The sequence below is a fragment of the Mercurialis annua genome, linkage group LG7 (assembly GCF_937616625.2).
Source record: "Mercurialis annua linkage group LG7, ddMerAnnu1.2, whole genome shotgun sequence".
NCBI lineage: Eukaryota > Viridiplantae > Streptophyta > Magnoliopsida > Malpighiales > Euphorbiaceae > Mercurialis > Mercurialis annua.
In genome coordinates, this window is record NC_065576.1 from 4,228,822 (window position 1) to 4,298,866 (window position 70,045).

At 31.8% G+C, this 70,045-nt stretch overlaps 6 protein-coding genes and 1 pseudogene across 9 annotated transcripts; 4 read left to right on the forward strand and 3 right to left on the reverse strand.

Annotated features, from left to right (window-relative positions):
* Positions 1–4,885: 4,885 nt before the first annotated feature.
* Positions 4,886–6,140, forward strand: LOC126654728 (protein IRX15-LIKE). The gene has a single exon (XM_050348687.2). It carries the CDS (start codon positions 4,966–4,968, stop codon positions 5,941–5,943), a length of 978 nt encoding a protein of 325 aa, XP_050204644.1. The 5' UTR covers positions 4,886–4,965; the 3' UTR covers positions 5,944–6,140.
* Positions 6,141–7,660: 1,520 nt separating this feature from the next.
* LOC126655712 (probable 2-oxoglutarate-dependent dioxygenase At3g50210) lies at positions 7,661–11,134 on the forward strand. Of its 2 annotated transcripts, none has more exons than XM_050349974.2 (14): positions 7,661–7,774; positions 7,862–7,934; positions 8,290–8,349; positions 8,443–8,558; positions 8,879–8,997; positions 9,075–9,138; positions 9,265–9,332; positions 9,507–9,565; positions 9,646–9,805; positions 9,928–9,947; positions 10,036–10,082; positions 10,514–10,594; positions 10,674–10,763; positions 10,849–11,134. In XM_050349974.2, exons 3-14 carry the CDS (start codon positions 8,316–8,318, stop codon positions 10,978–10,980), a joined length of 990 nt encoding a protein of 329 aa, XP_050205931.1. In that variant the 5' UTR covers positions 7,661–7,774; positions 7,862–7,934; positions 8,290–8,315; the 3' UTR covers positions 10,981–11,134. The 2 variants fall into 2 exon arrangements, with proteins under 2 accessions (XP_050205931.1, XP_055959842.1); XM_056103867.1 differs by having other exon boundaries at positions 8,290–8,345.
* A 1,234-nt stretch (positions 11,135–12,368) lies between these two features.
* LOC126655713 (probable 2-oxoglutarate-dependent dioxygenase At3g50210) lies at positions 12,369–15,054 on the forward strand. The gene is made up of 12 exons (XM_050349975.2): positions 12,369–12,514; positions 12,629–12,744; positions 12,915–13,033; positions 13,122–13,185; positions 13,314–13,381; positions 13,524–13,582; positions 13,665–13,824; positions 13,947–13,966; positions 14,055–14,101; positions 14,281–14,361; positions 14,631–14,720; positions 14,812–15,054. The coding sequence occupies exons 1-12, from the start codon at positions 12,481–12,483 to the stop codon at positions 14,941–14,943; spliced, it is 990 nt and encodes a 329-aa protein (XP_050205932.1). The 5' UTR covers positions 12,369–12,480; the 3' UTR covers positions 14,944–15,054.
* Positions 15,055–17,080: 2,026 nt separating this feature from the next.
* LOC126655714 (probable 2-oxoglutarate-dependent dioxygenase At3g50210) lies at positions 17,081–20,171 on the forward strand. 2 transcript variants are annotated; one of them, XM_050349977.2, is made up of 12 exons: positions 17,081–17,217; positions 17,328–17,443; positions 17,966–18,084; positions 18,174–18,237; positions 18,354–18,421; positions 18,708–18,766; positions 18,850–19,009; positions 19,109–19,128; positions 19,219–19,265; positions 19,568–19,648; positions 19,716–19,820; positions 19,906–20,171. In XM_050349977.2, the coding sequence occupies exons 1-12, from the start codon at positions 17,184–17,186 to the stop codon at positions 20,029–20,031; spliced, it is 999 nt and encodes a 332-aa protein (XP_050205934.1). In that variant the 5' UTR covers positions 17,081–17,183; the 3' UTR covers positions 20,032–20,171. The 2 variants fall into 2 exon arrangements, with proteins under 2 accessions (XP_050205934.1, XP_050205935.1); XM_050349978.2 differs by having other exon boundaries at positions 19,731–19,820.
* A 510-nt stretch (positions 20,172–20,681) lies between these two features.
* Positions 20,682–23,239, reverse strand: LOC126655634 (uncharacterized). Its single transcript, XM_050349876.2, has 3 exons — positions 22,650–23,239; positions 22,453–22,559; positions 20,682–21,725 (listed from the first exon to the last, which is right to left on the reverse strand). The coding sequence occupies exons 1-3, from the start codon at positions 23,046–23,048 to the stop codon at positions 20,981–20,983; spliced, it is 1,251 nt and encodes a 416-aa protein (XP_050205833.1). The 5' UTR covers positions 23,049–23,239; the 3' UTR covers positions 20,682–20,980.
* A 1,607-nt stretch (positions 23,240–24,846) lies between these two features.
* Positions 24,847–27,760, reverse strand: LOC126656664 (pentatricopeptide repeat-containing protein At1g63330-like; annotated as a pseudogene).
* A 10,230-nt stretch (positions 27,761–37,990) lies between these two features.
* LOC126657712 (probable WRKY transcription factor 15) lies at positions 37,991–39,904 on the reverse strand. 2 transcript variants are annotated; one of them, XM_050352457.2, is made up of 3 exons: positions 39,164–39,904; positions 38,543–38,668; positions 37,991–38,448 (listed from the first exon to the last, which is right to left on the reverse strand). In XM_050352457.2, the coding sequence occupies exons 1-3, from the start codon at positions 39,814–39,816 to the stop codon at positions 38,289–38,291; spliced, it is 939 nt and encodes a 312-aa protein (XP_050208414.1). In that variant the 5' UTR covers positions 39,817–39,904; the 3' UTR covers positions 37,991–38,288. The 2 variants fall into 2 exon arrangements, with proteins under 2 accessions (XP_050208414.1, XP_050208413.1); XM_050352456.2 differs by having other exon boundaries at positions 38,543–38,671.
* Between the last annotated feature and the right edge of the window lie 30,141 nt (positions 39,905–70,045).

Consider the following 70,045-nt stretch of genomic DNA (forward strand, 5'->3'; position numbering starts at 1 on the left):
TGTCAACTCAAATTAACATGCATACAACATTATAACATTATTATAAACATTAGATACACAATCATTAGATAAACAAGAACACAACAAAACACACTTAAAATGCATAAGTAATCCAGCATAACTCCATAAATGCACAATCATCATAATGGAAAAATATAAGATACACGAACTCGTTAATGTAATATAAAAAAATACATTGGAGATGGTTTTTTTATAAACTTTAATTGCGAAAATTGTTGTAAAGAAGAAAACAATAAAAAGAAAACGAAAAAGACGAATAAAAAGAAACTGAAAAAAAAAGAACGAGAAGAAGAAGGAAGAAAGTAAAGCTTAGTAAGAAATAATAAAGCTCCCGTGGAAAAAAAAAGCGCCGAGGATCACGTACCAAGCTGACTGAATCGAATCTCCTTGGAATAGAATACAAAGATGAATCTAACAGATGAATAAGGACGACGACTGTAATTTTAGCGACGAACGACAACAATAATGACGATGATAAGAGGTTGATGTAAAAGCTAAAAAAAGAACATCAATGATGGAAATAGTAACAATTACGACAATGCTAACAATGATGAGTGATAAACGAATGAGATGTATATTTCGAAACCTGGATAAAAAAAAACGCAATTGAAAAGAAAACATAGGTGTTAGGAAAGAGAAGTTTCATGTGTCGCGCCTTCAACACCCATATGTCACGGGCGCAAAATCCTTATTGGATTGGTGAATTCAAAAAAAATTGATTCTTGTTAAAAAAACTCTGCATCAATCAATGATGGTTTTGATAGGTTCTTGTACACTAATAAACAATATTAGAACCTCTAAATTAATTTTCAAAGTCAAAGTTAGAGAGATCAAAAGAACTTGGATCAATAAACATTAATATCATCATATTAAATCTGGAACAAAATTAGTCATATTGTAAGATGCAGGGTAAACCTGTATATTGGAAAAGAAAAAATGGCATGTACTACATTTATAAGCGATTTGATTGTAAATATACCTTTATAAACCATGAAAAAGGTGAATTAAATAATTGTGTTGTAATTGAATATAAGTTTGAATCTTCAAACAAATCTGCAGCTGGAAACTTTAAACGTCGCAAAAAATTGCAGAAATCAACATAAATCTGTAACAAAACAAGCTGAAATTAACATAGGAATCTTAAAGAAATCAAGAAAATTTCATGAAACAGGATTATCAAGTATCAAATTAGGTGATCGCCCATAACAATGAAATTTTGATCAAATCCGTAAAAACTCAACAAGCTCATACAAACCGAAAACATAAACAACATAAACTACATAAACACTCTGAAACTACATTGAAATTTCCACAACAAAGCAATTTATTTCAGAAAAACACGAAATATACATAAAACGGGTGGAGAGACGATGATTTCCAGCCAAAGACCGGAGATCAACGCCTCCCACCCTGCAAATCTGATAAAAATCTCTTTTCTTAAAAATGACATCTCTCTCTAGAACCTTAGAGAGAGAGAGAGCACCACTTACTATTGCTCTTTTAATTTATTAATTTTAATCAATTAGCTTAATTTTTGTTATTAATTGGTATTCAATTTAAAAATAAATGCAATTTTTTTCATAAATGGCAAAGAGAGGAGCGTTTGTGGAAAAATTTTAACTCGCGACTTACATAATACTGTTCAATGCAGCCTATTGGTAAAATTGCTAAATTTAGATTAATTGATTGAAATGACAGATAATATGATATAAATTAATTTTGAAAACTAACAAACTGACACTTAAATTCTTAAAGAAACTACACGAAAATGGCATTTGCAATCATTATTATTTGTTTAATTTGCAGGTGAAAATGATGGTTTCTCAACAAAATATTTACAAGTCCATTTCCAATTGACTTGGGCTTTACTTTTCATTAACAATAACTGGGCCATTGCTCTCTATTATGGACCTTAGTTTAACAGATCAGATTTCTGTTGACATATTCACATTTCTCCAATCATTTCAATCATCATCAACTAATTACTTCATAAATTTTCCTAAAAATAAAAAATAAAATTACTTCATAAATTAGATTTATGTTTATTCATAAATATATATTTTAAGTTTTAACAACTATAATTTAAAACATAGTTTTATTACAATTAGTGAATTTTAGAACTTCTACGTCAAATAATTCGTTTAAATTATGAGATCTTAATATAGTTAGACTAAAAAAATAAGTTTAAAAACTTATATGTAAAACATAGTTTTATTATTATTAATGAATTCTATAACTTCTATGTCAAATAATTCGTTTAAATTATGAGATCTTAATCTAGTTAGACTAAAAAAATAAACCTTAGGTGGCATTATAAAACTGAAAATTAAATGTTGAAAATAATAATTGTTGATTTTTATAAATGCTAAATTAAATAGTTTCTTTGATAACTGCAATTACTGAAAATTATTGAAATGATTAAATTTACATATTAAGTCCTTGAACATTAACAATTTAAAAATAAAATATTAAATACTATTTAAATTCTTAAAGTATAAATAAATAGTATTTAACAAATATTACGAATATTATATATATCCTAAATTTAAATATACATAAAAATCATAAACTTTAGTTGCATATATTGAGAATTTTAGTCTTTAAAAATAATAATGCTCCCCCTGTACTCGAAAATTAGTCCTTAAAATATAATATTAATTTTTAAAACTCTAAAAAAACCGCCAAAATCTAATAATAAATGTTGTGTTACAAACGGAAGTCCAAATAATATTTAAGAGCAAACATATTAAATAAATAAAATCTAGACTATAAGAAATATAAAAATCGGAAGACAATATTTTTAATTTTTTTTTTATAATTTTAAGTTTCGATCTAAATATATTACACTTATAGTAATTATAAAAAATAATGTATGTGAGATATAATGTTTTTATTTGTGATTAATAATAATATATAAGGATATAAAGTTTATTTAATAATAAAATTAATATTTTATAACTTACCATGTTCAGTAAAACATAATTAAATTTTTTTAAATATTAATTTAAGTGTTTAATATATTAATTTAATTAAATAATTAATATATTAATTTAAAAATAAGTTAGGTTATCATTCATTTTTTTATATAAATTCTATCCACTATATTACTAGTAGATAAAACCAATAAAATGACAATATATCATTAAATAATATTAATGATATCATGGAATTTATTATATTTTTTATATTGTGCTATAATTTATTGGAATTCATTTTTTTAACTGAAATTGTGGTCATGAAATCAGAAATCGCAACTGAGCATCTCAACTAGGCTGATACCTTCTTAACGAATACAGCACTTTTCTTACGGTAAATTAAATAATCAAAATATTTTTAATTAACTAGTGCACGTGTCAAACTATCATCGGTTTTTGAAAATCTTAAGCATAATTTTATGGCTGGCAAGTGTTTGAATAAAAATTCTTGAAGTTTACATAAAACATTCATTATGAATCATGATATACTCAAAGTTTGGGTAGAAATCATCACATTTAAAATTTGTACGTATACCAACTAATGGATTTTTTAATTGAATATAATTTGTTTTCAATGATGCTAAATAAATAGTACTTACATATCAGCATCTGTACAATCAATAGTTATCATGTAAATGAAATGGAGATTTAAATATTTCAGTTTAATAAATCTATAAGTTGGGTAAATGTCTAATGTCAAAATATTGTATTTTAGAAACCCACTTATGTAAGAACATTTATGCGTGGTAGGTCAGCACTTCAAAATCTGCCTCCAAGAATTATTTATATTTGAAATTAATCATAATTTGAATATCTACGTACTCAATGGAAGATTTAGTATTTTTAAAAATATATAAAAATATAAAATAATATATATTTTATCATAATTTTATAAAAGTAATGTCTAAAAAAAACTCAGTATTATTAATATAAATTTACACATAAAATTATCGATCATACGCTAGTCGCTCTATATAGGTCGTCCATATTTGTACTAACTTAACATAAATAATTATTGTCATGAATAAAATAGAACATTATTATTGACAATAAAACACAACAAAATATTTATAAATTTAACGTTGCAATCGACAAGGTTCAAATCATATAATTTCTAGAAAAATTTGTAATTTCAAATTTACAATATTAGATGAGCTCTTATTATACTATGAATGGAAGTTAGTAGAGCATAATCTAACTAATATGATTGCTTATCAATTATAGAATAAGTTGTTGCATCTAATTTGTCTCTCTCAAAAGGTGGCTACTTTTTGAAGAAAACCCAAATTTATATTATATTAATATGCAAATATGCAATTATTTAATAAGATAGCTTGGGACCTAATTCAACAATGAAGAAGGAAAAACGACTTCTTGCTAGTAATTAGTTATGGGGTCGCTACCTCTCCTTCCAACCACTTTGTGTTTTGCTCCCATTTCACATATTCTTTAAATTCATACTATAATCATATAAAATATTCTCAATTTGACCAATCATATATAATTAATTTCATTTTAAATACATTTTAACAATGAGTTAAATTTATTATGTGGTATAATTATATGTTTCCTATAATATATTTTTCGGTGGTTTATTTTTATCCAGACACCGTTCAATGTCCGGAGCCACTGTTTCGATTAATTCTGACTGAGTCAAAAAACTCGTTAAAACAATAAAATTCTCTCTTTTTTTTAAATTGTATCGTATTTAGGGTGGGAGTCCGAAATGACTAATTAGGAAGAAAGAACCTTAATCACTCTATATACTAATTCCATTAATTAATTGTTCTTTTGGTTGATTTTTAAAGTAACTAATGTCTTATTCACATATTTTTAACGTTTCTTGAAACATTTTCTATTGCTTTAGGACTAGCTAAACTTAATCTTTAAAATCATTCCATCTTTTCTCATTTCCATCATCAAGATTCAAAATCTTGACCATCGAAAAGAAAGCAAAAAGTTCTTAAAAATGAAGAACAATAACAATAACAACACAAAGCTCATTCTTCTTCATCCTTATATCCAAAAACAAGGTAGCTCTAATCGTTTATGGCTTCTTGCTTTTGTTTCTTTCTTCACAATTGCTTTTCTTGTTACCCTTATCTACTCTAGAGATCATTCCTTCCCCACCAAAGTCGCCGGAGCCGCCACTTCTGCCGCCATGACAGCCGCATCCTCCTCTATCTCCACCAATTCTCAACTCCCTACGACGGTCATAAATACTCTCCTTCACTATGCGTCCCGGTCGAATGACAGCTTTCACATGTCTTATTCTGAAATCAAACCTATTTCTGATGTTCTTAGAAAATGCTCATCTCCTTGTAATTTGCTTGTTTTTGGTCTAACTCATGAAACCCTACTTTGGAAAGCATTAAACCCTAATGGAAGAACGGTTTTCATCGAAGAAAACCGCTACTACGCAGCCTATTTCGAAGAGCAACACCCGGAAATCGACGTGTTTGACGTGCAATACACTACTAAAATGGGAGAATATCGAGAGTTAATCACGTCTGCGAAAGATCAAATACGAAACGAGTGTAGGCCCGTGCAGAATCTACTATTCTCCGAATGTAAACTCGGGATTAACGACTTGCCTAATCACGTTTACGAAGTGGATTGGGATGTGATTTTGATCGACGGGCCCCGAGGAGACGGGGCCGAAGGCCCCGGAAGGATGGCGCCGATCTTTACGGCCGGAGTGCTAGCGAGAAGCAAGAAAGGTGGAAATGGAGTAAAGACTCATATTTTTGTGCATGATTATTATAGAAAAGTGGAGAAAGTGTATGGAGATGAGTTCTTGTGTAGAGAGAATTTGGTTGAAGCTAATGATATGCTTGCTCATTTTGTGGTGGAGAAGATGGATGAGAAATGTTTTCAGTTTTGTCATAACAAAGCATCAAAATCCAAAGCAAAATCAGTTTCTTCATTCTCATCATCAACATCTTGAATATTTGTTTTGAACAAGATTCAAGAAAAAAATGGACATAATTCTTCTTTTGGGTCTAATGGTACTATGAATTGGTGAAAAAATTGTGGTTATTTATCATCAGTTAAAAATTCTAGACCTTTTTTTTCTTGTTTTACTTCTTCGATTGTAAAAATAATTCTTTTTTTGGTAATGAAAAAGGTTTAATATCATTGATATGCTTGTTTTGTTTATTTGGATATGATTTAATGCAGATACTTTGAAAAAGTGAAATAAATAGTGTTTTACACTTGAAAAATATTAATAAGGATATAAGATGAAATTTGAAAATTGGAAAACATAGATGTAGATGAAATCCATGAATAGAAAGTGTTACTGTTCAATGGGATAAAACTAAAATATAAAGACAAGGATGTAAAAGGTGAAAAATAGGTTAAAACAAAAGATGAGGGGTGCAACAGGTTATGCGTGTAAAGTTTAGGTGTGAAACTCAGATTCTAGATATCTATTTCATTTTTCAAATAATAAATAAATCATTCTCTGTACTCCAATTTTGTATTCAATTTTGGAAAATTTTTATCTAGACCCGGTCCATAAATTTTTCATGCACCTATTCAATGAGGTATTAGAAAATCAAATACAATTTTCTCTCTTTTCTTATTATTTTTTTTTCATTTCTCTAACATCTTATTGGATAGGTTCATGAATTTTTCATAATTTTGAGAGCGATTCAAGAATACTCTCTATCTAAAATATTTTACTTTATTTTCTTTCTAAAGAACTCTTTCTCTTGTTTGATTTTGATGAGGAAGAGTATATTTTTTTCATTTTAACCGGAAAATTACTTTTTTCTGTTTTTTTATTAACTTTTCTTTTCTCTGGTTCTCTTTTTTATTCAATAAATCTATTATTATATCAGATTTAGACTGTTTTGATGTACACTTATTAAATTTAATCTATGTTTATATATTTCGATTCCTGAACTTTAACTTCAAATTTTAATTTCTTTTAATAATAATACATTGAAAAGTAATGGACAAATGAAATAGAAAGTGGTACAAAAAGGTAAGTTATATCTTTTTAATCCATATATTTTTAAGTACTTCAATTTTTTTAATCTAACTACTTTTATCTTTGAAAAAGGAAATTCTAAAAATACAATTAAAAAAATTCAGAATTTATTATTTAAATATTTTTTATTTAAATATAAAACAATTTTTTTATAGAAATAGAATAAATTAAAATTTAAATATTAAGATATACATTAAAATTTTGTCAATTTAATAAAGAAAAAATTACTATAAAATCATCATATTTGTCATTATTCACACTTTAATTCTTCATGTTTGAAAATCAAATAGTATAGTCCCTCACTTTTATTTCCGTTAACAGTTTGATTCTTCTGTCTATTTTTGGTGTTAGTCAACGGAGTCAAAAATCCAGAAATAAACTAATTTTCAAAGGGACGAAATCGTCGATGAAAACAAAAATAAATAATGAATTTTTTGAGAGAAATAAAAACGGAAGACCATATAGTTTATTTAATTCGGTCGACTAACGCCATATTAAAATGGATGAAAGAACGAAATCGTTGACAGAAATAAAAGTAAATTATCATATAATTTAATTTTTAAAATAAAAGAGACTAAAATGTGAATTATGACGAATGTGAGGAGCTCGTAATAATTAGCTTTTTAATAAAACACATTTATTCAAAAATATGTTTAGTATTCAAAATAGTTATCTATGGCGGGGACAAGTGCTACAGAAGAGCAGTAATTTTGACATAAGCTCCGTATCCACACGCAGTAAATCGCCATGTCCACCGTCTTCAACTCTATGTCCATTATCGGTATTAATTTTTATCATTTACTAAACCTATTTCATGATCATACCGATGTTTTTATTATTTTTTTGTTTTTGTCTAAAATTTATGCAGATTTTAAACCTCTCGTGGCTAAACTGTTGAAAATTTGGACCAAGCTTGTACAGAAGCTGGATTCTTCAATGCGGTATGATTAATTCCCATATATTTTCCTTTTTCATGTTTTATTTTCAATGTGAAATTGTCAGTGCAGTACACTTTTTGCTAATTATTATAGAAAAAGTTTAGTTATTCAATTGAACATAGAAAATATAACAATTCCCAATTGCTCTGCTATCTGCGTTGTTTGGATCTGCCCAAAATAAAATAAAACAAATAGAGATTTAAATAAATTAATGTCAAGCAATTGGGGTGGAATTTTTTTATTAGCTGTGATGCTGTTTAAATGGAATGATAATACATAGTTAAGGTCACAATTGTGTTTAAAGATAAACTAAGTGTAACTGAAGAGCTGCAGTGTTGACCTGAATTTGCATCTACAGGGACCCAGATACTTAAGCAAATCGACATGTCCACCGACTTCAAATCTCTTCCAATTGTAGGTATAACAATTATGATTTTCTCTAATTTATTCTGATTCAGTAACATGGTGAATATGAAATGATAGCTTTGTTTTTGTTTCAAATTTTATGTAGATGTTAGTGCTCTTATGGACAAATGCGATGATCCAGACATGGCTCACGATCCATCCGTATATGAAGTTGTTAAGAACTTGGACCGAGCTTGTAGAGATGCTGGATTCTTCTACGTGGTATGATTGATCTATTAAAGTTCTCTTTTGTGCATTATTCAATGTGAAATTGCTGCAATTGATTATTCTTCTGGTAGACTTTTCGCACTGAATTATGACTAGCAAGTAGCAACAATCGAGATTTTTCTGATTCTGCAGACCTTACACCATTATCAATTACTTTCTGAGTCGAAAAAATATATATAAATATTATGAGTTTTGAAGGAGAGTGCCGGTTCTGATGTTTGCTATTATTCTGTTTACTATTTCAAATTGGATTGCTAGATCTGTACATTGACTTAATCCGTTTTTCTGTGCTTTTCTGTTATGTGGTTGATTAGAAAGGCCATGGTATACCTGATTCTCTCAGTAAAGAGGTTAAAATGATGACACACAAGTTTTTCAGTCTTCCTTATGAAGAAAAAGCAAAAATCAAGATTACTGCTGCCACTGGATACAGGTTCTTCTCTGAAATAGTTTCCACATATATAACAAGTTATCATTTAATAAAAAGATTAAGGTCTTTCTTGGGTGCAGGGGATATCAGGGAATTGGAGAAAATGTAACCGAAGGCACTCGTGACTTGCAAGAAGCTATTGATGTAGGTTTTTTAATATCTATCTTTCCCGATTCAGCTATGATGCAGCAGTAGTGCTGTTGTTTCTTTATTCCTTTCTCGGAGCTCTTGATAGCAAATAATTGTGATTCTATTTTTTCTCTATTATAGTGCTATACAGAAATGACACCAGGGATGTATGGAGCTCTTGGCAAACCCTTGGAAGGATGCAATCAATGGTATGCAGAATTGTTGTCTTCTAACCAACGTCTCTGTTTCATAGACTTTTCTCATAGATATGAAATGAAATTAATCCATTCGCTTTCTGAGATTGAATGGAAGGGCTGGATGTTAAATTATTTCTCAACAGCCGAACTACTGTATTTTTATTGATATTCTGATCTTTTTCACAGGCCAGTTGATCCACCAAACTTTAAAACACTTATGGAGGAATATGTAGCCCTTTGCACAGGCATGTTATTGCTGTGTTTATCTTTACTCTATGGTCATCAGAATTTTTTCGATTGAAAAGTTCTGTTTCATATCTTGTAGACCTGTCGAGAAAAATCCTTAGGGGAATTGCTTTGGCATTGGGTGGAGCAGCTGATGAACTGGAAGGTGAAATAGCTGGAGATGCATTTTGGGCAATGCGCATTATTGGTTACCCAGGTGTAAAGAAAAGCCAAGATTTGACTGAAAATGACATAGGATGGTAACGCATTCTCATTTTCTCTCCGTGCTTCCGTTTCTCGTACATTACCAGGTATAATGGATTTGGTTTCATCTTATTCTTTCTTTTGCTTCTGTTCATGTCTCCTGGCTAAATGATTATAGTGGAGCTCACACAGATTATGGTAAAGTTCATTAATTTTTTAAGAAGTTTACTGCCTCGTGAGTGCTAGTTTACCAATTTCAGTCATACTAAAGTTATTTCATGAACAGGTTTGTTAGCATTGATTAATCAAGATGATGATATAACTGCACTTCAGGTAGAAGCATACTATTGTCGTCTTATAGTTATTAGGAAGAACTTTATATTATGTACCTCTGCATATATAATGACATGAAAAGCATGGTGCTGAACTTGAGACAGTCTCTGTTGATCTCCTGAAGATATGTCTAGAAATTAGAAGTATCGATTACTTGCAGTGGAGTACTATTCTCTGCATATACCCACTCTTTGTTTATCACTGTTTTACATCGTGAATCATCGGAACCCTGCCTCTCCCAAGCTAGTAAATTATTTTTGATAGCACAGTCGGGTGCAGTCAGGTTCACCTGAACTAGTGAACCATGAAGTTTTTTGTTAGTTCGTCACGGTAGTTAAAAGTATCTTTTAAAGTTTTAGTAAACATTGCCATTCTAAATCCGACTTGCAATATTACCTTTTCCAATTTCTAAATCGTGCGAGTTTTTGAAGGTGAGAAACCTGTCCGGCGAGTGGATATCCGCACCCCCAATTCCTGGAACATTTATATGCGTCATTGGGGACATGCTTAAGGTAACAAAACCGGAACGCTTTCTACATATGCATATTAATTTATTTGTTTTGGTTGAAGCCTCATTATAAAAAACTGCAGATTTGGTCAAACGGCATGTATGACTCAACACTGCATCGAGTTATCAACAACGCTCCAAAATATCGAGTCTGCATAGCGTATTTTCATGAGGTAATCTCATAGCTCCATCTATGTGCTCTCTTCTTTTTCTCATTGGAAAATGATGATTTACACACGCTTTTATTTGCACGAGCAGACCAATTTTGATTCAACTATAGAGGCTTCTGATATTTGTATAAAGAAGACTGGTGGTATTAGAAAGACTGGAAAAGCAGTTTATGGAGAGCATTTAGTGAGCAACCTCCAAATCAATTTACCCTTTCTCTAATCATTTTATCTTGTAAAAACTGTCTTTTAAATTATCTCAAGTCTATGTTTATTTCTTGTTTAGTTTGTTTAGAATTTTGAGCTATTTAATTGTACTCTACATTATTCCTTAAAAAAATGTACTCTGCATAATGCAAAGTTGCCCATTGAATTTATTTCAACTTTATGTATATTAAATTTAATCTTTTTATATTTCTTTAATTTTTACAGGTCATTAGTTCTTTTTTAACCATCTACTGAAAACTCAACAAAAAATTATAATAAAATGATGGCAACCCTGATTCTCTCATCAAAGAGGTTTAAATGATGGCAAACAAATTCTTTGATCTTCCTTACGGAGAAAAACTAGATATCAAAATGACTCCTGCCACAGTAGTCTTCTGGGTTTTTGATATTTGGGTGCCTCAAAGGCATCCAAATTTCCGGATCAGTGCCTTTTTCGGATATAATTCCGAAAGAGTGTCTGGACCCACATGTTCCGCATTCTAGAAATGCGGAACATGTGGGGTTCCGCATTCCTAGAATGCGGAACACCACTAATTTGGGTCAAAATTAGTGGTGTTCCGCATTCCTAGAATGCGGAACACCACTAATTTTGGTCAAAATTAGTGGTGTTCCGCATTCTAGGAATGCGGAACACCACATGTTCCGCATTTCTAGAATGCGGAACATGTGGGTCCAGGCACTCTTTTGGAATTAATTCCAAAAAAGGCACAAAAATGGAAATTTGGGTGCCTCAAATATCAAAAACCTTAGTCTTCTCATGTGTAACAAGTTTTCATTTCATAAAGACTTAATGATAAAAAAATGCCGCTTCTGTTGGTAAAAGTTTATTGGTTTTTTTCAAAAGTGTACTGTCCCGTGAATGCTGGTTTATCGATTACAGTCAGACTAAAAGTATTTCAAAACAGGTTTACTGGCATTGGTTAATCAAGATGATGATATAATTGCACTTCAGGTGCCAACATACTATTACCATATTGTAGTAATTATAGAGAACTATGACTTATGTCCCAAAAGCAAGGTGCTGAACCTGAGACCATACATAAATTACATACAAGAAATTAGAAATATCATGTTCTCGCGGTCGAGTATTATATTATATATCTTCTGAACTTTTTTGATAATCAAGTCAGGTCGGTATTCATTCGTCAATTAGTACACTGTGAGTTTTACTCATCGGTATGTCTGTAGTTAGAGTCTCCGGAAAGTATACAGTTATATATATACAAATAGTTAAGGTCACAACTGTCATTGCAAGCTCAAAGAATTGTGGAGCATGGTGTTTAGAAATGATGTTATCAGGATAATATTTAATACTATAATTTGTTGTAACTTTGTACAGCTGTATTATTGAGCATATAACTTATCACCTGTATTGTATTGTATATATGTAAAAACTCATGCTATAAATACATTTGAGATGCTCTGCCGTATTTCTTGTTATTTTATAAAGTGCAACTGAAGAGCTGCAGTGACACGGATACTGAAGCAAATCGACATGTGCACCGACTTCAAATCTCTTCCGATTATAGGTATAACAACTATGATTTTCTCCAGTTTAGCTAAGTTTTCATCTATTCTTTTAACATAGTAAGTATGAAATAGAAGTTCTGTTAACTTTTTGTTTTTGTTTCAAATTTATGTAGATGTTAGTTCTCTTCTGGCCAAATGCGATGATCCAGACATGGCTAGCGACCCAACTGTATGTGAAGTTGTTAAGCAACTGGACCAAGCTTGTCGAGAAGTTGGATTCTTCTACGTGGTACGATTAATTAATCTGCTTAAGTTATCTTAGTTGTAGACTTAAAGTATCGCAACGAAATATGACTAGCAAGAAATGATAATTGATTCGTATAGCTTATACTATTATCAGTCACTTTCTTTCTTTTACATTTATTTTGTTTTGTGTTTTTCTGTCATGTGGTTGATTAGAAAGGCCATGATATACCTGATTCTCTCGTTAAAGAGGTTAAAATTCTCGGGCACAAGTTTTTCAATCTTCCGTATGAAGAAAAAGTAAAAATCAAGTCTTCTGCTGCCACTGGATACAGGTTTCTTCTTCTTCAGGATAGTCTGTCCATATATAACAAGTTACCATTTAATAAAAAGGATTAATGTCTTCGGATCCTTCGGATGCAGGGGATATCATGGAATTGGAGAAAATGTTACCGGAGACACTCGTGACTTGCATGAAGCAATCGATGTAGGTTATTGCACTGTCTTTCCATAGTCACTTATGATGGCGTAGTAGCGAGTGACGGATGTTTCTTTATTCGTTTCTCGGAGCTCTCTATAGTAAATAATTGTGATTCTATTTTATGTCTGTTACAGTGTTATAGAGAAATGACACCGGGGATGTATGGAGCTCTTGGCAAAACCTTTGAAGGATGCAATCAATGGTATGCAGAGTACTCAGTTTCGTCGTGAAATATTGAATCATTTCAATCAAGTCTTGCAAGTGCTAATTAAAATCAATGATTCTTAGTCTAAAACCTTATTTGTCTATACGAGTTCTATTGCGTATTCTGTTCTTTTTCACAGGCCAGCTGATCCACCAAACTTTAAAACGCTTATGGAGGAATACGCAGCTTTTTGCACAGGCATTTTTTGTTGTGTTGTTCTTTACTCTATGTCCCTTGGAAAATTTATTTGATTGACAACTTGTGTATTTCTGTCTTGTAGACCTGTCAAGAAAAATCCTCAGGGGAATTGCTCTGGCATTGGGCGGAGCAGCTGATGAATTGGAACGTGAAGTAGCGGGAGATGCATTTTGGGCGATGCGCATTGTTGGTTACCCGGGTGTACAGAAAAGCCAGGATTTGACTGAATATGGCATAGGATGGTAACGCATTCTCATTTTCTCTCCGTGCTTTCGCTTCTCTTACATTATCAGGTATAATGGATTTGGTTTCGTCTTATTCTTTCTTTTGCTTCTGTTCATGTCTACTGCCCAAATGATTACAGCGGAGAGCATACAGATTACGGTAAAGTTTATTAATTTTGTAAGACGCGTATTGCCTCATGAGTGGTAGTTTACCGGTTTCAGACGTGCTAAAACTGTCTCGTTAACAGGGTTATTGGCATTGCTCAATCAAGATGATGATATAACTGCACTTCAGGTACCACCATACAATGGAACATAGTATACAGACTGTATACTATGTTCCATTGTAAATTAATTTTCTGATAGTGAAGTCAGGGTGTTGTATCCATTTCTCAACTAGTGAACCATGAAGTTGTTTCTAAATCCGACTTGCTATTATGTTTTCCAATATCTAAAGTATGCGGGTTTTTGAAGGTGAGAAACGTGTCAGGCGAGTGGATATCCGCACCCCCAATTCCTGGAACATTTATATGCGCCATTAGCGATATGCTTAAGGTAACAAAAGCTTTACTCTTTCTAAATTTCCCTCTAGCTGAGAGTTTCTTACATGAACCTAGTTCGTCTCGTAGGATTATGAACCTAGTTCGTCTCGTAGGATTATGAACCATCCACTTACCATATAATGTTGACACGTGACAATAACAAATGTGATAAGTAAATGGTTCATAAACCATGTAACAAACTGATTTCATGTAAGTATCTCTCCACCTGGCTTTAAGCATATCAATTTTTTCGGGTTGAAGGCGCTTTGTGTAAAACTGCAGATTTGGTCAAATGGTCTGTATGACTCAACTATGCATCGAGTTATCAACAACTTTCCGAAATACCGCGTCTGCTTACCTTATTTTTACGAGGTAAACTAAATACATAGCTCCATCTATATCATCTCTTTGTTTCCTCAATGGAAAATGATCAATTACGTATTACTTTTATTCGCATGAGCAGACCAACTTTGATGCAGTTGTTGAGGCTTCTGATATTTGTATAAAGAAGACTTGTGGTATTAAAAAGACTGGAAGAGCAGTTTATGCAGAGCATTTAGTGAGCAGTGTGCAAAAAGTTTTACCCTTTATTTAATCCCTTAAAAACTGTCCTTTAAATAATCTCAAGCCTATGTTTGGGAGAATTTTTTGCATAAAGACCATATCCACCACGTGATTTGTAGACGAAGTCGATAATATTTTACTCCCTCCGTCCCATTTTAGAAGTCCCATTTGACTTTACACACAGATTAAGAAAATATTAATTATTCTTATCTTTTTATATTTTTTCATGTTTTGCCCCTATTAATGATAGTGGAATTTTCCATAGAACTCTTTTAAGATAACTAAAATAAGGGTAAAATAGGATATTCAATGGAAATATATTCTAAAAATAGTAATGGGACTTTTTAAATGAGACATCCTAAAATAGAATATGAGACTTATTAAACGGGACGGAGGGAGTACTACATTATCAAAATGATAACATTAACGACGTGGTTGATAGTCTGTAATTTGTTTTTATTTTTGTCTGTAGTTTACAATATTGAGCCTATAATTACGAAAGATTGATTCGGTTTAACTCTGCTCCATGAAATTACCAATTAATTTTGTACTCTGCTATTTGGTCAGATCAATTAACTTCTTTATTTTTTTTAATCAATATAAAGATCTTTGTATTAACTCATGAACAAAAGCAGTTGTAGTGTAAGATGCATGTTAAACCTATAAATCTGGCAAAACAAAAGTGGCTTAAACTACAATTATAAGCGACTTAATCACAAGTCTGCAGGAATATAGAAAGGTGAATCAAATAAATGCGATGAAATTAAATATAAGCTTAATATTCGAAGAAGTCTCCAACTAAAAACTTGAAACATCACAAAAATAATCAAATCAACATAACTATGCAACAAGTTGAAGCCATTACAAGAATTTTAAAAAAATTAAGAAAACTTTATAAAATATGATTCATCAAGAATCGGAACAGATCATCGACCAAAACACTAAAATTTTGATCGAATCTGATAGACACTCGACAAACTCACACGAACTTAATACATTAACTACAAAAGAAATTGTGAATCCACCCACAAATCTCCACAGCGGAACAATTTATTTAAGAAATTTTGTATATTTTCTATAATAAATAAAAAATTGATACGACAATTGATTATTTTTATAATAAATGAATGACTATAACTTAAAAGAAAAAAAAATAGTGGTTTTTAATTTAGGAGAGAAAGTACATAAAAAGCAACAATCAAGACATTTAACATCAATAAAGGGTCAATTCATCCTCTTTGCTTGGCATAGAATATTAAAAACGCAATTTTCAGCGGTAAAATATCAAAAAAGCATGCACTAACACATTTTTAGATAGTTTCACCCTCTACGATAAAGTGTATTTCACACTCTAAAAAGTGAGTCGCTCAATAAAATCATTATCAATTTTTATTATTAAAAAATAATAAATAAAATGTTTTATTTTTGTTGCACATTCGTGGTATTTTTATCGATAGAATTATAAAAACCTATCATTCCTATAGTCACGACGGTTTTTATATATAAAAGAACCATACATGTAAATAATAATAAAAAATATAAATATAAATATAAATAATTATTAAGAACAATAAAATAAAAGATAACAGTACAGGCGACGCTCTAATAATTAATATACATGTTGGATCAAAAATTTATTAATTATTAGAATTGTTAATTTATTGAATTTGTATAGGAAAAATTATAAAAAAAAGTATAAAATAAACCTAATATTAATATTATATTATAAAAAAGTCAACTATCGCTCAATTCAAATTCAGTTCAAAAAATATCAACTTGATAATAAATTTAAAAATAATTATCAAGAAGTTATATTCGTGAAGTAAAATAACTTCTAATATTTTTTTATTATAGGGATGCTGTCATTTATTTTTACTTGCTCATCTAATATTTTTTTTTAAATTTTATCAAATGGACAAAATAGTCATAATTTTGATAGTATATCAGCTTTCACTTTACGGATCAAGAAGATTAGTGTTGCTCCAAATAAATTATCAAATGTTATATTTTTTTTTTAAATCTCTCTAATAATTTATATTTATGTAAAATATGTTTAAATTTATTAATTATTAAATAATAAAATTATTAATTATCCGACCTAAAATGAAGTTGGTTTTTTCAAATTATAGTTATTAATTTATTAAATATTAGTCTGAATTTGGCTTTAAAAAAAAAATTGCGCATGGAAAAGATGTAACACCACAGAATCTTCTGCTCCAACTTTGGTATCCACAGAGTAAGACAGTCACACTGATTCCGAAGCAAATCGACATGTCTACCGACTTCAAATCTATTCCGATCATCGGTATAATTCTTTTCTTTCAAATCTATTCCAATTCTTAAGCAAATCAATTCCAATTCCGCAGTAATAATTAAACACAAGTTTTGCTCTATTTTTATTTGAAAAATATGCAGACGTTAGTCCTCTTGTCGCCAAATTCGATGATCCAAACATGGCTCAAGATCCAATTGTATGTGAAGTTGTTAAACAATTGGACCAGGCTTGTAGAGAAGCTGGATTCTTCTATGTGGTATTATTATTAATCTCCTCAAATTTCCAGTGCTTTATTTAATTTGAAATTGCTGCAATTGATTATGAAATTTTCTTCTTTTCTTTCGGTTTAAACGAGAAACTTTTAGGTTAACGTAATTCACCACGTAGAATTGTGAATCATCCGCTAACGATGTGTTATAATAATAAATAATCCAATCATTTTACTAATTTGTGAGTATTTAAATTTTATTCTAAAGCAATAAATGATGTGCTATGAAATGATTGGAGTATTTATTATAATTATATCATGTGACACATTGTTTGTGATGGTTCATAATCTCACGTAATGGACTAAGTTCAGCTAAATATTTTTCCTATTAAAGAATGTAGCACTAGAGAATTTTTTACGTTATCACTAAGCAAATCATACTAACACCTCATTAAAATGATGACAAAATTGTAATAAATGTGTTTAGATATTAATGATGATATTACGCTATTGCCGGTTTGTTTGCTAGAATTTTTGGATTTTGATTTTTTTGTGTGTGTGGATGATTAGAAAGGCCATGGTATAGCTGATTCTCTCATTAAAGATGTTAGAATGATGGCACGTGAGTTTTTTAGTCTTCCTTATGAAGAAAAACTGAAAATTAAGATGACTCCTGCCACTGGATATAGGTATTATTTTTTTGTTTGGAATAGTCCTCTCATATGTTACAAGTTTGTATCTTCTAGTAAAAAGATTTAAGCTTATCCTTTGGGTGCAGAGGATATCAGAGAATTGGGGAAAATGTAACCGAAGGCACTCCCGACATGCATGAAGCTATTGATGTAGGTTCTACGTTTTAGTTCCGTTTTCGAAAAAATGTCACTTTTTTTTGTTTCATTGTTTCTTTTTCTTGAAGGCTCTTCCAAGAATATAAGTACATTATGTTGTATGTTTATAGGGTTATAGAGAAATTAAACCAGGGATGTATGGAGATCTTGGCAAACCCATGGAAGGATGCAATCAATGGTATGCATAATTTTCATCATCTCTATGCTAAAAATATATTTTAGATAAGTTTATTTGCTTGATGGAACACATAACTTCAATTTATTTGACTTTTATGATCTTTGGTAAATCTTAATATCTAGAATCTTTCACATTAATTCTTTAAAGTGCTGATCAAAAGCTTTCATTCTCAAGTCTTAAAATTGATTGTGGATACTTTTTCTGAGGTTGAATTTGAGTAGATGTTAGATTGTTTCTCAACAGACAAATTAGTGCATTTTTATTCATATTCTGCTCTTTTTTGTAGGCCAGCTAATCCACCTAGCTTTAAAACACGAATTGAGGAATACATAGCCCTCTGCTCAGGCATGTTTTTGTTGCGTTGTTTGTTTCTATTGGGCCCTTAGAAATTTTATTTGATTGAAAACTTCTGTATTTGTGTCCTGTAGACCTGTCAAGAAAAATTCTTAGAGGAATCGCTCTGGCATTGGGTGGATCAGCTAATGAATTGGAAGGTGATATAGCCGGAGATGCATTTTGGGTATTTCGCATGATTGGTTACCCAGGTGTATCGGAAAGTCGAGATTTGGCTGAAAATGACATAGGATGGTAACACATTCTCATTTTCTCTCAATATTTTCACTTCCGTCGTGTTACTGCTTATTCTTTATTTTGCTTTTGCTCATGTTTCCGGCCAAATTATTGCAGTGGAGCTCACACAGATTACGGTAAAGTTAATTCAATTTTTCAAAAAGTGTACTGCCTCGTAAATGCTAGTTTATCGATTTTTCAATCATACTAAAAGTATTTCACAACAGGTCTATTGACATTGGTTAATCAAGATGATGATATAACTGCACTTCAGGTACCAGCATTCTATTGTCATCCTGTCGATATTACGGAAAACTATATACTATGGCCCAAGAGCATGGTCTCTGAACTTGAGACGACATACTAGAAATTCGAAATATCAATTTCTAGCAATCGAGTATTATATTATCTATCATCTGAACTTTTTTGATAGTGAAGTCAGATGGCATTCTTCAATCAGTAAACCATAAATTTTGTTCATTAGTATGTTATTGTAGTTAAGAGTCTCCTTAAATACTGTTCTATATTCGGCTTGCTTTTATTTTTCGAACTTTTAAGCCATACGAGTTATTGAAGGTGAGAAACCTGTCCGGCGAGTGGATATCCGCACCCCCAATTCCCGGAACATTTGTATGCAACATCGGAGACATGCTTAAGGTAACAAAACCTTTCCGTTCTCTACATATGCTTTTTGGCCTTAAGAACATCATTATTTTTGTTGAAGCCTCATCAACTGCAGATTTGGGCAAACGGTTTGTATGACTCAACTCTGCATCAAGTTATAAACAACTCTCCAAAATATCGCGTCTGCGTAGCCTATTTCCACGAGGTAAACTCACCACTCCATCTATCTCCTCTCCGCACATCTTCTCAGAAATATGATGTTTCATTCATGCTCTTATGTGCATGAGCAGACCAACTTTGATGCAGCAATTGAGGCTTCTGATATTTGTATAAAGAGGATTGGTGGTACTAGGAAGACTGGAAGAGCAGTTTATGGAGAGCATTTAGTGAGCAAAGTGAAAACTAACTTTGCTTAATCTTTTTATCTTGTAAAAACTGTGTTGTACATAGACTTTAAACGATCTTGAATCTCTGGTTCATGATCTGTTTCAGGTAGTTCATTTAGATTGTTGAGTTGTTTATTTGTGTTTCCATTCAAAGCAAATATTTAAATTGATGTTGGGGGTAATAACTGAGTCAACTCACAAGGTGAGTTTCGAAAAATGCTCGAAATCGATTTGATATTAATCAACTGGAGCTCATTTGAGCAACTTGAGTCAATTATAGAATTGAATTTTAGCATCAAGATATGAGATATTTGGTTCAATAAGCACACGAGTTTATCATTTATGACAAATGATGCTATTGTCATAGCAACAATTGATAGACCTTAAAAAAAATTATGAATTTAAATTAAAAAAGAACAATTTTATATATATTCAAACTAAAAAATATAACTTTTTACATAGATATTTGAATCAATATGAGTCGAGCTTGATCTTCGATAATAAAAAGCGATTTGGATTCGAATCGAGTTGTGAACTTTGAATTTTAAAGACGAATGAGGCTCAAATTTGACAGGAATTTGACATCTCAATTAAACTACACCCCTAGTTTATGTGTTCCATTCTTAATTCTACTATAAGGAAATCAATCCATCATAATTTCTCACCCCAAAACAAATCAATGACTTCTAATCGATAAATCAATAATTTCTATATCAATAAAATACAGAGAAGAATATCAATACAAAAATGACAAGATAAATCCGTGTCCAGAGCCACCATGGATGTTGTAGGAACACAAAACGCATCCTTTTCACCGTCTGAATCGTGTTTACTAACTAATTCAAATGAAGTATTCCTATAGCTAGCATCGGAAATTGCAGCACAGATTTAATCTACTGCTTATAGTAAAGGTACAAATAAATAATGTAGGTTAACGGGCACATATGCACCTGCAGCTTACTGACATGTATTCAAAAGTTTAATTGGCCATACCATTTGCAGAAACTCCTCCCACATGAGCATCGACATCTTTAACATAAAGCGGAATCCTCACCCCCAGCTCTCTAAGTTGATTTACGATATTGTAAAGAAATTCAAAGGTGAGTATCGGTTGTGCATTGAATTCCTCTCTTACATGAGGATGTATCTTGAACCAATCTCCCAAGAGCTTGTGCACGTGGGACCGAATGATCCTCCACGGTACAGGATATTGTTCACAAAGCTTCAAATACTCCACTAACAGATCAGCCTGGTCAAGTTTTCCATCTCTAGCACTATCTTCGTCGCCAACAACCCATTCAGCAGTACGATATCCAGCAAAGAGAGCTGGATTCTCAAGGAGAGACTCGGCTGAAAGCACTCCATCGACACCCGCCTCCTCCAAACAACTATGAACATCATCCATGTGCCGAATATTCCCATTTGCAAGAACTGGGATTTTAACTGCATTTCTTACAGCCTTGATAGCCTTCCAGTCAGCCCGGATTTTCTTCCCATCTTTCTCGTCTCTAGTTCGGCCATGAACAGCTAACAGAGCACAACCAGCTTCCTCTAGCATTCTAGCATAGTTAATAGTATCCTCTAATTTTGGGAAAAGTCGGATTTTGCAGGAGACAGGAACTTTAAGGTTGAGAGCTAACTTCTCAACTAAGGATTTCACAACTGGAAGATTATCCATTAAGAAAGCTCCATAATTTCCTCGCCTCGCAATTCGCTGAGGACATCTGTATAGACAGCAAGATTTCAATAATTGGCCGACTAAGCAAATGCCCTAGAATTTAACCATCATATAATTATTCAAATTTAATAAAGACCAGACAACTAGCCTACCGCCTTGGTTTCTTGACTCACAACTCTGATTTGCAATTATAGCACTTAAATTCAAAATATTCCAATAGGAACAACTCTAGTTCCGAATTATTCATTTGCAAGATACGAAAAATGTCACTTTTTTTATATAATTTCATTATACTCTTCAACTAAGAAGCACAAAAACTTTGTCAAAATTATGGGACCAGAAACTCGTAAAAGAATGTTTTGGGCTGTTTTGGTAAATAAAAAAATTAGCCAATTGTTAAAAAAAAACTAAACATTCCCAACAAATAATTTTTTTAATCAATTACCCGCAATTTTTATTATTCACATTATCTATGATAAATCTTATCTTCTTATTCTTATTGGCTTTAATTATATTTGATTTATTTTATTAATTGGCATAAATGTATAAACGAAATTCTATATATATATATATATAGCATTTTATAATTTTTACTTTTATAAATATATCCCTATATTTTTATTATTTACACATTTTCCCCACATTTTACATCCTTCATTCCCGTTTCCCTGTGTCCGTTTCGTATCATTTACGTTTTCAGTTTCTGTGCTACTTAGCTCTTCAAAAATACTAAATAAAGCTTCAATCGAATCAAATTGGTTAGAAAAAATTACCCCAGATTAATGTCAACATAATCACAACAAGACTCCACTCTCCGAGCAGCTTCTAATAAAGTATTCGGATCATTAGCACAAAATTGAACAAACAAGGGTCGATCCTCCTGCAATTACCACCACAATTAAAACCCTAATCAAATCAAACAAAAATTAAACTGTTACACTTCCACAACACTAAAATCAACCAAATTTACCTTACAGGTAGTAAATTCTTGAGCACGATATTTTTCAGTCTCGTTAAAAATTCTGGAATGCAACATCGGAGTATAAGCAGCATCAGCTCCGTATTTTCTACACAGCATTCTGAACGGAAGCTCTGAGTTATCTACCATTGGAGCTACAATTAGCTTCGGCTTACCGATCTTGTTCCAGTGCGCCCATGCCTGCTCCACTCTTGACTCTCCGTTTGAATAGAAGCAGCGGTCCGGAGAGGCTAAGCATAGAGATGGAGATAGCGCCGTGGTGGTACTAGAGTGGTGAACGTCGGCGTTTTGGTCTTGATCGGGGGTGTTGGACAGGGAAGAGGACATTTTGGGGTGGGGTTTTTTAGTGGAGAGGGGAGATTTGTTAAGAGAGGAGAGGAGGGATTTCATGTGCTATGTGCGGTTGATGGGAGTGGATTGACAGCCCATCCCCGCCGTAGCCGCCGCCTTGCGACCGAGAGGGGTTGAGGGTTTAGGGTGTGGTATTGAGAGCAAAACCAGACAGGGCCAGGGATTGGTGCATTATTTGTGGGTTTATGCTTGGAGTTTTGTAAATGGGCTGGGTTTTATGCATGGGGAATTTGTAACAAGTACTCACTTTTTTACTTTATATGCAAAAAAAACATTTACTTTTTAATTTTTTTTTTCATACTCTCTAAATTTATATTCTGCTTTTCTTTTAAACTGATTCTGAAACGGTCGCAAAATGTGTGTTTGAAAATGGTTTGAAACCATTTTAAACTTATTAAAACTATTTGAAAATTTTATTTCTTTTTGCGTTTATAAACCGTTTGAAATTATTTGTAATTGTTCTTATTTAAAACACGTTGGAGTAAACAAATAAAGTGTGAGACGCACTAGAGTAAAAACAAATGTGAGACGCATTGGAGTATGACTTTCAAGTTACGGTTTTGGGATTAAAGTTTATAGATATTTTTATCTTTTTTAGATATTTTTTAAAGATTCCTAACATTTGTGGATAGCACCAAAAGCAATCTTAAAACTGTATACCAACGAGCTGTAGCTCAAATGGTATAAACGCTCAGCAGAAAACTGCTAAGGTCGTGGGTTCAATTCCTCCCACAAGCGCTCCCCCTCCCCCAATTATAAAAAAAAAAAACTGAGCTATGTATATTTCAAGACTTTTCTTTAAAAAATATGCATATAAAATTTTGATTATTGATTCTTCGTCGATTTCAAAAGTACATAGAATGACAAATAAAATGAAATGGAGGGATACTATTTATTTTAGTTAATATTAATAATTGTATCTATAATATATTAAATAAGTATATTTTTTAAGAAAATAATTAAATAAGTATATATTAATCATATAATTTAAACAATTTAAACGTGTCATCATGCTAAACTGTTTGTTTCACTAACATGTTTAATTAAATGCCATGTCGCGAAGTTGATGCAGTTGTTGCTCATTTTATGAGATTTATTAATGATACAAGAATAATGCTAACTGGGAATAGCTAAATTTCTTCATGTAGCTCATTTAGCAATCAGCACAAGAAAATAATAAAATTAAAGCTATGTTGCCAATTCAATTAGAAATAAGGCTCTTGTTGATCTATTCATGATTCATTTTGCAAAGGTAGTTATTAAAGGTTCTGGGACATCCTGGAGACTAAGCATACATTGACAAACTATTTACCAACTTCTGTAGCCCGATTCTCCCTCATCTGCATAATTTCAGTTTCAGACATACAATAATCGCTTTTATGAAAGTTCACTTCGTTTATAAGTGTCATGTCGTATAACTCGAGTTATAAAATGTATCGTGTTTGAGTTTTATCCATTACATTATTAATAATGTCATTTTCATGTTTAGTCTAGTCATGTTTTGTGTTTTGACAGACACAATCCATATACGCCGCGCAGACGGAAGTTGTCCGGTCTAGCTTGACTTAATATAATAAATCTGTATTTTTTTCATCTTATGTTTATCAAGTTAGATGAGCAGGATTTAGACATCACAATGGCACATGATATGCTTAAGAAAACACCTCATTTAAATGTCCTACATAATACTAGAAGTATATACCACGGATTAGGATATTTCTATACAGTCAATATTCAGCCATCGACTTTCTGCTCCTTTGCCAATAATCATATACAAAAGTTTTCTCATGCGACTATATATACTACACTACAAACACAATTTATAGAACATAAGTCATAAGTGTGCTAATGGCAGCAATTAGATTTCTGTCACCTCCAAGTGCCTACATAAATTTGTTTATTTCTTTGACCATCGATATTAGTTACAAAGAAGCTGTCATTTACAAAAATATCTCCTAAATGAATAAGTGGTGTCCTTTCAAAAACGTTAAGAGCCTCCGAGATGAAAGATAAGAGAAACATACCTAAAAGAAAACTATTGTAGAATAATCATTAGAAACAGCTAAACAAAATTTAGAGAACACTAACCTGATCCAAAACCACTAAGTCGTCTAATCTGCTTATGCTGACCCTCTTGAAGGCAGGTTCTATAATTCAAGATAGAACAACCACCACATGAGATTCACTACCCGCTATATACATCGATGCCTTCCATATGATTAGTGCAGACTGCAGATGTAGCAATCATTCCTGAAAGCAGAAAATAAATGGTTCAAAAAAGATCACCACTCGGATAGATGTTGTTGAGGCAACAAAAGAGGTCGCAACATTCAATAATATTTATCCACGCGTTATTTGTATCACAACCTCCTAAGAATATGCAAAGTTAAAACAAAATAAACTCCACATGACACAGCCAAAGACACACGAGGAACTATGCCATTAGGTAACCAAGAAGGTACTTCTAACTTTTTGTTGAGTAACTCGCGAGAGAATGTGTATAAAACATGAAATGCAGTTTTTACAGGCATACCTAAAAGACTTTAGATCTCTATAACAGAGAATTAGTTACTACTACTAGCTATAATCAAGCCAAATTGACATCTATGTGAAGACTTGATGCTCAAAGATAACTAAAATATATGATGAGCTCAACAATTAAAGGCTATTTTACATACCATTTCTTAATGAAATCACTTTGCCATTTAGGAAAAGAAATATCATAAGTAATGAATATGAAAATCTCATTTTACCTCTATTGCGTGTCTATCCTTAAGATCTAGTAGCTTTCTCAAAGTGTCATCATTACTAGACAATACATCTACTACCAAGGAGAATGTGGTGGCATCCACACAAAACCCCATACCAAGCATTTCTTCAATAAGTTGTTTTCCCCTCAGCAGATCATTGTGCCTGAGAAATCCCTGGATGATCACATTATAAGTGCAATCATTTGGAAAGCAGCCATCCTCTACCATTTTCCTGAAGACCTTGTATGCTTCATCTAATAATCCTACTTTGAAAATTCCATTAATAAGTATAGTACATCAGGCTGCAATCCTTTAATGGAAAGTCTAGAAAACAAATCCTTAGCATCTTTAAGCTTCCCAGCTTTGCACAGACTATCGATTAGAATGTTGTAAATTGCACAATTAGGCTTCAACATACTCTTTTCCGTTTCATGAAATAGAGCTAATGCAGCATCGAAATCCTCATGTTTGCAATAGCCATGTATCAAACTTGCATAAGTTACTATATCCGGAGAAGGGCCAGTACGATGCATCTTATTGAAAAGCTCTAGTCCATCTATAAGCCTTCCTGCTTGGCACAAGCTATGTATCATAGAATTATAAGTAAAAATAGAAGATGTTATATCTTTATGTTGCATTTCACTAAAAAGTTGGTTTGCGTCATCTATCCTTTTGTTTTTGTAGTACAGATTAATCAAGATGGTGTAAGTCACAACATTAGGCGTGCATCCCTTGCTTATCATCATGTCAAATATTATTCTAGCCTCATCTAATTGATTTTGCTGACTATATCCATCAATCAATGAACTATAGGTGAACACACTGGGCTCTATTCCCCTCTGCGTCATTGTTTCAACTATATCATGAGCCTCTAAAACCATCCCTTCTTTACAAAGACCATCAACCATTACAGAGATGGTGACTACATTTGGTGTGATTTTCCGATCAACCATTTCATTATGTAAAGCTAAAGCTTCCCTCCATTGTCCTAAATTAAAAAGACAACGAATTATGGAGGTGTAAGTCACAACATTAGGTTTGCAGCCCTTGCTTACCATCATGTCAAATACTTTTCTAGCTTCACTGAATTGGTTCTGCTGACAATATCCATCTATCAGTGAACTATAAGTGACCACATCCGGCTTTATCCCCTTTGCATCATTGTGTCAACGATACCATGAGTCTCTAAAACCATTCCTTTTTTACAAAGACCATCAACCAATACACTGAAGGTGACCAAATTTGGTGTGATTTTCCAATCAATCATCTCATTATATAACGCTAAAGCTTCTTTCCATTGACCTAAACTAAAAAGACAACGAATTAAAGAAGTGTACGTTACAACATCAGGCAATATATCTTTACTCTTCATCTCTAAGAAAAGCTCTTTTGCCATGTTAACGTTATTATCCCTACAAAGGCCGTTGATAATTGTAGTATAGGTCACAACATCCGGTTGACAACCCTTTTCTCCCATTCTTTCAAGTAAACCAATAGCAGCATTCGATTTTCCAATTTTACATAATCCACCCGCAATAATATTATAGGCATAAACATAAGGCTCATAACCCTTGGCTACTATATCATCAAACAATTGCACAGCTTGCGCAATTTTACCTTCTGAACAAAGACCATTGATTCAGGGATTAAACATAATCACATCACGCCGAAATCCAAGTTTGAGAATCCTTCCCAACATAGAGAATCCAAAATCCACATGATGCAAACGACAGAAGCAATTCATCAATATGTTAATAGTGTAAACATCAAGCCGTAGTCCGACCAATTCCATTTGTTTCCACAAAGAAATCACCATCTCAAAATGTTTCATTCTAACAAGCGCAGCTAACAATTTATTAAATTCAATTACAGAAGGAAATGGATTCATGTTAACCATGTGATTAAATGAAGCTAAAGCATCATCATAATTAGTAAATGAAGACACTTTTTTAGTTCTATAAGCTGAATTTATGTAAGTGTGAAGATAGGAGAAGGAATAAAACGTACCCGTTTTCCGATAAACCGGAAAGCTATGAAAAGCTGAAGCAAGATTGGGTTTTAGGGCTTGAGTGAGCACCATTTTACTCTGTTGATGAGGTAAATTGAATAGAGAGAAATTAGGTCAAAATTTGAATCTTTCTATCAAAATCCAAACAATTCTATTCGGCTTTCCAATTGCTCTATCTGTAATTTGATGCATGGGTGTGTGTCCGCCATTTTTTCCGATTCCTGCTTGAGCCAGCCAACGTACTGAACCAGTCACGTTAATGAATGTATAATAGGACGGTTAATATTTGTTAGATTAAGAAAATAATAAATATGTCCGGATTTGTATATAGTTTTACTAAATTATCCATATTAATTACCACTTGTTTTATGTTTGATTAGTTCTTTTAACATTACAAAGTTTTTATTGTTAGAGATAATTTTGGAAAAAATAGCAATTAATGCTTTCTTATGTATAACCATCTCTCTCTAAAATATTTGCTCTCCCTTCTCTCTAAAAAGAAAAGTTCTTCACTTGTTCATCTTTTTAAGGGTGGGAGAAGAAGATTTCTCCGGTTTTAGCCGGAAAATCTTTTTCTCTCCACCCATAATACTATTTACTATAGATCTACTATGTTCTTCTAGTTTGAATAAAGTCTTTGGTTATGAATTTTTTTGGGTCTTGATTTGTACTTTTCATATTTGAATTAGTGTAAAAGTTTTTGGTGTTTGTAGTTGGTAGATCTATTAAAGTTTTTGATGGGTTTTCGAATTTGAGATCCGATTCTTTAAGATCTAAAATATATGTTGGGTGTATTTTAGATCTATACAAGTTCTTGAAGATCTTAAAAAATGGGGAGTTTTTTTTTTTTTTTAGATCTATCAAAATTCTTGTAGATCTATATTCGGAGAGTTTGAAAACTCATTTAAACTTTTGTAGATCTAAAAGTAGGGAGGTTTATTGGGTTATCTTTGATAAGAATTCATTGAAGATGAAGATTGGAATGCTAGGCTCAACCGGATAGAGCGGTTTCAAAAGCAAATCGGAAGAAGAACTATCCAAGTACTCCGTCTACGAGAAACATAGTTTCATCGTTGTTAAATTTATGCGGGAACATAGTCACGGATTTTTTCTCACTTTTGATTATTTATTGCTTATTCGGAATTGAGACTTAGCTTCTAATTGTTCAAATTTGAAAGATCATAATGTTGGTTGTGATATGACTTTCATAGGTTGTATTTGAATCTTCTTAATGAATTTCTATCGTTTGGAAAAAAAAAAAAAACTCTAATATGATAAATATTATGGACCAGAAGAAATTCTCAAATGCGACAAATATTATGGACCAGAGGGAGTAATTATTTTTTAAATGTTTAAATGCCAAAATGATCCTCAACTTTCGAGTGTCTTTCAATTTAGCATCAACTTTCACATTTAACAAAAATAACACCAACTTTAATTTGTTTTTCAAAATAGCATAAAGAACAAAAAAAAATGGTAAATGGGTGGTTGAGCTAAATCTTTAAAAACCAAATTGATAATAAAAACCAGTATAGCCATCGATTTGTAATTTAACCAGTTTAATCATCCATTAAAATGCTTAATTAAAAATAAATATATGATAGTTTTATTTAATAAATAATATGTATGTATATATATTAAGTCTCTCTTAGAATAATGAAAATATTATTACTTTATTAGACCTATATGTAAGCTTTTGTAGTTTTAATTGTTTATAATAAAATTTATAAAATTGTCTAGTTTTTACTGTTTAATAGTTCACCGGTCTTTACGGGTTTTTTGGTTCAAAGTGATTGAACCACATTGTTTGTTATTTCAGAGAAAGAAACCCGAATTGGCAACCGATTTTTAAAATATTGGTTGTAAATAAAATCGATAGTATCGATGCATCAAAGAATTTATAATATATTTAAAATAAAAATTGATTATTAGAAAAACTAATTACCAAAACATTGTCCTTTTTTCTGTTCGTATTTGAAGTAGGCATGTGCAATCGATCAGTTTGGTCGGTTCGGTTTGAAAACCGAACAAACTGAAAACTAAAGTTTAGTAAAAAAATTAAAACCAAACTTTAAGTTCAATTCGGTTAAAAACCGCATTTTATTTGTTTTTTTTTTCTTATTTTTTCATTTTTAAAAAAGTGAATTCTTCTATAAGAAAATCTAGGGGCAAGTCGCATACTGCCTGTATGAGAAAGATGATGTTTTGAGCTGTTGTAGCACATCTGGTGGGCGAAAAACCTTATCAACTATCGAACTTAAAAAATTAAATTGAGTATTATTTGATGTGTAACTAAAAACAAGAGAGAGGGATATAGAAAGCATGGAAAAATTATACAAGACAGCCGTTGTGCCATAACTTTCGTGCAACAAACTAATAATGCGTTAGCTTTTTTATCGCAAAAGATTATCGGTTTATTGTAAAAATGATGTGGCGTAACGGTTGTATGGGATAACCACTCGAAAATATGAAGTAAAAGAAAGAGGAAGTCATTGCTAGTATGAGAAGATTTCTAATCATAACTTGCGATACTAATTTTGAGAAGATCAATTATTTAGACAATTTATTTGCGACTAATTAAATCTTTTGATTTCAAATGAAGGTAAAAATCTCAGATACTTCGCATTCTATCCATTCTTCTTCATTTCATCATAGTCTAACTTCATCTGTAAGAGAAAAGTACATAATATTTGGAAAGTTCAACTCTTTTGATTAATTTGATCCAAAAAAAATTAGTTTTACTAATTATTTAAACAATATATATGTGAAATTTAGTTTTATATTGTAACATGTCACTTGAAATTGAGTAGATTTTTAAATTGCTCTCAGTTATTATCTTGAAAGTATAAAAATTATCAAAACTAAAAATATTAGATTGAATATACAAACAAGAATTAAAAAAATTAGATTTTTATGTTGGGCGTTTACTTAGTTAAAAAACAAGGAGGGAATGTAAAAGGAAATGAAAATAAAAATAGATCATTTCCATTGTTTGTATTTATTTTATCAAAATTTATTTAAAAATAGAAATGTGATTACTCCTCACTAATAATCGTTTATCTTTTTTTCCTCATCCATGAAATCTATTTTTATGAGAATTAAAAAAATAATAAAATATAATTAATTTAAATTGAATAAAAATATATAAATGTTTTAGAAAAAATTATATAATATATTTTTTATCAACAAAAATTAACAAAAATAGAAAAAATAGAAAATTATAAAAAAATTAGTATAATTTTATAATTTCTTATATAATATCTTTTTAAATTTTTATTTACAAACTAATTTAATATTACATATTATTTAAGTCAAGCTGAGCTGAAATTTTCTAATTTCAAATTAAACTCAAAGTTTAAGAATTCATTTTTTCTAAAATCAAACTAAATTGTTCGTTTCGGTTGGCTTTCTTGGCATAACATGATTTAAATTTTTGACGCCACTAGACCTAAATTAAAAATTTAAATTTATAAAATAATAACTAATCATTATACATTTTATATATAATTCCATCCATGGATTGTAGACGTAGAAAAAGGGGGAAACATTGACAAAATATGAAAGACTGAATTGAGAAGAAAAGTGTAGAAAATTGGAGAAAAGAACAAAAGAGAATGAGGTAGCTTCACCGTAAATATTGTCCAAATCACATGTTCTTCAACAATTTTTCTCTAACTTATTATATCTGTTATACATTTACACGTGAACTCATACTCTCCAACATCTAAACAATAGCCTTTTGCTTACGCAACGGGGCGTAATGGAAGCAATTCTACATCCGCCATTTTTTTTGTATTTTTCTTCATATTGATTTCTTTAATCAATAGCGGAATCCGACAATAAAAACAGAAGATAAAAAAGATAAAATCGAATAGTGTTAAGACGTCTCTAAGTGCATCGAGAGGTCGTGGGTTCGAACCACGCCTCGCTAACTAACAACTAACAATTGAGACTTTAAGAATCGATTACCATCTTTAACAAAAAAAAAACTATAAAATAATTCAAAATAGGACGATTGTATGAAGAAAATAAAATGCAAAAACGATAAAGTTGAATTATTTTCCATCACTAAATCGATTACTATTTTAGCATATTTTCATCTCTAAATCGGGTAGCATAGCACTGAGAATGACAAAACTAAAGTTGAATTATTTTCCATCACTAAATTTGTTGCTCATCTATTCCAAAACCGTCACAAATTATCAATGTTTTTAATTTATTGTCTTTAGTTAGTTCCTAATGGCTAATAGTATAAATTAGTGATTGATTGCTATCTGTTATTAAAATTTATCACTAATTTATTGATTTCTTGTAGACTTGTAGTGAACATACATCCCGTTATCTTAATTCGTTCCAGTTTTTGAATTCTAAAAAATAATATTAAATATAAATTGGGTTGCCAATTCAAATTACTAATTGGGTGCCAAAAACAAATTTAAAGAAATATGTTTTAATGAAAGAATCAAAATTGTGGTTTTATCATGTTTGCCTCTCATAATAATGAGTCAAATAATATAAGTGTTAGATAATAAATTATAAGATCGTGGGTCGATTTTTTTCACAAACGCCCCCCTCCTCAATTATATATGTAAAAAAGTCTGCCTCTAATGAAACATAGAGAAATCAAACTCCTGAAGCATTTGATATTGTAGGGTTACAAATTACGTATTGTTTTTATAGTATTTTTGAAAATGATGGATGAATATTAAGGGACCAATTTGAGTGCACAAACGTTGACGTTGAGGGAAGGCAAAGCAATAGCAATAGTGCATCCATATGAAACAAGAACAAGAAAATCATACACTAAATTATTATTACTATTACTATTATTATTACTGTTATAAATAAAAAATCACTCCGGTCTTTGAATTTATTCATCGGAATCAATTAACTCACACTTAATCAAATTGACTAAAAATTAGTAATTTCGAGAGTACAACAACATACTTTTTAGTTGGAAGATTAATATACTTTTTATTATTTTAATTTTATATTAAATTTTATTTATATAGAGTATCTCTATAATACATTCCCATTATATTTTTTATGAATATGATCTCTAACATATTATTATATTTATTAGTATTGTCAAAGAAGGTAGGTCCATTTTGATGACCAGAAAGAACTAATCAATTATTCCACCCACCCATTTTGACTTATGCCATTTTGCATTCCCACTCCACATTATTAGAGTCCAATGTCGATCACCTTCTTCCTTTCTCTAGCCTTTTGTCTTTAATTGTAATGTATTATTTTACTTCCAAGATTCTATTTAGATCGGATTCATCAAATATACATGTACTCAATTAATTAAATATTATATATATATATATATATATATATATATATATATATATATATATATATATATATATATATATATATTTAATTGGTCGAGTACGTGTAAAATAAACTAGTCCCATTCTAAATAAGGATTTTCCATATTACTTTAATTAAATTTCTATAATAATTATTTACTTTTCACTAGAGAAAAAAAATACACCATCTAAAAAAATGACTTTTTTAAATTAAAATTGATGATACTTTTATTATTAGATTACGAATATATAAATTTATTAACAATGAGTTGATATTGTTGTATGACTAAAATCAATATATTTAATATTTTATTATTAAAAGGATAAAAATCTGACTAAAATTTTCATTTTTTTATATTCTTCCTTCCATTATAAATTGATAAATTCCTTTTCATTTTTTTTTTCAAATTGTGGACAGCTATTTATTATTTAAATTGATAATTATCAATTATATGTCTGCATTATGTATAGTATGATGCACTATAAATAAATAAAAGACATTAAAAGTTAAAAGGTTCCCATTATTAAATAACAAGGATAAATATAAGCTCAAATAGTATACGCGATAGGCATCAATTCTGTTAGGTTGTAGGTTCTATTTTTTCATAAATGATTTCCTTTCTCCAATTATATATATAAAAAAAACTTTTTATATATGATATTACTTTTTATAAGTTAGTAAATTAATATTTTTTTAGTATTTATATATAAACAAATTATTACACATAACTATTGTGCGTATCATTTATACAATAAACTAATAGAATATATGAAATTTTGAAATTTTTTGTTCATAAGTGTATTTCTATTAATTATGGTGGAACCACTTTTAGGCTTGGGTGAGCTTCAATTTGAATGGTCTTTATTTTTATTTTTAAATAGAGTCAAAATTTAAATTAAAGCAGAACTGTTGAAAATTAAATTGAGATGTCGATGGATTAGAAGTGAACTAAATAATTCACACATGATACATTTTAATTTAGATTGAAAATATTGGTTCCACCGCTCTTCATTAAAAATTCAACATTTCATGTATTTTATTAATTTGTTGTATAAATGACATGAAACAACAATTATTTGACATACTAATTTTTGTATATTTTCTACATTGTTTATAAATTTTGAACTAAGGGAGTAATATATTTTTATCATTATATTATACTAGCGAAAATGATATTTATAAGTGGGGTTAATGACCATTAAATTTGGTTTTTGTTAATTATTTCCGAAATTATCACCCAAAAACTCGTAATTCCCATTTTATGCCTTCCAGACCGCGGAACTGTTCCGCAGTTTATGTAAACCGCGGAACAGTTCCGCGGTCTGTCCTACGTGGCTCCTCGCTGGAGGAGCCACATAGGAAAAGTAAACCGCGTAACAGTTACGCGGTTTGCTTTTCCAACGTGGCAAACCGCGTAACTGTTACGCGGTTTACTTTGTGCAGTCGGGGAATTTAATTCCCTGACTGCACTGATTGGGAGAAAAAATCTTCACTATCTCGTCGCCATCCTTCAGCCCAATTACCCTTCTAATTACGACTTGTAGTTGTGCAAAATTCACTACACTCGTCAGCTCAACCATTTCTGATTTACCGGAAACATAATCAACTCCACCCGGAGTCGATAATATTGTACCATCCCAATAAATTTTTAGGGCTGGCAGCTCATTTGTCGTCATTACTACATTAAAAAAATATAATTTTAACTACATTTTTAGGGCTGGCAGCTCATTAAAAAGAGGGTTACTCTCATTTAAAATATAATTCAAATATTCTACATGTCAAGTTCAAATTTTTAATAATTAGCCGATTTAAATGTAAATACGAATATTTTATGTTAACTTTTTTCACAAACCTACAGTTATAAAAAAATTATATTTTTTCTAAATACTGTTAAAAACAAATACCTATTATATTTAATTTTTTAGTATCGAATCTATTTATATAATATAAAACATAAATTTTAATATTTTCACTAATTCCAACCTAATATAAAAATATTCTAAAAATTTCATATATTCGATTTTCTAATTTTAATTTACTCTATTTTACATTTATATAAATTTTATACACATTATTCTAATTTTATTTACACATTAATCTAATTTATTTTATAATATATATTTTTTAAAAAATTTACTAAATCTAACTATATTTATTTAACTAACTACATTTCAAACTCTATTTTAATCTAATTACATTTCAAACATCATTTAAATCTAACTACATTCAATAATTAAAAATAACATAAATTTAAAAAACTCACCCGATAATTCCGCCAAAAAATAATATTCCGCCACGAAAAATAATATTCCACCACGAAAACCGACTCCGCAAAATCTTCTCCACAATAATTCCCCGATTTAATAAATTTTTCTCTCTCTATCTCTCTAACAATTTTTTCTCTCTCTCTCTCTATCTCTATCTCTCTAAAATTAGGTTACTTTTTTTTTCAAAATGGATTGTGAGATAAGGGGGAACAGATTCCCCCTTATATAGTAGTTGTAGACCGCGGAAATGTTCCGCGGTCTACAACTACTCAGTCAGGGAATAAATTCCCTGGCTTCCAACTACTCAGCCAGGGAATTTATTCCCTGACAGAGGGAATAAATTCCCTCTGTAAACCGCGGAAGTGTTCCGCGGTTTACAGTGACGTGTCGCTGTAAACCGCAGAACTCTTCCGCGGTTTACGCTGACGTGGCTCCATCTGCGTCCAGATGGAGCCACGTCTGCAGACCGCGGAACACTTCTGCGGTTTACTCCAAACCGCTTAAGTGTTCCGCGGTCTATAAAGCACAATTTGAAAAAAAATATTAAACACGGGCTAATATGAGAAATTTTATTAATTTTTGAGATAAACATGTCATTAACCCTTATAAGTGTTCTATATCAAGAAAGTTAAGGTCCTAATAATTAAATGAGAACTTAAGTAATATCCGACCAACAATTAATTTATGTTTTTCTCATGCATGTAATTAAATTGATGTTAATTTAAAAAAAGTCCAAACTATCAAACAAAAATGTCACATTTTGGCACTAATTAATTATGACATATTTGTAAACTTTGAAATAGGCCGTCCAACTAGAAAATTCCAGCCTAAATCTCATGGTCAACCTTCCATAACACGACATATTGGTGCAATTATATTTTTTGTTTGCATTGTTTGACCCACTCCTTTTCTAGTTTTCTTTACTTTTACTATTCTATTCAAAGAATGATGTAAGAAAAGTAAGAAGTAGGCATCTAAAATTCAACAATAGTTAAAAGCTAAAGTTCAAATATCATTTTATTAACTGGATTGCTAAACACCGCCCTTTTTTACTTAGCACCGCACAGCCACATTACATTTTTGCCCTTTTCACTTTTTGAATAGAAAACCAACTCATAAACAAAAAACATAAATCCTCTCAACTCATTCAACTCTATTCAAATTCATATTTTACGAAAATGTCGGATTCCGAACGAGATGAAAATCGCCATAATCTTCTAAATGAACCTGCAAAACATAAATACTTACATTTAACAAATCGTAATAATATGTAATACAAAGTCGTAATAATATGCAATAAAAAATCACTGTAATTATTAAAAAAAAATCATTTTAACTTTTTTTTTTAAAAAAAATTAATTTCCGGCCGCGACGTTTCGGTCGCGGCCGGAAAAGGGGGACGCCGGCGTCCTCTCCAGAAGAGTGGACGCCGGCGTTCGGCGTCCCCTCTAGAGGAGGGGACGCCAATTTTCGGCGTCCCCTCTTCTAGAGAGGACGCCAAACGTCCTCTCTAGAAGAGGGGACGCCGAAAATTGGCGTCCCCTCCTCTAGAGGGGACGTTGGTTTTCACGTCCTCTCCTCCGGAGAGGACGCCGAATTCCAGCGTCCCCTCCTCTGGAGAGGACGTGAAACACAATCGTCCCTCTTTAAAAAATATAAATAAAAATTTAAAAAAACTATTTTTTATCTCGGAAAAGCCGGAAAAACTTGTTTCCGAACGTCGATATTCGTTTCCCGACGAATTATACTCGTTATCCGTCATTTTACTCGACTTTTTACGTAGTTGTTCGAGTGTGTTCGAATGAGTTGAGAGAACTTTTTTTTTGAAATTTTGCTAGAGGGGCAGAAATGTCTTTTGCCTGTGCGGTGCTAAGTAAAAGCGGGCGGCGAATAGCAATATCCTTTTATTAATTTGCAAAATAAAATGGAATTCCTACTTTGCTTTTACTTTTGCAATCAAAACTGAATACCAAATCCCCATTACATATATATATATATTTTCATTTTTATTAAAGTTTAAATTTAAAATTTGTTATACATTTCAAAACTAATTATTTTGTTTTATACATACTTATTAATTTTCCATTTCAAACTTATGGACTTTGAGCTACTTAGTTATGGGTGTAAAAAATCAAAAATAAAATATTCAAATTGAACGATAAATTCAATTTAATTTGATATAACATAAAAATTGATTTTTGGATTAGAAAAATTCAGCCAAGCTCTAATATAAATCAGACTAAAACAAGAAAAATGAAAAAATTAACCAAACCAACTAGTTCAATTTAAAAATCATTTTATAAAAATATTAAATATGATTCGGTTTCAGAAGATTAGATATTAGATAAGATTTCAGTTGAGTTCATGTTGGTTTGAACTAAATGTAAATCCCCATTACTAATAGTAGTTAGTTTTCTTATATTTATTATAATATTGACAAATTAGATTTTTTTTGACAGAATAGCAAGAATTAGTTAATACTATTAATATATATTTAGTTTTTAATTCAATTTTTAAACCAGCCGAAACAACAGGCTGCGGAATGTCGAGGTCGGACCTCCGACCTCACGCACATAGAGAGACTTTGCCATCCATATTTGACCGATCATATATATAAATTTATAAAAAAAACAAAAATTATAAATCAGACCGCTTTCATTGATAACATGCTTTCTTGGATTCAAAGGAAAAGAGAAAAAAAAAAGAGACAAATCCATATTCCAAAGTATTTTACAGAAATGAAATAGATTGATCTCTACCATTTTTTTCTTCTGCCATTACTAAAACTAACCTACCACTACAGCTAATTCTCTACCTACTTCACTTCCAAAAGTTGAACATGAAATTAATTAATTAACTAAACCATTTTTGAACCGTGTTTGATTACACTTTTGTTCTTGATAATGCCGAGATTCATAAAATTAAAAAAATTAAATTAAGAAGATTCCAATATAAGATTTGAAGTTTCTCCAACTGAAAGAGAATGATTATGATCTCCTTCATAAGTGACTATAAGCATTGACGGGTCATCTAAAGCTCTTTCAACGTGTTTACGTGCTGGACATCCCCTCACACTACTGCACTTGTAGTACCCTCTGATGAACATCAATGGCGGCAAATTAATTTCATTTAATTAAACTTTAGTATATAAATTATTACTATAAGATTGTGAGAGATTAATTAATTTACCTTGGATGAGGAGAGCCTTTGATCGGTTTTTGTCCGTATTTTCTCCAAGAATAATCGTCCGGCGGAATATCGGACATTTTCAGGCTAATTGCTGGCACTCTCACTACTCTCTTCATTCTATGCTTTCTGCTATTTCATACAACCAAAATCAAGACTCAAAATCAACTTCAAAAACATTACAAAAGTACAAAATAAATTATAAATTTCACCTATTTTAAAAAAATTATATGAATTTTAAAATTTTGTATGATCATCGGAGCAGGGATCATTTGTGGAAGAAATTAAACTATAATTTTAGCAGAATAATGTACAATACAACATTCATATCGTTTGAATTATATTATGGTGATAATTATTAAATTTTTCAATTTAAAATGCTGCGTCATTTATTCGATAGAGAATGCTGATACGAACACTGGAACAATAGCATAATAATCTTTCGTCGCCCACATAACCATTTGATCGAAAATCATATAATATTTGAATTATTAAAAATTAACAATTTGAATTTTAAACTGTCAAATTTTAAAATTACTATTAAAAGTATAAAACATACTAAATTTTATAGTTTAAATATTTATGGGAAAAATCAAGATTTCTAGAGAAGAAAAATTGTAGTACCTCTTCTTGGAGCAATGGCAGCGACCAGAAGAATTACACTTGCCGGAGCCCAAATTCTCAGAGCTACACTTTCTCTTCAACGAAGAAGTAGTAGAAAGCGGAGGTTTTCCGGCGGAAGAGACTTGAGAAAGATTAGTGATCTGAAAAGCTGACGAAGACGACGGTTTACTCTCATAATTAGTATCGCCAGTCAAAGACGACACAAAAGAATTCGCCGCAGAAGAATAAGAGAAATTAATCGTAGTAGCAGAGCAAGATTCTTTCCTCTCCGGCATCATCATCACCACAGAAGAATAATCATGGCACGGCGGAGGCGGAGCCGCAGCCGAAGCCGGAGGAATCTGCTGGATCGGCGTTGCATAGTAAACCTTATTATCAACAAATTGATTAGACACCGGAGCCCGTCGGAACCGAGCGTGGCCGGTTCTTGTTCTTCCGAGCAGCGAAATAACTTTCTTGAATTTCGAAACGGCAACGTCGGCAACTTCTTTACAGTTAATTTCTTGATGAACTAGTTTTTCTTGGGAGAGTAATTTGATAAGCTTATGAACGCTTTCTAAACCGGAGGAAGCTTCTTGAACGACGGCGTTTTCGTCCATTTTGGAGGCGAAGCTGTTGGTTCTGGTGTAGGCCATTAAGAGATCAACGGCCATTACTGTAGAAGTGAGATCAAGAAAAGGAAGAGGAAATGGAGGGGTTGATAAAGAAGAAGTCTGGTCAAAATGATGGCATCGGTTACAGAACCCTATGAATATAAAGTTGGTCACTGACCTGTCACTCTAGCATTTGCCGTCAAACATGTGGGTACGAATAAGATCCAACCACAATCGTATTTCTATTTTTTTATTTCTGAGTCTTTCGGTTTACTATTTAAAATATACTAATAATTTATATGCAAATTATATTTCAACTCGACTATTGAGAATATTGAAACCGGCTCATTTATTTTTGAGTATGGATGGCAATGGGAGGGGATTCCCCGTTCTCCGTGGGACCCGCCCCTAAAGGGGCGGGGAATCTCCACCAATTACCCCCATAGGTGCGGGGATGGGGGAAAATCATTCCCCAACCACGGGAATGGGGAGGGGACGGGGAGTATAGTCCCCACCCCAGGGGGATCCCCATCCCGTCCCCATGAAGACCCGATTTATATTTATGCATATTTATATTATATTAGTATAAGTTTTAGTATGTTATTTATATTTTTAAATAATTTAATTTAATTTTTTTTATTAGTTTCAATTTAGTTATAAATATATAATATTATAAAAGATAATAGTATTTTCTATAATTAGTTTTTTTTAAATATCTTATGAAAATAATGAAATTATTTATAAATTATATTTAATTGTACGGGGAACGGGGATCCCTATGGGGATGGGGAATCCATGGGTATGGGGACGGGGATGATTTAAACCCCATTAATTAAATGGGGACGGGGATGGGGATTCTCCATAGACACGGGGATGGGGATGGGGATGGCTTCCCCGTCCCCACCCCGCCCCATTGCCATCCCTATTTTTGAGTTGAATTTTGAATTTTCATATCGAATATTTTTCGAGTTTTTTTTTTATTTAACAGAGATAGATTAATTTAAACTAACTACATCTACGACATTATAAATATATACAAATTATACTCCATTCACGCCATCCACGCCGTGTTACGTTGAATACATCGCTTTACGGGACTCGCTATTGTGGCGGGACGATGCCGCATCCGTCGCTTCTAACCCTTGTAGCCTTCTCCATAAATCTTCAATAATCTTCATCTTCTTTGTCCACAAGGGGATTCGAACCCACGCCCCTTGAGACTTAATGCCTCACTCTTAACCAACTGAGTTAGAGATCATTGGCTTCGAGTTTATTAAAAGCTCACGGATTTAACCGAGCCTCGTTTTTATTTCAATAAATCTAAATTAAAACTAAACATGCGGGTACGTATAAGATCCAACTATAATTGTATTTTTATTTTTAAGAGTAAATTATTATGAGGTTTCTCATATTTTTTATAAATCACACTTTGTTCTCTCCCGTTTAAAAAGCAAATGATATAATCTTCTATTTTTGGTGATAGTCAACCGAGTCAACGAAATTTTATAATCAATCGAGTGAACAAAGTTATCTGTAAATATATTTATAATTACATTAAATTAATATATATATATATATATAATTACATTTTAAAAAAAATTATAATAAGAAATGTACATATTATATCCTGAAAAAAAAACAATAAATCGTCTAAAATTCTTAAATAAAAACATAAAAAATGAAAAAGTAAAGTTTATCATTTTATTTTTTATATGCAAATGTTACTTACATATTTTTAATCAACTTATAAATTCTTTATAGAATTTGACTATAATTCAAGTCATATAATCGTATTGTTCCAGTAATGAAATTCTATTGATTAATACTTAAAATTAAATACCCTTGGTAAAATTTACTTATCAAAATAATAATGAGCATCAGCATATGACTTGAAGAGTTATTCTGGGAGTAAGAAAAAAATTACTCTCTTTCATTAAAACTTTTATTTTTTATTTTTAAAAAATTCAAAATTCATAGTTTAAAGAAGAAATTTTTTGGTAATTCTACTCGGGAAATCACCTCTTTACATATATATTAAAAAAAAATTAGTTAGTTTATTTCCAAAGAAAACTTTAAAGCTGGAGTTTTTTCTTTCCTTTCTTTATGTAGTTCAATTTTGAATGTTTGTTGAAAATTCTTATCTTGCTAGGGTCTTTTTTTTTTTTGCATGTGAAAGATTTTTGGTCCCGTCAATTTTTTGAAAAGCTTTTTGACTCTGTATGTTAAAAAATATTATTGATTTGATTAAGATCCAAAAACTTAATAATAATTTAAAAAATTCTTCCAAATTTATTTAAGTGTTTGTTTTAAAATTTAATTTCAATGGTTGTTTTTGAAGTTTTGATGTAGTTTTTGTTGACTTTTATTTTATTTGCATGTAATTTATCTTTAAATTATTTAAGACTTACTAATATTTGTTCGGACTTTGAATTCAAGTTTTGATGACCAAATGTATTTTGATGATAAAAATATATATCTTTTCTTGCAATTTCGTTGAACATAAGAATCGAAAATATAGAGTTTCAACGGGTTAAGCGTTTTGAAGGTTTAATCTGAAGTGTTTAAAATCAAAATTCTCGAAGCAACAAAAAACTATGGTCATCGTTGCTGCTGATAATGACTATTTTAGCGAGATCAACGATTTGTTTCTTCTCATTTTTAATTTTTAATTATATCTATAGTCATTTAATAAGTTTTTGATATATTAGAGCTAGAAAGATTCTATTTTTAAATTTTTCTTATATTTTAACCGTGATTCAACGAACTGATTTTTAATAAAAAAAATTAATTTGTTAGATATTATGCTACAACCTTTCAAAGTTATACTAATAAAAAGGTCATTCTTAAATTTAAATATTTATATTTTTTATCAATTGTAACAAGAAATAGAAAGAACAAATATATTGATTAAAGAAGAATTTCTCAATACAAAGTTCAACTGATCTAATCAGCTATTTATAGAGCTATTACAAAAATAACTGCTACAAGAATAACTGCTCTTAACAAACTCCTAACTGCTAACAGCTGATACCAGCTGGCATACAGCTGGAACATGAGGAACATGCTTTCTTCATGAGGAACATGCTTTCTTTTGATGACAGAAGAAGTGAGGAAGCTTAATCAGCAAGTAAGCTTGATCAGAAACGTGAAGCATAAGATGATCTGCAGAAGTAGCAGATTGAAGCTCAACCTGCAGAAGCAGCAAATTGAAACTCAACTGTGATAAATTGCGATAATTTTTTTTAATTTTAATAATTATATTTTAATTTAAAAAATTTATTATAATTGTGTCGAAACTTTTGAATTGTTGCAAAGGCTTTAATTTAAAAAATAAAACTCAAAGACTTGTACTCATTTTATTCGACTTTTAAATACGAATAATTAATTGTTTTCATTTATTCTCTATTTTTTAATCTTTTTATGTAGTTTTAATATTGTCTTGTAGACATTAAATTGAACAATAATAAAAGTTCATAGGTTCAATTAATTCAAACTAATAATTTGAGGATCAAATAAATGAAAAATATGGAGTAAATATCATGAGTTAAATAATACATTAAGTTACAATACAAATCATTTAATGTAATCCGTAGTAGAATATGTTAGCTACATTAGAGTGTTTGCCACTCACTCTCTGAATAAAAAATTAAATTTGACAAATAATAAAAATCTATGGGTATAATAGATTAAAATAGCAGTTGTGGAGTTGAAATGGTGAAAAATGTGAAGATTAAGGAGTTAAATGAGACATTAAGCCTAATAAAAACTGTGAAAGGAAGAAGCGAAGGACAAAAGGGAAATATCTGAGACAGTGGGGTCCATGCAGGTAAATTATGATTTTGCTCTAATAAAATGAAAGTTAAGAACAGTGGAGTGGGAAGCAGAGGGTGAGTAGATCAAGTCAAAGCATCGTCGTTGGCCGTCTGATGTTATTTAAAGTGGTGGGCCGTTTCCAGCATGTTTTAGTTGACTTTTGTCCTTTTGAAAACGGCTACTCTATTTGGAGAAATTGTTAAATACACTGAATTTATCAGGTCATCCGTAAATTAAATTATTTATAATATAATATCTAATTAAAATAATAGCAGTATTATAATATCACCATTAAAATTTAAATTTATTTATTATATTATTATTATATTATTTTATTATTTTAATAAAAATTATGAGTGGATTAGTCTACAGATGACGGGATAGACTCGGTTGTTTTCCCATCCTTTTTGTCCCATATATAAATGTAAGGATTATTGAACTTATTAAACCCCAACTTTTTCTGTTTACATCATATATTTTAACTTTCCATTTTTAACGTCGTGTAGCACATTCTAATTTTTTAACATCTTTTTATATAAAATGATACCGTTCTAATACATATATTTGTAGATTTATATTTTATGAAAAATAACTATAAGTTACAAATTCAAAAGATAAAATTGCAGTGCAATAGCTAAACATTGTGCTTAAGTCGCTACAAATAAAAAAATTAAAATTAACCCAAAATAAAATAATTTTTTTTCAGAAGTTAAATATTGAGCCTAAAAATATTTTCAATTTTAAAAAAAATTCAACTTTTTAAAAGTTATAAATCTATTTCAATTCGGCAAGATCAAACTTTAATTTTAAATTTTTTATTTTGCGGTTGAAAAATAATTGAAGCCAAAATAAATAAAAAAAATAAACAAATATTGTACTGAAATGAAAGATTTATACAACTAAATTTATTGAAAAATCCAGGTAGAATTCCAACAAAATCATCCCATCAGAATAGATTTGCAATTTTTTATAGATTTTGAATTTATTTATTAAAAAGTAAAAAAAAAAAGTTTCACCGTTTGGCACTAATTCTTTTTTTCTTAACATTAACATATATCGTCAATCAACTATTGCAAAATATTGAAAAAAAAAACAGACTACACTGAGCAATTGGTCTAACTTTATTAAAAATAAATAAAAAGTAGAATACATAATGAAGTTTTGAATATAGAATTTTCAGAAAATTTAAGTGTTGGAAATTTCTGAGCGCCGATACAGATAAAGTAGTTCAATTTTTAACTTATTTCGTTCCAAATTTACTTTAATCATATGATCACAGTCTCAATTTATCAAAAATATTTACATTTGACCTTCGAACAAAATCTAAACGATCTTGAATGAATAAAAAATCGAGTCAAATCAAGAAAGCTAAAATTATCAAGATATTCACAAAATACAATAAAACATAAATCTCCAAAATATACGAAATTATTTTATAAAAGAAAATAGACATACATACAGGTAGGGGTGTGCAAAAACCGAATTGAACCGAAAAACCGAACCGAACCGAACCGAAGTTTCAAGATTGGTTCGGTTTTTTGGTTAAAACGGTTTAATTTGGTTTTTGTCAACCTAAAAATTTGATATTCGGTTTTCAATTTGGTTTTAGGTTTTTACAAACCGAACCGACCGAAAAACCGAATAACAAATTATTTTTATTTTTATTTTGAAAAATTTAAAATTTATATGTTTATTTATACTTTTTTAGTATTTATTCTTTAATAATATGTAATATATAAGTTAATAAATTTATTATAATAGATAAAATATACAAACAACATATATAAAATTATTATTAATCAATGTTTTTTTAATTTTTTATATTAAAAAACTGAAAAAAAAATTAATTAAAAAAATCGGTTTTTAACCGGACCGAACCGAACCGAACCGAATTTTTCGGTTCGGTTCAATTTCGGTTTTTGGTCTATTTCGGAACCGATTCGGTTTTTGATTTTAGCCTATTTTCGGTTTCGGTTTTTTCGGTTCGGTTCACCGAACCGACCGAAACCGACCGATGCACAGGCCTACATACAGGCGAACATACAATAACTTTCTGGCTAAAAAACATAAATTCAGCGTCCCCTCACTATTTAAATTTAAATGGTGTTAAATTTGAGAATTTGGTTAAGAGATTTAAAAGTGATAATCTAAAGAAATAAAATTATTCGGTGTTCAAACCAGTAATGATTAGGAATTGAATAACCATATTAATTTGATAATTTGATCGATCCAACTAAATTATCAAAAGTTTAAATTTTTGAAATTGACTAATATAAAATTTGTACAAAAGTTAAACCTATCAAATTTAAAACAAACAACAAATTAACCGAAATAATTAAACTTTCAAACCAAACATATCAACCAATTTCAATTTGATTGATTAATTTCAGTCAAACCGATCATTTGTTCACCCAACATATATGTACAAGAGAGCATGTTCTTCAATTTGGTAATATTATATAGCTACCATTTTTCTGAAAACAGACACATAAAAAAATTTGTTGACAGCAATGCTAAATATTTGTACTTGTTAAGCTAAGTAGATGAGAAGCTTCCTTATCTCTTTTTGATAGATGCTGAGAAGCTTCCTCAAATGTCATCTTTCATTTTGTCAAAATTATAAAATATTGTTGTTTTTGTATGATTCCATTGCATGTATATATTATTGGCTTAATCACCAAAAATACCCCCAGCTTTTAACCCCTTTTCAGTTGCATCCTGACGTTGCAATTTTGTCAGTTGCACCCTAATTGCACCTTTGGATTTTAATTCCACCCTCAAAATCAAATTGGACTCTTTTTCACTCAGGAAAAATTCATAAAACCCCTTATAAAGTACCCGGTTGAACTCTTTTCAAATAAAAAATTAAAAATGGATGATTTATTTTAACTTTTTCCAAATAGAGAAGAGATCAATTTAGTACTTGAGGGTGAAACTGAAAACCAAAGGTGCCAATTAGGGTGCAACTGACAAAATTTCAATGTCAGGGTGCATTTGAAAAGGGGTAGCTGGGGGTTTTCTGGTGATTAAACCTATATTATTGGACTATGAATCTATTTTCAATGGGTCAGGTTAATTATTAAAGCAATCGAGCATACATTGCATGAGCTTAATTTGCAATCTCTTTATTATTGTTATTAGTATTAGACGAAATTTATCACAAGGTCTATGTATTTCATTTTCTATTTACTTTGTCTTAAATGTTTTTATTTCTTTATTTGGTCATTTTTTTTGAAAAAAAAAAGAACCCTTTTTTTTCCTTTCATAATAAGAGTGCTTTCGAAAACAATTTTGCTTGGTCCATGTTTTAACGGAGAGTGCATCACATTTCCACACTTTTGATAACAAAAGGATTTTATAAATCTGTCATCGAAAGTATAAGAACCAAATGAAAAAACAAAAACATTTAAAAAAGTAAAAACAAAAATAAAAGATTCAGAGACTTGAAAATTAATTCATTCTATTATTATTACTTATTAGGCTTAATCATTCAAAAACTGTAATTTTTACGTGTTGATTTAATTCTAACAATTTCTTTTATCACTTTTAGTTTATTTTCAATAATTGAATTTCAATACCAACCGGTCACTTTAGAGGTTTATTCATTTAAAACAATTTGTATCTTTTTACTTATTTTAATTATTAATTTGGTCAATTCTATACTAATTTTATAAATACTTTTATTTGGAAAAAAAATCAGACTCGGTTAGATTTAATTTTTATAAAAACAATTACATGGAACAAATAAATTCCTAAAAATTATGTGGATTTGAGGATTTGCAAATATGTTCAAATGTTTCTTGAACTGTAAATAAGAATCGTCGGTTTGTATACCGTGGCCGCTCCTAGCAAATCCTATTAAAATGGGTGAAATTTACAATGAAATTCATCAAATTAAGAAAACAAATTTCTTTTCACTAAATTGTTCTCATTTCTATAATTTTTTTTTATTTTTCTTCTCCCTTTTTTATTCCCATTGTCATTATTTTTCTTCATTTTTCTTCCTTTACTTTCTCCTTTTTATTTTATTTTTATCTTTTTCATACTTAACCATTACATTGCTTATAACATTAATTTTCAATTATAATGTTAGATACTCTAATATTAACAATCATTTATTTACTTTTATTTTAATTATAGTATTAGTGACTTAAACGTTACTTATTTTAATCGTTCTTATACGATATATTATATTATAATTTAAGTTATAAAATATAAGCAGTCAATTGATTTTATTATAGAATAAAGTTTCTTATATTGACTTAATATTTGTATAATCTCTAATTTATAGTAAAATTATTATAAAATGAATTAAAAATAAAGTTAAAAGAATTGGATTTTACAATTTATTCCGAATCTAAATATGCAGAATTTATTTCGATTTTATTGTTACAATTGAATGGCAAATGGTAGTAGGTAGTTTTGACAAAAAAATTTAATTAGACTCATAAACAACACATGAAAATTTAGCAATTTTTGGTGATATTAAGCTTTAGCATTATTATTATTATTATTATTATTATTATTATTATTATTATTATTATTATTATTATTATTGCAAAAATAACAAATTATATAGTATGCATTTATTTTACATATGAATCCAACAAATTCTCATTCCCTTTTCATAAATGGACTTTGAGATCCTTATTGAAGCTGGTAAATTTCTTTTGTTATCCGCTAAAATTCAAATTACAAACCTTTTTTTCTGGGTTTTGAGAGGAAAGTATGAAATAGAATAGTTGCATTTTTTTCTAAATTTATTTTTGTCTTTTATTTCCTTATTCCATCTAAAGACCGATGGTACAAATATAGTTGAAGGTCTGAGTAATAATATGTCTTAAATAGACAAGGTACTAAATGCAACGTATTATTTCTCAAAGAAAAAAAAAATCAACGTATTATTTTTTACAAGTGACATTTACTTTAATAATTAATCGATATTAATATAGTTGTACTGAATTAATTAAATAAAGAAAAATGTAGATTAAAACAAAAAAGTAACACCACATGGTCGTAGGGACGTATGTGCCTATCAATGAGACAAATATTACATATATGGTCAATCTCTTCTATTTTTTGAAGACATATATAGTCAATATAAATCCTATTCCTACGTGTCATATCAAATATCATAAATTAGTCTCTTTTTTAAATCAACTTAAAACTATATTATTTCAAAGCCATAACAATTACAAATATAGATTCTAGAATAAAATATAATAACGTGACATAAAACAAAACGTTTATTCTATAAATACAAACACCTCAATCACAAATCATCTTATAAATTTTATAAAATTAAAATTGCACAACCGCTCTAGAATTATATAAACCAATTACTCCATCGAGAATTTGCAATATGTAAACCTAAATTATCGCAAAATACTTTGTACCAGCATAAATCTGCATCAAAAAAACTTGAACCAGGCAAAAATTCAAAATGAGAAATAATAAACAAAGTGAATCCATCAAGTATCGGTAATTGGCAAAAACTATATAATTTGATAGAATCTGAAAAAACATTAACACAACCAAAAATAGCGTGAAACAACCAAAACTCAACTTCATAAAACAAAATTAAAAACATAAAAATTCAGACACATGGACTAAAACAGTGTAAATTTCTGGCCTAAAAGCAAATATCATCGATTCCCATCCAATAAAAACAATTCGGTTGAGAACCGATGAAAAACTGGAATCAACATTTTTTGTTCTCTCTCTCTAGCAGGTAGAGTTCAAATCATTGCTATTTTCATGTTTAACTATAAATTTATCAAACTCACAAAAAAGCCATCTTTACATATCGTTTGATTTTATATTTTTAGTTTCTCTCTTTTAAATCTTTTCTGGAGATTTTTTTTCTCCGTAAAATGGAAAAGGCAACAAAAAACTGAGTTGTCAAGTGGTTATTTAGAAAACATGTCTGAATGGCGAGCTATTAATCTATTAAAAAAAATTCATAAGACTAGATTGGCGAATAGCGGCAATATTTAAGAAATTGAATCATAATTGTCACAAATAACCTATAAAAGGTCAAAGAAATTGTGGATATAAGACTCAATCTTGTGCTAATTTGAAGAATTGCATGGTTTGGAAGAACTTTTGCGCAAAAATTAGTTACTGGTACCTCTAAAAGCAAGTTTTGATATTTTTAAGGAGCAAAAGTTGCTGCTGCTCAAGATTCTGTCCCATAATTGTAGCTGAATCCTAAAATCAAAATGACACTTTGACCACTTTTTCAGCATCACATTTGTCTAATTTCAAACTTAATTTTGAAAATTCCTAATTATCCTCATGAAACGCATAGAAAGCCTTAATTCTGAACCAATACTAAATAAAGCACACTATGTGGTAATTAAAAAGAGTAGACAACTAAAAGAAAAATTATTGATAAGAAAAAAACTCTAAAATCTCAGTCCCTAAATCAATAAATTTCATAAAAAACGATCAAATTGATCAATAGTCTAGCTACCAGTTACACGAAGATCAACGCTCGTTTTTTTTAACAATATAAAAAAAAAAGATAAAGACTTAGCATGACAGTTCTGGGGATCCGATCATTTTTATCACATATAACTTTTTCTTATTTGTGTTTATTGCATTTAACTTTATCATGCGCTTAAATTGGTTGTTTTAAAAATTTCTATGTTTTTTATTTTATAAATTGGATAATTGTAATTTTGATCTCTATATCTGTTTTCAGCCTGCAAATTGATTTTTATATTATTTATATGATTTTATAAGTACTCATGTTGTTTTCAACTGTTTATCGCATTTCTGAATGAAAAATTGGTTCGGGGTACGTAAGTATTCCTGATCTGCTTATTGCAAAAAAAAATGGCGTCCACACCTTGCTAACCTAGTATCGACACAATATTTTTTCTTGGCATTGATGACACCATCAAAGATGACGTCGACATTATTTTTTCCATAAGTGCCCATCTCGATTTCGATCGCGATTTGATTCCGATTTGGGCCCAAATTTTTACAGCACACTTCCATGAAAGTCGAGAAACCTACTTCCAAAAATGTCAACAATTATTTTTATATGTATTTTCAGACAATAGTCATATTATATTTCATACAACATAAGATTTAAATATCTTCCATTTAAGCTCAAATCTAATCTTTTGAATTTTATGTTTAGCAGGATGGAGTTAAAATTAGAAAAATTATTACTATTGCGTCATATCATTCGTACAGTAAATTAATGGTGCGTTAGCTATGTGAAAATATTAATAATAAAAAATTAAATAATAATTAAAAAAATTTCTATTATAAATATTTATTGGTGTATTCTAAATGTGATATGACACTATAATTACATGAAATAAACACTCGTTAAAATTGATAGCCCTACCTATGGATGGTGTTCAATTGATTTACGTGAAGGAATTGGACTTGATTGCAGTGAGGCATAAGTCAAAGACGTGAAGTACTTTGGCTGCCTAAACATTGACCATGCACCGAAAACACGTGTTACTTATAATTATATTAGCAATTACAATTATTATTGTTGTTATGATGATGATGATTCAAATATTTCACATAATTGTTTGTCTTTAAAATAAAGTATATATAAATATATTTAATCTCTCTTTTTAAATTATATATATTATATATACAGTGTATGCTTTATCAATTAATGATTGATTAACAAGTTGGATTAGAAATGAGTATTATAATCACCGATTGTTCATTAAAAGTTAAAAACATATCATCCTCTTATATAATTAATTAAGTTTTGCATCAAAGAATTGCGATTATGTATTGCTTTCGTTTTTTTTTTGTTTTTTGTTTTTACAAGGGAATGAGACAAAAGTCTAAAACAAACTAAGACATAATATCCCTAGAATAAAAAATCCCGTAGAGATCATGCATAATCCAGGGGACTAGGCTAGACGGGGGACTGTTATGAAAATTTAGCCCAACAATGTAATCATCGCTTAACGAAGCCAAATGATCCGCAGCAAAATTCGCTTCTCTGAAGATATGGTGGATGCGGACCTCCCAATCCCGGCTCATAAGCTCTCGAATAGCTGCAACAATGTTTGAAAATTCCGTTGCGTCCGATCTACTCACTATCTTTTCAACCACTGACTTACTATCAACTTCAAAGATCACTTTACTCAGCCCCAGATTCCAACCTAATTGCAAACCATGAAGGACCCCCCCCCCCCCCCTAACTCCGCCTCCAGCACTGACCTTTCTCCAATCGTAGCCGAAAAACTAGCTAACCAATGACCGAGACTATCTCTGATAATACCCCCTGCCTTAGCAACATTAGTATTGCTTTCGTTATTAAGTAAATGAAATGTGCTAATAAAACAAACTTAACCGGAAATTGTTTAAGGTTGGTTTATTATAGGTTAAATTATTTTTTAGATTTAAATTTAATTTTTTTTATCAATTACGATTAATTGTTTTATTTTTTATAAGTATGTTCATTTTGAAACTTTTTTTATATATATAATTACGGTCAAAAAAATTTATTTTATTTTTAAATCTAAACTTTTTTGTTCTTTATCAAGTATGGCCAAATTTCAAAATTATTATCTAACTTCTAAAAAGCATTATTATAAAAATTTGATCGTAATTGATAAAATATGCAAAAGATTAGATATAATGAAATTTAAAACTTTGGTTGTATTTATAAAAGATAAAAAATCTAATTAAATCTAATTATAAAAAAAAATGTAGTCATAATTAATAAAAAATGCAAGATTTATATTTAAAAAAAATAGTATAGCCTTTATATATTTGTGCAGTGCATGAAATACTATAAGATCCACATAGTTTATACTGATTAGTATCTAATTTTCACGGGAAAGCTCAGTTTGAGTCCAAATAGACATTAAATCTACTTTTTAACGAAGTTCATCTTTAAATTTTAATTAAATGTATATATAAATTTAAAAATAATCGATATAAATTTAATTTATGAATGAAGTTTATATAATTAAAAAATAGGGTTGAACAAAATTCAAGTCGAGTTTGAATTTATATATAAAAATTGATGTGCAAATTATGAATTCGTTTAGACTAGCCTTTAAAGCTGAATTTTTGACATTTTTTGTGTCCTTATGACAAAAAAATTCCAATTTTGTGCCTTCCAAACACAAAATTTTTATTTTGACACCCACGAAGCCCGCTATCTGAGATAGCGGGCTGCACACCAGCCCGCCATATGAGATGGCGGGCTGGTGCTAATTAAGGTGATTAGCTAAATTACCCTAATTAGCACCAGCCCGCCATCTGATCTCTAATAATTGGGGATCAGTCCAATGATTGGGGAGTGAGTAATTAACTCTCTCCCCAATCATTTGAGGTAGATAATGATTGGGCAATAATTGCCCAATCAGTTTGTTTTATTTTTTAAAAAAACTCTTATTTAATCAATAAATTGTAATTTAGGTTAACTATTTTCAGGTTATTTTCGGACACTTCCGAGCGTTATTTTGTAAAACAAATTTTAAGAAATATTGTAGTTGATCTTTCAAACTTTATAATTGTCATTTGTAATTATTGTTTGAACCGATCTAAGTAAGAGTTTTAATTGCTCAAAAAGGGTAGAAAAAAACCTGATTTCAATATGAAAATTTAAGAAGTTAAGTTTGACGTTAATTTTGAAGATCTTACAAATGTCGAATAAAGTTCGAATGAAAATGAAAGTCGTAGACGGTGGTGCGGACTATATAAATATCCAATTTGTTTTGAGTTAGATCTACTTTAATTAAGTGATTTTAATAGTTAAAATTGCCTAATAATATAGTTTTGGATTAATTGATTATAGGTAAAATTTTACCAATTCACGCTTTTAGTAAAAAACACGACATTGCTATGCTATACTTTTTTAAAATAGAATAACAAATTTAAGGTTTATGATTTTGATTGTTATGAAGTGTTTTTACTGTTTTTAAGCATTTGAAAGCCTTTTTAAACGTTTTTGTCGTTATGAATTTTTCAAATATCAGATAATAATAAATCACTAGAGTTTTGTAAATAATTATAAAAAAATCATACAAAAAAATTAAAATAAATCAAATAATCAAAAATATGTATACAACAATAAAAAAAACTATAAAATACAATTAAATGTTTGTTCTATTTGGGGTCCGTAAGAGTGTCCTCAAGTTTCGACCCTTGTTCTGACGTCGACTCATCTGGCTATGAGTCAATGGCCGATAAGGGAATCATTTGTACCACGTGATTCCCTGCAACAGCAGGAAATCATTTGACCGACCAGCTGGTCAGTTGACTGACCAACTGGTCGGTTAAATGATTCCCTACTGTTGCAGGGAATCAGGCACCAGCCCGCCATATGAGATGGCGAGCTGATAGCTAATTAGGGTGATTAGCTTAATCACCCTAATTAGCTATCAGCCCGCCATCTCATATGGCAAGCTGGTATGCAGCCCGCTATATCAAATAGCGTGCTGCGTGGGCCCAGGCATAAAATGAGAATTTTGTGTCTGGGAGGCACAAAATGAGAATTTTTGTGTCTATAAGTCACAAAAATGTCAAAAACTCATCGACATAATGTTATAATTAAATTAGATGTGTTACTTTATCACTGCCCAATTACTTTAGTTTGTTGGAGTATCGTGAAGATGCCTCTGTTAGTAGAAGGTTGCAACAGAATTAGGGAAACGTTAAGTTGGTTTAAGGACTGTCCAAGTTTTATTGTTAAATTAAGTCTGATGCAATGAAGTGATTTTGAAGATTAAAAATTAAAATTATGTTGATTCAGGTGTTATATTTAGAGATTGTTTGGAGTTATCAAAGCAGTTTAGTAACTTTATTTTTGTGAGACGATCTGCGCATTAGAGCGTGCATATTAGCGTATAATGTCCGTTTTATATCAGGGTATTAGGAGTGATTTTGTCACTTCTCTAAATTTTTCACAATTATAACTATTTTGAATTATTAATAAAGTTATTATTGATTCTAAAAAAATAACTAAACTCTGACTGCTTCAATGATTTACAATATTAGTTACTAGTTGAAGATTTTCATTTCTCAAACACAATATTGATGGTTTATATAGATCTATATATAGGCATTGATGTATAAAGAAAAAAGTTATTTGGCATCCTTTATGGACCCATTACATATAAAAGGCTTCAGAAACTGGAATCCAGTCTTTGCAAATTATTTGGCCAGCCAAAGCCATTCAACTTGCCTGCAAAATCGCAACCTGCATCATCAATTCACCGCCTGAATTTATATGTAATGAGCAATTAACATAAACTTTAGTTTTTTTTACATAACAGTCCCTTGAACTTGTTACTTTAATCAATCAGCACAAATTATGATCCACCAATCTAATTTTTTGATCAATTAGCTCCGTAAAATTATTTTTAAAAATGATATATTTGGTCTAGTTAATAAAAAACTGAAAATTTAAAGAAACTAACTGATAAATTTTTTGGTTGCTAATTATACAATTAATAAATTGAAATTGTAAGAATAGTCAGGTTACTGGAAATATATTTTTCATTTGGGTTTCTATATTTTAGTGAATGTTCTGAATCTGTACTATGATTTTCTTTGGACACTTGATGTATTTAATTTGGCCGGTTTCAACCTATTTTAGATCAAACTAAATCAAACCGAAACGACCCGACCTGACTTTACGTATGCATAGTAAGATAGTTTTGTTTTCACTATAAAATAAGCAAGCTAGCTTGCATATATTGCGACACTATCAAGAAAACTAACCAAATTTAGGTGACACATAACACTAATCATACCAACCAAACAGTCCTTTCTCTCCTTCACACTCTACATGCTCTAAATAAGTGTTTTAATCTGTTTAATTATACTTCCATAATTGGACCTATATGCCCAAAATTGAAGAGTTCAAGCATCTTTTTGGTCCGATATCTTTAAGATTTTTTTTAAAGGAAAAACGAGATCAATGTGAAGTTTGTGGCTAGTGATGGTCTGTTTAGATGTTCCATCATTTAATTTAACTTTCGATTTAAGTTAGTTGACTTTCATGTCTTACTTTGCAATCACAATGCCATACTTGGTTTAAAACTAGATATCCCTTGCTACGATTTCAATTATAATAATTAATCATCGATTAATATGACTTTTTTTTTTGATAATCGCATAATTTTTCATTAATAATAAAAAGCAGTTACAGGTGTAAGAATTCAGAAAGGGTATAACCGTTTCTAATGACCTGACATGGAACAAGATAAAAACCTTGATTCGCAGATCGCCTTATAAAACAAAATCAAAATTACATAACCGCTCTAACACAATAAGATCCAATCCTTTTCTGTCTAACAGAAGACTCACAAACTCTTCATAAAAAACAACAAATCTTTCATATAGAAAGAACAACAAAACTTTCAAAAAAAAAAAGACAATCGCTGTAAAATAGTTATCAACAAAAAAAACTAATATAACCTATAACGATTTCATCTTCAATCTTGAAAGGTCTTGATCCATCTCTGAATTTTTATTTGTATATATATTGAAATTGATGCGCCTCGTCGACAGATTTACCAACCAAACTGAAAAAGATGAAAAGGAGTCGGTCATTTATTTTATTCTAAAGCAATAAAAAAAAAATGGCTACCGCCAACGGCAAAAATAAACCATTGACGGCAGCCGAAGCGAAAAACAAAAGGAGAAACGCTTGACGGCTAGAGTTTTCTATTTGAGAGAGAGGAGAGGGGAGAAAAATCTAATATGACTTTTATTAAGATAGTTTTATGTAATCAGGCATAAATCATATTTTAATTTTACGCGATGACTTGACTTGTTTAAAGAAATTCACATATTGAAAAACTACAATTAATCGTATTGTAATTAGGGGTGGGCAAGAAAAACAAAACCGATAAAACCGAACTGAAATCGCAAAACTAAACTGAAAAATGTAGTTGATTGGTCCAAAAATTTAGACTTGGATTTGATACTTCTAAATTTTATGGTTAATGCCGTTCCATGAGCTTCATTTATAAACCGGTCCATAGTATTATGAGTTTTAAAATTAAAAATTTAAACCTAAAATTGAAAACGGTCAATAACTTAATCGGTTAACCAGCAAAAATGGTTTAAATTTCCAGTTTTACGTTTTTTAACCATATAACTATAAAAATGTATAATTCAAAAGACTAAATCTTATAGAACCAAATTTTATGCATAGTCTAATACAAAACTACGATTCTATTCCTTTTCTTTTAACAAATAGGAAAATGAAATACAAAATGTCTTTTATTTTAAACTTTCTAATATATATATATAACAAATAAAAATTATAAATCACTTTTAAACCGGTTAATCTGTTACTCGCGGGTTTTAAAATCTTAGATCCTAAATTTAAACCATTAGCTATAAATTTTAAAAGTATCAAACATAAATCTAAACTCTTGAACCGATTAATCATATTTTTCGCTTTGTTTTTTTGATTTTTGTTCGGTTAATTATTTTGCTCGGTTTTATTGCCCACCCATACTTGTAATGTTAATTTTGAGATTCGAAATCATGAACGTTAAATGTATAAAAAAAAACATAAGCATCGATCACTTCAATACATAATCAAATACTATATATAAATAATTCGACCAATTTATTATTTCAACTTTTTATGCAAAAATAAAAACCGGAGCAAATAACTAAACAACCAAAAGTGAACCTATATTTTCATTTCTGTTCGGTTTTTCCTCACATTTAATTTAAATTTATATTTAATTAGGGTCAATAGTCTCTAATAACTCCTTCAGATTAATTTTAATATGTGTAAAATCTAACTTCTGCAAAACAATTTATTAACATTCTCAATTTAAGATAAGAAACAAAATTAAGAAAGGTAATTTGAATGCATAGATTTAATTTCCAAATTAGATATTTTCTTTAGTCAACCTTTAGACTAATGAAAAAACTTGAGTAAAGACAAGAAAAGGCAATTATTTATATAGTACTAAATAGGTATCAAAAATTGGCATGGTGTCCTAACACCAAATTTGTCTTATATCTATGACCATTATTTGTGATTTTGGCTAGCTTAGGTTTATTTTGGACAATTTTGGTGAGATATGACAAAGTTTACCAATTTATCACCACCACTTATATTGACTTCGCAATTTTCTGTTGGCCTATTGTCATGCCAAGAAAGAGTGAAACAAAATATCAATCGATAATTTTTTTTAATTTTTTTTTTGAAATCTAGATTTGAGTAATTAGATTTAAGTAAATATTTTTTATAGGTAAATGTATAAAATAACGTACAATATAAGTTTATTTTACTTGTATAAAATATATAATTTTTCTTCGATGAAATTATTTTTTTATTACTAAATGTATTTGATATAATTTAATTGTAACTATTATTTGAAAAAAATATTGTAACAATTAAAATTAATTAGTATAATATATTTTGTACACTAAGTCACTAATTTAGGCCTTACAAGAGCATGGGCTTTGGGTGAAAATTTGTGTAAGGTCCGTCGGCATTCTATTCCACGTGCTAACCAAAAGAGAAAATCACACAAAATACCTTCTTAGCCCATATTAATCTCAAATATACTGGGTCCAAATTTCAGTTTTGAACATTACGGTGGCCATCTTTTTCCTTGCAAAAATAATCTTTATTATCTCAACTTTATACCTTTTTAATTTGAAAAATATGGTAAGAAGAAATTGGAAAGAATTTTCATATCTTCCATTTAGATAGAATTTTCAAGATTCCACCTAGATTCTCGGCATTGATTTCTCCATTTTCTCTAATTCAAAAGAAAAACCTAATACTCATGAACCAATAAACCCTAAAATTTAATTTTAATAAAACCTGCTCTCACTCTCTTTGTCTTTTATCTCGCACCAATAAATTGAACCATTAAGCTGTGGTGACGATGGCGGTCGTGGAAGAGATGGAAGATTCGATGGCGGACGTGGAGGTCGGCGGGAGGTCGTGGCGGTGGTGGATTATTTTTTTTCTTCTACAATTTATTTTTAAAGTTTTGGAATCGTCTTTATTTTTTTACATTAAAATTCATGTAGAAGAAAAAGAGGACTTCACTGTCAATGTTGTGAAAAAGAACAAACCGATTGCTCCTTCGCCCGTTGATGTCAAGGTAATTGTTCTAAAAATTCCTTATATTAATTGCTTTTAGAGTTCAGAATTCTGCATCGTGTTTAATTAAAATTCCTTTGATCTTATAATAAACAACAACCTTCAACGTTGTCATTCCTGCATTTTTAAAAAATAATTACTGTCAGTATCCATGTTAGTTAACCATTAGATAATTATTAGTATACTATTAGTTAATTTACAACAGAAATTTTAATTCTGCAAGCATTTCTAAAGTTTTTGAACCGTCCTTGTTATTTTTTATATTGCAGTTTTTTTCTGTCAAACTGATGAAAAAAACGATGAACGAAGGCGGTTTGAGTTGAACGAAGAAAGCAGTTGTTGGAGTGGGACGAAGATAAGCGAACGATGAACGAAAGCGAATGATGACCGAAGACGCGGTGGCTGGCAATTGTTGTCTTTTTTATTGTAATTGGGATATTAGCAATGATGTAAAAATAATTAAGGCTAACTATATGTTTTCTAATGGTTAATTAATAGTTAACTAACTTTATATGATTTTTTTATATAAAACATGAATATATATATTGATAATTACTTTTTTTAATTACAGTTAACTAATATGTGTCTAATAGTTAACTAGCAGTTATTTTTATACGTATGATTATTTTTAAGATAATTGAAATGTGATGTTCAATTGTTTTTTTTTTTTATATTTGAATAATTTTGAAAATAATTAGGGAGTAATTATATGTTTCCTAACGGTTCACTGTTAGTTAACTATACTTGTGTTGGTTATCTAAAACATAAATACATAATGTTAATTATCTTTTTTTATTAGTTAAAGTTAACTAATAACTGATTACTGGTTAACTGACAGTTAACTAATTTGGTGTACTGTTAATTTTAGAATATATTATTTTTAGATTTATCTAAAAATAATTTTATGATGTTAATAGTTTTTTTATTAAATTTAATTTATTAATGGTTAACTATATTGTAATATCCCGTAAAATTTTAAATTTATTTTTTTTATTTCCGACGTGGTTCCGGATGTATTTTATGGGGTATTCGAAGTTTCGTAAATTTTTTGTGGTTCGATTCATCCTCGGTTCGGTTTTTTAAAAAAAATATATTCTCCTTTGGGTCTTGGTTCAACCAAATGGTTGAACCAAGGGGGTAAACCAGGTCTCGTAAGAGACCTGATGAAATCCCGTATGGTCCCGTACGGGACTGGGCCTGTCCCGTACGGGACTGTGCAAAATTTGCACTGGTCCCGTTCGGGACCAGGCCTTTCCCGAACGGGATCAGGCCAAATTTTGGCCTTTCCGTTCGGGAATGGCAGCAGGCTCTTGACCCTTCCATCCGGCCCTGTTCGATCTCGTTTTCGGCTCACTTCCCTTCGTTATTTAAAGTCGATTCCTTCACAAAAACCCTAGATCACGCTACAAGCTAGCCCTAGCCGTTTTCCGTTCGTCCATTCGCTGAGAAACGAAGCCGAAATCATCATCCAAACTCTGCTGTTCCGGTTAGTCTTATAATTTCTCTTTTCCAGATTTCATTTTGAAACGCCTTACGGTTTTCTGATTCGTTCTCTTTCGTTTCTAGATCGAAATTGATTCCGTTCGATTCCAGACGATCTAGACTCACGTATCTACGTTTCCCTACCTCATTTTCGCTGAACGGTACGCCGTCGATCTCGTTTCAATCGCCGCACGATTTCCGTTTTCTGTTTTGTTCAAGCTGTTCTTGTTTCTTTTTGTTGCTGCCGATTTCTTCTTGATTGCTTGGCTTTAAATCATTCACTTTAATTGTTATAAATAGCTTGATAAGTTAGTTGCTGATTGATTAAACTCAGTTTGATGTCGTTTCATTGTTTCGGTTTGCTTTATATCCCTGTTTTGGGTTTTTGAAGTTTCTGCCGCACCCTTGTTCTTGAGTTTCTGTTATTGGGTTTTGCTAGGTGATTAGGTTTGTTCCTTGTTCATGAGTAATGTGTTGTTCTTGTATGGATTAAATTGCTTTGGTGATGAGGTTTGATGTGTGAGCTTAGTTTTAGAATCAAAAATGGTGAAATGGGTTGGTTGAGCATGGCGGGTCTGTTTCTTTTTTTGAATTTGAGAATGATGGTTAAAAAGCTATCTTGATCATCACTTTTGTTTAACTTAATCAAATGAATTCCCTTAGTTTTAATTTTTAACTTTGATTGATGGTAACTTTCTAATTCGTAATAAATCGTAATTGATATTTTGTAAAGCGATAATTAACTATAAAATAAGTTAATTTAATTACTCGGGTAATTATATTTGCCTTTAAATGTCGTTTTGTCAAAAGTTGGCTAAATTACAATTTAGCCCCTAAACTTATTTTATAACTTAATTAAGTGGATTTTTGGTTATTAACTTTATTGTTGGTTTTAATTATAAAATAAAAGTAATTAATTTGATTTTTGGAAATCAAATTGGCTAAAGTGCAATTTAGCCCCTAATTGGCAAAAGTACAATTTGGTCCCTAATTGGTTAAAGTACAAATTGGTCCCTGAACTTTATTTGACTTATATGATTAAGTTTTTGGGGTTGTAACTTGAGTTACTTGAAATTGAAGTTATTGAGTTCCGCTTTTAAATTGGATTATTATTTTGTTAAATTGTTTTATAAATATAAACTCGGGTTTATATTTGGTAAACGTTTTGAGTCGGATTAGACTTGGGTCATCCGACAAGTGAGGTTAGCTTGGTAGTTATTTGGTAACTCGGCAAACCCACTATTTGTAAATTATTTATTATTTAAAGTTATTAAATAATATTTATAAATTGGATTTAAGCGGGAACTCAATAGACTTATATTAATTGGGCTTTATTACCTTTTGGATATATTTGTGTTATTTTGGATTGATTAATTGCTACGTGATTATTTGTGCTAGTCTTGTGTGGTGTCTAGTACTCTCTAGAGTTAGGGTCTAATTTTTATAATTATTTTATTTGTCTAGACTCGTCTACTGTTCGTGCTTCAGAGGCGAACCAGAGTTAGTTGCTTGCCGGTATTCACGCGGATTAGCAAGCAGTGAGTTTATATTTACTATTTACCGCTTTATTAAGTAAATTGTTATTTTAATATTAAATATATATACTGTACGTATATTTCGAACTGTTTTTATATTATGGCTCTTAGTTGGAACGTGCTACCTAATGGGCATCATTAGGACTGCGTGCGCACCGGTATTGATCTGGGTAAGGTATTTATGGAAATGTGGTAACTCGGTGTGAGCATAGCTCTCGGGACCAGGTAGAGTAACTCGGTGTAGCTCAGCTCTCGGGACTCTGGTATAAGTGTGGTCAGTGGTAACTCGGTGTAGCTCCGCTCTCGGGACCAGACCTATTGGATTATGATTATTATTTAGAATTGTGGATTAGGGTTCCAACTATTATCCGTAATATCGTTATTAAATGTTTTAAACGTTTTAAAGGTTTTCCACTTAATAAATGTAGATAGTGGTATGAACTCATCTCAGTATATCTGACCCCGTTGTTTTCCCAATTTTCCCCAGGGTTATTATCTGAGAGAGTCTGGTGATCTCCGCATTTACTTTTCCTCGGAGGTTCCTTTTATTTTAATAAAATTGTAAAACTGTTTTATTCTTAGACCGCAGTAGTAACTAGACGTCCTTGTTATTATTATTTATTTTGTCGGATTGGTTCGACTGGTTATATTGCTTTGGCATGTTATATTATTTATATTGGTTCATGATAAATCTATTTTAGAATCAGAATTGAATAAGCATGTTATATTAATTGTTGATTATTATATCTGTTAGATTAGGTTGAAGTCTCGGTTGCCCCCGAGCATTGGTTTTCTGCAGGTTTATGTGTTTATGATTTATTTGGAGGCTAGCTACGGGTTTCGGTACTACATTACCCATACCCTAGCGCCGGTCGCGATTCATGAAAATGGGTCGTGACAAACTTGGTATCAGAGCTTTGGTTTCAAACCAAGGCCAATTGCTTGCTATGTGTTTACTCTGTTAAGTTTGGTTGTGTCTTAGGAACTACTGCGGATATAGGATTCTGTCATGTCTTTAAAAACGTCATCTTTTGATTTTAAAACTTTCTGCCTACACCAATAGGATTGCGTCGAGTCAGTCATTATTTGTTGATTTGATGCTTTTAATTGTTAATGCTATTTCACTTGGGTGAACATTTTATTGCTGTTGATTTCTTGGGAAATCATATATGTTGCTTGTTTTGTTCATACTTGGGTATGAAATATCTGTTATTTAAATTGTTGTTGTTCAATCTTAGGATATGGACAATGTTATTCGTACTCGTGCTCGTGCTGCGGCAGAGCAAGAAGCTGTGGCTGATGATGCGATTTCCATGGAAGTCGATCAGAACGCACCACCTGTTCAGGCAAATGCTGGACGTGGTCGAGGTGGAGGTGCTGGCAGAGGTAGAGGTGCTGGTAGAGGCAGAGGAGCTGGTGCTGGTAGAGGTGGAGCTAGAGGGCGCGGTGCGGCAGGTGTTCAGGCACCGAATGTGCAGCAGGCACCAGGGGTGCAGCAAGCACCAAATTTGCAAGCGTTCGACTTCACTACTTTCTTGGCTGGCGTTGTCGAGATGCAGAACAATCAGGCTCTACTGCAGAATCAGTGTAATATACTGGGTCAGTTAGCGCAGCAACAGCAACCTCAGGCTGGAGCTGTAGCTGGTATTGGTGGAATTGCTGGTGTCGGTCATATTCCAACAGACAGAGAGTTGGTGATGACCTACTTGAAGTTGAATCCGACTTCTTTTGATGGTACTGGGGATGCTCTTGACTTTTTGGAGGAATTTGAGTACAACAGTCAGAGGATTCAAGCGTCTGATCGTCAATCAGTGATGCTTGTGGAAATGTCGCTGAAGGGTCCAGCTAAGGATTGGTATCGCGATAATATCAGACCAGTTATGGATACTTTGCCTTGGGCTGATTTTGTGATCAGGTTTAGAGGTTACTATCTACCCTTCTCTGTTACTGAGAGTTTCAGAGAAAAGCTGCTCACTTTGAAGAAGGGGGATAGATCAGTGACAGACTACACTACTGAGTTTGTACGTTTGGGGCGGTTTGCTACAGATCTACAGGGTGATCAAGAGCGAGTGAACGACCGTTATGTTAGGGGTTTAGGCTCGGAGTTTCTTCCTTTGCTGATAGGGACAAACATGGAGTTTGCCCGGTTAGTGGATAGTGCGCGACGGATGGAGAATTCGATGGTTCAGTTTGGAACGATCTCTGACCCTTTCCAGAATCAGAAGGGAAAGAGTGACGTTCCTAGTGGGGGGCAGCAGGCCCCAGTGCAGCATGGTAGTGGGAACTACTACAGTGGCTCTTCTCAGGCCAACAGGGGGAGTCGTCGGACTCACAACAAAGGGAGGCATAGTGCCAGGAGTGCTCCGTACAGTTCCAGTAGCAGTGGGAGTAACCGTGGTTCAGGACGCGGGTACAGTGGTGGATCGAACATTCCGTTCTGCCAGAATTGCAGACGCAGGCACTATGGTCAGTGTCAGTTAGCTCCTGGAGGTTGTTTTACTTGTGGCCAGCCGGGTCATTTTTCTAGGGAGTGTCCGACATCTGGGCAGCAGATGTCTAACTCCAGTGTGGCGCAGTCATCTTATCAGCAGCAGAGACCTGCGTTTACACAGTCTGTAGGGTACTCTCAACCTGCAGCATCTTTTGGTGGCCAGCGGGGCCGTGGTTCTGGTGGCAGAGGTTTTGGTGGCCGTGGTAACGGCGGTAGAGGTTCCAACGGTTATGGTACCGGACAGAGTTCGCAGCAGCAGCCGCAGGGTCAGGCCAGAGTGTTCGCACTTACTCCTCAGGATGCGCGTGCATCAAATGCGGTGGTGCAAGGTACCATTCCGATTTCTTTTACTGATGCTTTGGTATTATTTGATGCGGGTGCGACCCATTCGTTTGTTTCTACTTGTTTTGCTGGGAAATTGGGTAGAGCACCATCTGTTTTGAATGAACCTCTAGCTGTGTCTACACCTATGTCTGAAGGTGTAGTAGTGGACGTTGTTTATCCTTCGTGTCCAGTGGTTATTCAGGGTAGAGAATTATGTGCTGATTTGATTGTACTTGACGTTCTTTCTTTTGATGTTATCTTGGGGATGGACTGGTTGTCACGCCATTATGCTTCTATTGACTGTCGAGAGAAGTCAGTCGAGTTCAGGATTCCAGGTGGTCTACCTTTTTCCTTTCAGGGAGAAAAGGCAGAAACACCTAAGAATCTGATTTCCGCCATCAAGGCGAAGCGGATGTTAGGCAAGGGTTGCCAGGGTTTTCTTGCTGTGGTTCGTGATTTGGAGGCTGGTGGTAGTGATATGCATAGTGTACCGATAGTGAATGAGTTCACCGATGTGTTTCCAGAGGAATTGCCTGGATTACCACCTGATCGTGATATTGAGTTTTGCATTGATGTGGTTTCTGGTACAGCTCCGATTTCGATACCGCCGTATCGGATGGCTCCTGCAGAGCTGAAAGAGTTGAAGGACCAGTTACAAGAGTTGTTGGATAGCGGGTTCATCAGACCGAGTACTTCTCCGTGGGGTGCTCCAGTTCTGTTTGTGAAGAAGAAAGACGGTTCCTTTCGACTCTGTATCGACTACAGACAGTTGAACAAGGTTACTGTCAAGAACAGATATCCTCTTCCTCGCATCGATGATTTGTTTGACCAGTTGCAGGGTGCGAAGTGTTTTTCCAAGATTGATTTGAGGTCTGGGTATCATCAGCTACGGATCCGTGATGCAGATGTGCCTAAGACTGCTTTCCGGACTCGTTATGGGCATTTTGAGTTTCTGGTTATGTCCTTCGGTCTGACGAACGCACCAGCAGCGTTTATGGATATGATGAACAGAGTGTTCAAGCCGTTTTTGGATCAATTTGTGATCGTCTTCATTGATGACATTTTGATCTATTCTCGGAGTGAGGAGGAGCATGCTTACCATTTGAGGACTATACTACAGACGTTGCGTGAGCATCAGTTGTATGCTAAGTTTTCAAAATGTGAGTTCTGGTTGGATCAGGTTACCTTTCTAGGACACGTGGTGTCGAAAGATGGGATCAAGGTTGATCCGAAGAAGATTGAGGCGGTCATGGATTGGCAAAGGCCAAGGTCAGTTACCGAGATCCGAAGTTTTCTGGGTTTAGCTGGCTACTATCGTCGGTTCGTGCAAGATTTCTCCAGAATATCTGCACCTTTAACTAAATTGACACAGAAGGGTGTCAAGTTTGAGTGGACTGACAAGTGCGAGGCGAGCTTTGAGAAGCTCAAGGAGATTTGACTACAGCTCCGGTGTTGGCTTTGCCTTCTGGCATTGACGGTTTCACAGTGTATTGTGATGCGTCTCGGATTGGTTTGGGTTGCGTTCTGATGCAACATGGACAGGTGATTGCCTATGCTTCCAGACAGTTGAAGAAGCATGAGGTGAATTACCCTACTCATGATTTAGAGTTGGCAGCTGTGGTTTTTGCGCTGAAAATTTGGAGACATTATTTGTATGGTGCTACTTGTGAGATTTTCACTGATCACAAGAGTCTGAAATATATCTTTGATCAGAGAGAGTTGAACTTGAGACAGAGGAGGTGGTTAGAGTTACTGAAAGACTACGACTGTACTATTCAGTACCATCCTGGTAAGGCTAATGTGGTAGCCGATGCGTTGAGTCGCAAGTCTTCGGGCAGCTTGGCTCATATTTCTGAGATTGGGCGTAGACCCATGGTTAGAGAGTGGCACAGTTTGATAGCTTCAGGCTATGAGTTTCAGATTTCTCAGACTGGTTGTTTGTTAGCACAGTTGCAAGTGCAACCCGTTTTGATTGATCGGATCAAAGCTTTACAAGCTGAGGATCCACAATTGAAACGGATTATTGAGGAAGTTCAGCAGGATGGAAATTCTGAGTTTACTTTTGTGGATGGTGTTCTGAGACATGGTTCGAGATTGTGTGTTCCGGATTCAGATGGTTTGAGGGACCAGATTCTGGAAGAAGCGCACAAATCTGCTTATAGTGTTCATCCGGGTTCTACTAAGATGTACCATGATCTTAAGGGTACCTACTGGTGGGGCGGGATGAAGAAGGATGTCGCTGAGTATGTTTCTAAGTGTCTGACGTGCCAGCAGGTGAAGCTGGAGCATCAGAGACCTTTTGGCTATCTGCAGCCACTACCTATTCCAGAGTGGAAGTGGGAGCGGATTGCTATGGATTTTGTGGTTGGGTTACCACGTACTCGACAGGGATACGACTCCATCTGGGTGATAGTTGACCGTATGACCAAGTCAGCTCATTTCCTTCCGATTAAGGTTTCGTATGCTGCTTCGAGGTTGGCTCAGTTGTACATCGACAGGATTGTCAGTTTGCATGGTGTACCGGTTTCTATTGTTTCAGACAGAGGTTCTGTGTTTACTTCGAGGTTTTGGAAGGCGTTACAGGAATCCTTGGGTTCTCGGTTGGATTTCAGCACAGCTTTTCATCCTCAGACTGACGGTCAGTCTGAGAGGACTATTCAGACGTTGGAGGATATGCTCAGGATGTGTGTTCTCGATTTTCAGGGTAGCTGGGATACTCATTTGCCGTTGATTGAGTTTTCCTATAACAACAGTTATCATGCGAGTATCGAGATGGCGCCGTATGAGGCTTGTTACGGGCGCAAGTGTAGATCTCCTATCTGTTGGGAGGAGGTCGGAGAGCGTAAACTCTCGGGAGCGGAGATTATTCAGATTACCTCTGAGAAGGTACCGTTGATTAAGCGGAGGTTAGAGACTGCTTTTAGTCGGCATAAGAGTTATGCTGATCCGAAAAGGAAAGACATTGAGTTCCAGGTTGGTGATTTCGTATTTCTTCGGGTTTCGCCTATGAAAGGCGTGGTTCGTTTTGGCGTCAAGGGAAAGTTAGCACCGAGGTATATTGGTCCTTATGAGATTTCGGAGAGGATTGGAGCTGTGGCTTATCGTCTGGTTCTACCGCCAGACATGTCGTTAGTACATCCTGTGTTTCACGTTTCTATGTTGAGAAAGTGCATTTCTGATCCTTCGCACGTGATTGTGCCTCAGAGTGTTGAGATTGACCAGGAGCTGTCCTATGAGGAACAGCCAGTTGAGATTGTTGATACGCAGGTGCGTAAATTGCGGAACAAGGAGATTCCGATGGTCAAGGTTCTCTGGCGCAATCATTCTGTAGAGGAGTGTACTTGGGAGACCGAGTTGGATATGCGGAATCGCTATCCTTTTCTTTTTCCGTGAGGTACGATATCTTGATTTTCTGTGACTTGTGTAGTTTTGCTTGTGCTACGTGTTGTTCTGTTGTGATTTACTTGTCGTGTTAAATTCGAGGACGAATTTTTAATTAGTTGGGGAGAATGTAATATCCCGTAAAATTTTAAATTTATTTTTTTTATTTCCGACGTGGTTCCGGATGTATTTTATGGGGTATTCGAAGTTTCGTAAATTTTTTGTGGTTCGATTCATCCTCGGTTCGGTTTTTTAAAAAAAATATATTCTCCTTTGGGTCTTGGTTCAACCAAATGGTTGAACCAAGGGGGTAAACCAGGTCTCGTAAGAGACCTGATGAAATCCCGTATGGTCCCGTACGGGACTGGGCCTGTCCCGTACGGGACTGTGCAAAATTTGCACTGGTCCCGTTCGGGACCAGGCCTTTCCCGAACGGGATCAGGCCAAATTTTGGCCTTTCCGTTCGGGAATGGCAGCAGGCTCTTGACCCTTCCATCCGGCCCTGTTCGATCTCGTTTTCGGCTCACTTCCCTTCGTTATTTAAAGTCGATTCCTTCACAAAAACCCTAGATCACGCTACAAGCTAGCCCTAGCCGTTTTCCGTTCGTCCATTCGCTGAGAAACGAAGCCGAAATCATCATCCAAACTCTGCTGTTCCGGTTAGTCTTATAATTTCTCTTTTCCAGATTTCATTTTGAAACGCCTTACGGTTTTCTGATTCGTTCTCTTTCGTTTCTAGATCGAAATTGATTCCGTTCGATTCCAGACGATCTAGACTCACGTATCTACGTTTCCCTACCTCATTTTCGCTGAACGGTACGCCGTCGATCTCGTTTCAATCGCCGCACGATTTCCGTTTTCTGTTTTGTTCAAGCTGTTCTTGTTTCTTTTTGTTGCTGCCGATTTCTTCTTGATTGCTTGGCTTTAAATCATTCACTTTAATTGTTATAAATAGCTTGATAAGTTAGTTGCTGATTGATTAAACTCAGTTTGATGTCGTTTCATTGTTTCGGTTTGCTTTATATCCCTGTTTTGGGTTTTTGAAGTTTCTGCCGCACCCTTGTTCTTGAGTTTCTGTTATTGGGTTTTGCTAGGTGATTAGGTTTGTTCCTTGTTCATGAGTAATGTGTTGTTCTTGTATGGATTAAATTGCTTTGGTGATGAGGTTTGATGTGTGAGCTTAGTTTTAGAATCAAAAATGGTGAAATGGGTTGGTTGAGCATGGCGGGTCTGTTTCTTTTTTTGAATTTGAGAATGATGGTTAAAAAGCTATCTTGATCATCACTTTTGTTTAACTTAATCAAATGAATTCCCTTAGTTTTAATTTTTAACTTTGATTTATGGTAACTTTCTAATTCGTAATAAATCGTAATTGATATTTTGTAAAGCGATAATTAACTATAAAATAAGTTAATTTAATTACTCGGGTAATTATATTTGCCTTTAAATGTCGTTTTGTCAAAAGTTGGCTAAATTACAATTTAGCCCCTAAACTTATTTTATAACTTAATTAAGTGGATTTTTGGTTATTAACTTTATTGTTGGTTTTAATTATAAAATAAAAGTAATTAATTTGATTTTTGGAAATCAAATTGGCTAAAGTGCAATTTAGCCCCTAATTGGCAAAAGTACAATTTGGTCCCTAATTGGTTAAAGTACAAATTGGTCCCTGAACTTTATTTGACTTATATGATTAAGTTTTTGGGGTTGTAACTTGAGTTACTTGAAATTGAAGTTATTGAGTTCCGCTTTTAAATTGGATTATTATTTTGTTAAATTGTTTTATAAATATAAACTCGGGTTTATATTTGGTAAACGTTTTGAGTCGGATTAGACTTGGGTCATCCGACAAGTGAGGTTAGCTTGGTAGTTATTTGGTAACTCGGCAAACCCACTATTTGTAAATTATTTATTATTTAAAGTTATTAAATAATATTTATAAATTGGATTTAAGCGGGAACTCAATAGACTTATATTAATTGGGCTTTATTACCTTTTGGATATATTTGTGTTATTTTGGATTGATTAATTGCTACGTGATTATTTGTGCTAGTCTTGTGTGGTGTCTAGTACTCTCTAGAGTTAGGGTCTAATTTTTATAATTATTTTATTTGTCTAGACTCGTCTACTGTTCGTGCTTCAGAGGCGAACCAGAGTTAGTTGCTTGCCGGT

Bases quoted from the DNA above. Each gene is read 5' to 3' on its own strand.
- LOC126657712 (XM_050352456.2), bottom strand. From the start codon at position 39,816: ATGGCCGTTGATCTCTTAATGGCCTACACCAGAACCAACAGCTTCGCC. The intron at 38,672-39,163 runs GTACTACAATTT...TGTATGAAATAG, and splicing joins TGCCATTGCTCCAAGAAGAG to CAGAAAGCATAGAATGAAGA. The intron at 38,449-38,542 runs GTAAATTAATTA...GATGTTCATCAG, and splicing joins AAAGGCTCTCCTCATCCAAG to AGGGTACTACAAGTGCAGTA.
- LOC126655712 (XM_050349974.2), top strand. From the start codon at position 8,316: ATGTCCACCGACTTCAAATCTCTTCCAATTGTAG. The intron at 9,566-9,645 runs GCATGTTATTGC...CATATCTTGTAG, and splicing joins ATATGTAGCCCTTTGCACAG to ACCTGTCGAGAAAAATCCTT. The intron at 10,083-10,513 runs GTAGAAGCATAC...GAGTTTTTGAAG, and splicing joins ATGATATAACTGCACTTCAG to GTGAGAAACCTGTCCGGCGA.
- LOC126655714 (XM_050349977.2), top strand. From the start codon at position 17,184: ATGTCTACCGACTTCAAATCTATTCCGATCATCG. The intron at 18,085-18,173 runs GTATTATTTTTT...CTTTGGGTGCAG, and splicing joins ACTCCTGCCACTGGATATAG to AGGATATCAGAGAATTGGGG. The intron at 19,010-19,108 runs GTAACACATTCT...AAATTATTGCAG, and splicing joins GCTGAAAATGACATAGGATG to TGGAGCTCACACAGATTACG.
- LOC126655634 (XM_050349876.2), bottom strand. From the start codon at position 23,048: ATGAAATCCCTCCTCTCCTCTCTTAACAAATCTCCCCTCTCCACTAAA. The intron at 22,560-22,649 runs GTAAATTTGGTT...TGGTAATTGCAG, and splicing joins AAGAATTTACTACCTGTAAG to GAGGATCGACCCTTGTTTGT. The intron at 21,726-22,452 runs GTAATTTTTTCT...CTGTCTATACAG, and splicing joins TATGTTGACATTAATCTGGG to ATGTCCTCAGCGAATTGCGA.
- LOC126655713 (XM_050349975.2), top strand. From the start codon at position 12,481: ATGTGCACCGACTTCAAATCTCTTCCGATTATAG. The intron at 13,034-13,121 runs GTTTCTTCTTCT...CTTCGGATGCAG, and splicing joins TCTGCTGCCACTGGATACAG to GGGATATCATGGAATTGGAG. The intron at 13,382-13,523 runs GTATGCAGAGTA...TCTTTTTCACAG, and splicing joins TTTGAAGGATGCAATCAATG to GCCAGCTGATCCACCAAACT.
- LOC126654728 (XM_050348687.2), top strand. From the start codon at position 4,966: ATGAAGAACAATAACAATAACAACACAAAGCTCATTCTTCTTCATCCT.